The following is a 71,712-nucleotide window of genomic DNA, read 5'->3' on the forward strand; positions in this document are numbered from 1 at the left end:
TGCTATAGGCCATATGGGAGTCCGCCTATCATAAACAAACTGCTCTTTAGTGGAGCAACATGCAATTTGATAGTGTATTTTGAGAAGATTATCAGTAGGGTCAAATCAAAACCATTTTAATTCTGAATATTTTTAGGGTGTAACTCGCTTTATCAAGGCTTAAGAGGCTAGGGCAAACCCTTCAGTCACACCACTGGAACAGGAAAGAAAGAAACTGATACTTCCAACAGCTAATGAACACACACACACACACACACACACACACACACACACACACACACACACACACACACACTGTTGACCAGCCTTCTGTAGGCCTGCAAGTCAGTTTCATACAGTAAGGATGACCTCCAGTAAGGTGCTGAAGTCTGACTTGCATGCTGCTGCTGCCATAATGTAAATATATGTGGTGAAACACTGTTTAGTTATAATGATACAACAGCTGAAACCACCTAAAGTTTCCCTTCTTCCTCCTCCAATGTGCGAACCAGATGTACTAATCCTGCTGGAATTGAATGAATCTGCTGATGCAAACAATAGATCAGCAGATTTTGAAATGTTATATGTGTGTGTGGGCCGGGGGTCGCGCGCGTGCGTAGGTGTGTGCGCGCGCGTTGTGTGTGTCTGAGTGAGAGGGCTGTGTGAGGCTGGCACTGTCTCTCCTACAATGAAAACAAAGAAAACTCCCCCAAAAAACACTGTTTCTCCCTCTCTTCCTAAAACTTTGTCCGTTTCCAAAGTTCATCACCTTGTTTGCAGAGTTGCTAAACCGACTATCTGTCTCTCCGAGTTGGATTGACAAGTTAATTGGTTCCCTGAGGTGCTGTTTTTTTATTCGGCTTTCCGTGCCGTCTACTACACCTGCCTGCCAAGCTCCAGTGCTGATGGGCGCGGCTGGGACCAAAGCCCAAATCTCTGTTATGACTTGCCTGGGAAAGTTGAGCGAAAAGGCACAAAAAGAAAGAGGACTCATAGGAACATCCCACTTACCGCGCGTCAACTTCATATAAACATTATCCCCCTGTGGACGGGATCAGTCGGTCCATCTCGGGGAATCAGGGTTTGATTGATTGTTACATCGACTTGGCTGAAGGTATGGATTTTCTCCTTGATTACAGCTTTTTGGGAGTAACCTGTGCATATGTGGCGCTTCTGTGCAGCTAAGGAGACCCCCCCCCCCTCAAAAGAAAAAAAAAGTTTGTTTTTATTCTGGATGTTGCGGATGTTGCTTCCCACCTGGTCGCTGCACCTTTTGACCTGCACTAATACCTGGAGTTTGGTGGTGGGCTGTCAGATGCCGTCAGGCGTTTTCATCTGCACTTCATCTGGGCTCAAACGTTTTCTGAGTTATATTCGACCGCTTTGATGGAGTTGGCAGTAGGCTTCCTTAGCGAAAAATCACTGTAGCAGCCCATTCCTATAGTATTCATACAGGGACTTAGAGTGTGGAACTAAATGGTGAGTTTATAGTATAATTTTCTCTCCTGTGGAATTATTATAGTGATACCTTAGGAGAAAATATAATACCATGAATTCATTATGAAGTTCCACAGACAGTTTTGTTGTGATATAGTATCCTTCTAAAATGTGTTATAGATTACTGTGGTTCTTTTTCGTTTGGGTAAACATTCAAAATCTTGTCGCTGTAACTTTTAATTTGAAGTTTTGGTGTTTATAACCCGTTATAGACTGTTCATTAGTTTGTTTTGGTGAGCAAATATGCCACAGTGTGTGCATTAACATCGATAAATTGTGCAAATTTGGATAGATTAGAGTGACTTAGATTAGTGAATGTTATTCGGGTTTACTTTCACTCTTAATTTTCTCAGTTCCAGTAAGAGATAGGCTAATCATCAAAAACAACAAAACCCTACATCTGGCTTTGGAAATGTTTCTGCCTTTTTCCCCCCAAAATGTTGCAGTGAAGTCTCCACTAGATGAGGCACATGCTGTTGATTTAAAGGTCTTCAACTGGAAGGGTGTGGTGAGAAGATGGTCTTTTGTGCTTTCAGAGCTGTACAGTGAGCCACTGGCCTCTTTTGTTCTTTTGTTACTATAGCTTTCAAAGACACAAAGTGAATCCCAACTCTATTGAAATCTATAGGTAGTCTCGCTCTCTGATGATGATGGTGCTTTATAAACCTCTTGGGCCTTTCTTGTGGTGTCTGCCATTCAAATCAGCTTTCAATGTGTCTGGAAAGTTCGGTTTTCTTTTAAATAGAGGCTGTGAGAGCTGCATGTAGTGTTTTACCTGATCTGTCTGAGGCCTACTGTAGTTTTGCTGCTTCTGTCAAGGTGAGGAGAAGCAGGTTATTAGGAACTGGGAATCTAACAAACTGGCAGCACTTGGGCAAATGTTTCCCTTGCAGAATTAACACTTACTGCATCATTTATTTAAGCTTTCATTAAACGTGTTTTTACTTAATCAGATTGTTTGATCTTCTCTTGGGTGTTGTTGCGGCATGTAAAACTGCCCTCAGTATGCGATTAGTGAAATTTGATTTTTTTGTGCCTTCAGGCGTATGAATTTCAAATTAATGGAGTATACATGCTCAGACACAATCAGGCTAATCTTTGACCCAAATCCTGGGTTATTGCTGGCATCGCCCTATCTCCTTTTACCTTGAAATGTCTAGCTGAAGGATATTTAACCAAGATTATTAATGATAGTTGGCACAGTATTAATGCCCATGGCCAACGTTTTATCACCTCACCAGATAATATGGAATGGACGATTTAACAAGACAGAGACACTACTCAGGAGAGATATCAGGAGGAAAGGGTGAGACTTTTGAATTCATTTCTATAGTTCGTAGAAACCATTAGATACGTAATATCAACTGAATCCCTCAGACAGAACCATATAAGCCTGTGTTAAGTTTTCAGATGACCTTTGCAAATTTCAGTGTGTGAAGATCATACATTTGAGTTTTCTGTGCTTTAATAGTTCAAGAAAACACTGTTTAACATTCACATAAGAAGCGATATGGATTGGCTGTGCAAATGCAAGCCCATTGGCTGCAGAGGAAATTTCAAAACAAGTGTGATTCTTCATTTGAATGCTTATTGCCATCTTAGATTGATTGGTGTAACTATACAAAGGGTCATTTGTGTGCAAAGGCTTGTTAATGAGGTTTCTGGTTGCATTATGTGGCTTTGGTTTACTGTCATTGCAGTCAAGTCCCAAAGAATGTGTGAGGCCGTAAAAACCCAATGCATTTCTTCGATGCGTAGTGTTTGTGCTCGTTTTTCAAACACTATTGCAGTCTTTCCTTGGGCGTTGCTTTGGTCTCTCTTTTTTGGGGCTTACTGTCACTAACAACAAGGCATGCCTTCACTAGCCTGGCTGGCACTCCATTCATATTAAGTCCTAATTAGTAGTTCCAGCACGCCTTCTGCCAAAGTGTTAGTCTTCCTCCACTTCTTCCTCCAGTGACTGTGACAGTCATAATCATATGAGATAAAACAACTCAACTTGGCCTAAGTGCTTTGACACATGGATGGATGGAGAGGTCAGGAACGCCTGATTATATGTTTGACACTAACCGATGCTATTATGCTAACATATAATCAGCCTCTCTGTCCTTGTCTGTCCTCCCTTGTTTTATATGTCACTTCTGAAGGGAGATGGAATTGGAATAGAACTTCCACCGTCTATAATTTAATCAAATAAAACAGAGTTGAACTGAACTGTGGATTGAGTGCAAGAGGCCTCCTAGTGGATGCATCGTGTTACTAATATCAATTACATGCTAACTAACCTACTTCAACATAACTGATGACATACCCATACTATGCCAATAATGCACAAGGTGTCACTTACATGCATTGGGGGGGTAATTTCTGATTTAAGGGAGAAAATGACTGAGTAACATGCTGTTTAGTGGTAAAAACAGTCCATTTTTGCTGTCACACCCATATGTATACTTAAGAACTGATGTGTATACTGATTTAAGAAAAGAGAGCTTTTGAATTGTTATTGCGGCTACTAATCCAATATATTATTTTGCAGAAAATCGTCAGTGGTAATTTAACTCTGAGAAAGTAAACATCAACACTATGCCAGTGTGATATCGATGAGTAATGTGTCACCCCCCCCCCCCCAAAAATGACTAATGACTAAACAGATACTTGTCTGTTTTGTTTATTTACATGAGATTCCAGTATAAGCCCCTAGGGTTTTAGGGTTTAAATCTCACTTACACAATTTGTTTCACTTTTATTTATTCATTTTTTTCCTGTTTCACTACATTGCGCAAATAAACTTGAACTTGAACTTGAGCTTGACTGACTAAACTGAGTCATCGCTGATTTAAGTGTGTGAGTGAGTGTAAAAATCAAGACAAAGCCAGTGTTTATAAGTCCACACCCAACAGATTTAGTTTAACACTTTTAGATAGTTTTGAACACTCACCCCAAAGCCATATCAGCTCTATGAATGAAGAAACAACGCTTGTCATCTCCAAATAATTGTCACTGAAAAAAATCAACACTTATTAACACTGGAAAACTCCCTGAATAATATATGACTGAACATACAGTAGTCTGTATAGATCACAGCTAGTAATATTCTTTGTTTTTGGATTCTATCAGTGGTGACAGAAACTATAACTACAACAACAAGACTCACATCTCTACCACCAAGTGAGTGTCTCCTTACCACAGTCACTTCTGCATGCTTTAATTATTTGCAGGATCCTTAAATATACCAAAGTAATTATAGTGAGCAATTCTAAAGGAAGTACCCCATGAGTAACAAGCTCTCCTTGTTTTGCTGTGTGTCTTTTCGTTGCTAGAGGGAACAAGCGGATCAAATCACAGGAATATGTCCAGCAGTGCTGGAGGGCTGGGCTTGGAGAAGAATGTGAACAGCAGTGGAAGTTATTTCACTTCATGTGAGAGGAACCATTAAATTCATGATCTTTGAATTGTAAGGATCTGGATCTGTCGTCAGAGTCGCTCTGAGATCCTGAACGTTATAGTTTTCACATCCCATAGAGTAAAACTGATGCAACCTTTTATATTTTTTGTGTCTGTTTAAATGGACATTTTCAAAAGTCCAACTTCATCCACTTTTTAAGAACTGCTGCCTAAACAAAGCGTCAGATTTATCCTTATAATTCAAAGATCACAGACTTTTATGATTGATTTTATGATGATTATGATGAATTCTGCTGGGTCATTTAACCCCTTGACATTTAAAAAAAAACCCATTTGACTCAAGCAAACTACTCCTTGTACATTCATGGTGTTGGATGATAGGCTTCAGTGTAACAGGACCGCAGCACTGACTCGTGCGTATCGCCCCTGCAGCCTCTGTAGGTGTGAACGCCAGCAGCTTCAGCTCCTCGTCGGGCGTTTACCTCGGAGGAGACTCCTCGGGAGGAGGCGATGGAGGGGGGAGCTTTGGAGAGGGAGAAGGCTACGGAAGCGGAGGCGGAGGCAGCGGCAGTTATCTGGTGAGCTCGGTGTCAAAGGTCAAGTCCAGCTCGTCGGGGGGCGGCAGGAGAACACAGAACTCTGCCTTGTCAGGCGGCCTGTCGCCAGCTTTCCGGGACAGGAAGAACATATCCAGCCGCTCGGGAGGCTATGACGGTGAGTTTGGATCCTGCCAAGCTTAGTAAAATAAATAGAGTTGTTGGCATCAGGGTACGTCTGTGCCAGAAACAGCAGCCAGAAACTGTTGCACACGGGGGTGCAGTTTTCACCTCTCCTAACCTATTGTGTTTTCTTCTAGGAAGTTCCAGCGGCAATTCCTCTCCAGAATTTACACGCAAAGATTATGGAAACTATTGTAAGTAAGAATAACAGCATGTGATTATGTACTTTGTAACTGCACCATTTTCTTGCTTTTCCTAATTGTGTGTGTTTACATGTATTTGTGTGTATGTGTGCTTCTATGTGTGTGTTCCTTTGTGTGTGTGTGTGTGTGTGTGTGTGTGTGTGGGGTCGTTTCAGGCTCCAGTACCGCCAGAGGGAGGAGCCAAAGCAGAGGTATGCCATAATGTTTTGCTCGTGTTTTTTTTCTCTCCTCCCTTCATTATTTCTGCACCATCTGAAAGTGAATTGTGCTTTGGGGATGGCTTATGAGTTTTATTGAATCTGGATTCCTTTGTCCATTGTGTGTTGTGATTTTTTTTTTTTCCAGAGAGCGAGATCAGAGCCAGATTGCAAAGTGCCTCTCCCACCGCCTGCAGATGTAAGACAACTTCAGACAGATGGATCCATTAGCTGTCAGTTATGCAATGCCTTATAAAGCCACAAATCATCTTTATTTGAGCATTTTCACTTAAAGACCCAACTGGATATTGAAAGATTTTTAAAAGTCCCACTCAATCGGGTCATTTTAGAGCAGTATGCTTTTTGAATTATGTCAATGTCAAAGGCTTTCACTTGGGATTCATTATATCATGCAAAAGGCATTCCTTTTCTTTTCCACTTCACTATTGCATGTGTATGTATCTCTCATATAATCTCATCCCAACCCTGTAGTCCACCCACACTATCCAGCACCTTGGGACGGGTGACATCAGTATCACATCATTAACAGCAAAGCTTACACATGGCAAATCTGAAGAAAATTCATATTACATTCCCTCATCCTAACCACTCCTTCCATTGAAAAAGTCTGGAAGCTACTACTATGTATCAGTTCAATTCAGTAGTGAGAAGGTTAATTGACTTATTGAATTCATTCGGCAAAAGAAAAGGGATAGGATAACACAATAAAACTTGTGGGCGTATTTCCATTGTGTTCCTTTGGGGGAGATGGAAAGTGGGAGGGAGTTGGGCAAGAAATGGCAAGAATAGCTCACAGAGGAACATGATTCACCGTGTGTAACACCTCCTTTCTGAATCAAGCGCTGGAGGGTCAGATTGCTGATCTCTCTGATAACGCCCCCTGCTGATCAGAGTGGACAACTGACATTATTTTTATCCACATTTTTAGCAAACAGTTAGTCATACCCTCTTACAAAGGATGTGTTATTGTGAACACAATAATAATAATAACAATAATAATAATGATAACAATAATAATAATGATAATGATAATAATAACAACAACTTTATTTATATAGCAACTTTAAAAGCAGAGTTTACAAAGTGCCTTTGACAGTCAAAATAAAAGCAGAATACTTAAGTGGAACAGTGTGAAATAGGATGGACCAAAAATGGAAGAATAAACCAAAATAATAGTAATAGAGTAATAAGGATAAATAAAAACCAAAATAAATGGATAAAATAAAATAAAATATGTGTTTCTTCTTTTGGACAACACACATTTGTGGTACTTTTCAACACAAGATATGTTGTGGTAAAATGTGTTGTCATTAACGTGTTGAAAAGCAACACACGTGTGTGCTGTCCCAAAGAAAACACAGATGAGTTCAAAATGACACATCCTTGGGGCGAATATGATGAATCAAATCCCACCTTAACTTTATCTTAATGTCAGATGGAGATCTTAGCTTGCTATGATGCATGATGATCTGTACTTTTAGACTAAAATCATACACTGAAGTTCTCCGAGATATTGCAGGGCATGTATTTGGTATGTATTGTTTATTATATTGTTTATCAACCTGTGCTGGGTTAACATGGTGAGTGTGTGTTGCAGGGACGGAGCTGGACGATGTGAAGAGGCTGCTGAAGGCGGGACGCTCCAACAGCGTCAGCCCCACCCGCTCCTCCAACGCCTCCATCACCCTGCCTGTCCCCAGGAAGGCTGCTGTGGAGACCAAGATCATCTCCCAGTCCTCCTCTCAGTCAGGTACTTAGACACCAACACACACACACACACACACACACACACGTCAGCACACACCACCTGCACAAACTCATCCATACTCACACAAAGACAGGTTCTCATGCTCTCTCGCTCCAATAATTTGTTTTGAAAGACACTTTTTCACCTTCTTAATTATTGTCTTTATGTCTTTTCTTCCCTGCAGTTTCAACCCCGTTTGACACCAGTGTGACATCAGGCCAATATGATATCGGTCTGAAATCAGGCCAGTATGATACTGGTGTGAAATCTGGCCAATATGATATCAGTCTGAAATCAGGCCAGTATGACACCAGTGTGAAATCTGGCCAATATGACATCGGTCTGAAATCAGGTCAATATGATACGGTGTGAGATCAGGCCAGTTTGATACCAGTGTGAGATCAGGAGTTTATGATATCAGTGGGAAATCAGGCCAATACGATACTGGTATGAGATCAGGAGTATATGATACCAGTCTGAAATCAGGCCAGTATGATACCAGTGTGAGATCAGGAGTTTATGATACCAGTCTGAAATCCGGACAGTACGACACCAGCGTGAGATCAGTCCAGTATGACTCTGCCACGCTGGACTCTGCCCTCCCCTCCTTCTCCTGGTCCACCTCCACCCTCCCCTGCCCCTCCGCCACGGTGGCCGCCGCCGGCAGCAGCAGCGGCACCTACACCTACCAGGTCAACACCAACAACATGTCGTCAGGATCCTCGCTGCTCAACGCCACCTCGCCCTCCGCCTTGTCAGGTGAGACGAAATACACATCGATCTCACTCTGTCACCTGCAGATGAAATGCTGCCTTGTTTGAAATGTAGTAAGGAACGTTTCTGTGATGGATTTGTTTTCATGTCTGCGTTCTCTGTTTGCAGTTTACGGCTTTCAGAATAATCTGGCGCCCACGTCCAGCGGTGTGCTCACTACCAGTGGAGCGAACGTAAATGCCAACCTAGGAGGTATGGTGGCAAGTTTCCAGACCGTTTCCATAATATCTAGACAGTATGAATCTTTTGCAGTCAATAGATATACAAAATAGCACCTTGCTTATGTGTGTGTGTGTGTGTGTGTGTTCACAGGGTATGGGGTACAGAAGAACGTCTCAAATACTGGTGGTCTTGTCAGCACTGGAGTGTCTACAAGTAGTAAGTCCACATTGGTTTGTGTAACAATGGAGAGCTCAAACTAAAAGAAAAAAAAAAATAGCCTATATAGGTATATAAGCACTATAAGAAAACAAAATAGCAACAGTATTATTATGAATTACTCCACACTTCATAGCATTCTTCATGTTGATGAAGGATTCTCTGTTCTAAGTTTTCAAATTTATGTTTCCACATCTCATTATCTTGTAACTAACTAATAACCATTTTGGTGATGCATATTATTCACACTCAAAACTATCTGGATTAACTGCAGCTGAAATCATTTTACCCAAGCTTATATTATTTCTCTTCTGACATTTTCATTGTCAAAACAGTTCTCAAATTAAAAAAAAACAAAACATCAAGTGTTAATTTTCCATGGAATGATTTCTGACTGATCTTTTTTAGCATCAGTCACTAGATCCCAAACTGAAGATGGATACAAGAAAGACTACAAGTTCCTGCTGTTGGAGAAGGAGAACGTTCCCGCCAAGCGAAGCCAAGACACAGAAGTTCTCATTCTGGCTAAAGACAGCGGCAAGCAGTTCACCAGCAGCAGCGCTCTCATAGGAGGAGGAGGAGGTCAGTCGGCTTCTTACCGCCCCCTTGTGGGAAAAGATGTAATTTTCTCTCAGCGTAATAGACCGTGTGCATAAAGCATGTCCACCTCCTGGACTGACATCATCCAGTCCTCTTGGCCCATCCCACAGTGCAACACAGTCCCAACATTTCTGCTTCCTTAACCAAGTAACTGTACCAGAAATGGGTCAATTCATGAAGCTGACATGCTTCATGCACATGGTCCTTTGAGATAATTCACCATGACGTGTGAATGAATATGTCACCACCTGTATTCACAACAGAGACATAGGAATAGCCTGATTCGACAAATGCTACTTATTCCTATTAAAGACTTAGCTGATGAAGACTGTGATATACTGTTGGCAAATGCACTTATTGTAAGTCACTTTGGACAAAAACATTTGCTAAATGACGTTATGTAATGTAATGTAATGAATAGCTATGTGGCTTTAATGAACTGAATTAGATTTGACTTTTTTAGTATTTTGAAAGAAAGTTGCTGTCTGTGTTTACAGGATCGCTGTCAGGAGATTCCATGAAGAAAGAGAAAGTTATATCCAGCTACACTGAGACGGCTCCATTGAAGTCAGAGGCGGGCAATACTTTCTGTGAGGAATTATTTAAAATGTCCAAAAATGGCATTAATACTAAAAAAAAACCCCATAATGATGCTCATTAATAGTGTGACATTCATTTCATAGATGGATCATCTGGAGTTGTAATGAAAGACAAAGCAACATATGCAGGTATTTCTGATTGCATGTATCATGATATGATTGTGTGGTTATGAGACTTGATAATACCAATTAAATCGTGATGAATATTTTGATATTTGAGAGTTATTTTTACTTTCCCCCGTCCTCAGAGATCCGCAGGGACAGCGATTTCTTCGGCGGTGGAGGAGGAGGATGCTGCTGCTGTGGGAAGGACGGTTGCTCCTGGTGGAAGTGGCTGCTGGGTCTCCTCCTGCTCTCCCTGCTCCTGCTGGGACTCCTGTTCGGGCTCATTGCACTGGGTGAGTTGAACCAGTATCCAACTGTGCCGCTATTAGCTGACAGAGCTGATGAATAGCGGGTGAACGTCCGCTCTGCTGTCTCCTGCTGACGTGCAAGCTCTCTGCTCCAACTGTGTTAAGAAACAGCAGTGTTATGAAACATCTTGCGGTTTTCTGAAACATTCTTTTAGTCTAACGAAACATCTTGGGATATTACAGGGAAAAATAGACTGAATTTCGCCACAGTGGAGAAAAAGATGGCTAATTTGACAATCACAGACTTGCAACAGAGTTCACATAATGCTATTGCAAAATGAAACAAAGCTCCTCCTAAAGCTCTGTGATGTCAAGAGACACTCTCCGGAGGCTCTTTGTGGACTAATAAAATATTTGTTTGAGCTTTTACAGGCAAGCGGGCATTATTTCACAGCGCTGCTAAGAGCTATTAGACAGAAAATGTACCCCTCTCCCTGGAAAATTGACCCTGGGCACTGTCCCATTGCCATAAAGTCGGTCTGGTATTCATTGTCAGTGGAGCAGCTCCAGAAATTGTTGCTTGATGACATCACAGACTCAAGTCTTGGTCTCTAGCACCAGCAGAGACTTGTTGATGTACACAAATTTAAATTATACTGTCTAAGATCATGGAATAACATGTGTGAACTTTGTTGTGGAGTAGATTTTCACTTTAAGCATACACACAACAAAAGCTGCTGAGCCTACATATTAAAACACATGGGTCATGACTGGTTAATATACACATACTGTATAGTTATAGACCCTGTGCAGTACATAACAGTATATTCACTATCTTCTGTTTCAGTATTGTGTTTTTTTCAATAATGTAATAACAACATAACTTAGTAGTAGTAACTTTTAACTACTAACTTTTAACTACATTAGTAGCAGTAGGTTAGTGGTAGTTAAAACAAAGCTTAGTATTTTTAGGTAGCTTTTGTGTAAAATTTCCACAGTGATAAACAGTAACATTATGTAATGAGTTAAATGTGAGTTTTAATGTGTTTTTGAAGTTGTAACATGCTTGTTTACTGTAGACTTGCATTGTTTACAAACCGACTTGCATTTCTCTCACACAGTTACTCTGACTCTTACCAAATTTTCTTGACTCAACTGACAGAGGGGATTTGCCTGTATTACTTCTGGCTGTTTGACTTTAGCTAATGAGATTTTGGCAGAATATCATGGGAATAGGCCAGCAGCAGCATGACTACAATACAACAGAAGTTAAATAAGGCTAAGGCTAGAATCAATGTGGTTTGATATAGATATAACAATTTGTCAAAATAACTTTATTTGTTTAGAATTACAAAATAACTTGTTTATGTCCATCCACACTGAAGTGAATATTAAAATGTTTCATATAGTTTGGTGGTGGGTGGCCTGGATCTGTGGCCATATTTCTTTGTATTATTATTATATTTGATATTTTGGACTCAGATATGATAATTTTTCAGTAACACTACTTTTTCAAAGTGTTATTTTGTCAAGTCAAATTAATTGTAGGGCAGTTAAAATGTCATTTATCGTCTTTGTTATGAATTATTATTATGAATTAATAGTTTGGCAAATTACAGATTCAGAATAGTTTCTTAACTCTGCCCAACTGTGTGCACATTGTGTGTGTTCCTGTCTTAACAAATCTTGATGCCCCTCTGCAGCTGAAGACGTGAGGAAGCTGAAGAATCGAGTGGCTGCCCTGGAGGCCGAGTCCTCGGTCGCTGCTGCTCGCACCAGTCAGCTGTCAGGTTCTGCCAATGACATCAACCTAGTTCACACTGGCACCTATGTGGACAGAGGAGGAAGCTCCCACACTGACAACACCCTACACCTGGGCGCCGGTGGAAGCGCAGGCACCGGTACCAGAGTCGGCATCAGTGGTGGCACCGGCACGGGCGTCAGTGGTGGCACCAGTGGAGGCACTGGCACTGGCACCGGCACTGGCACCGGCTTCAGTGGTGGTGCTGGCACTGGCACTGGCACCGGCACCGGCTTCAGCGGCGGCACCAGTGGCAGCACCGGCACCGGCACCGGCACCGGCACCGGCTTCAGCGGTGGTGCTGGCACTGGCACCAGCTTCAGTGGAGGCACCAGCAGTCGCACTGGCTACGGTGGCGGCAGCGGCACCGGCTTCAGTGGAGGCGCTGGCACTGACCTTGGAACTGGAACTGGCATCAACGTCGGCACCGGCACCAGCCTTGGGACCGGCATGGGCGGAGGACATGTAGACGGAGCTGCCCTTCAGAGCACCATCCAGCAACTGCTGAGAGCTGAGATGCATTCTCAGTCATTCAGAGGTGGTGCACATATACAGACTAAATGAATTCACACACACACACACACACACACACACACACACACACACAGTAAGTTCATTATACACATTACTGTCCATGTTCATTGAACTGTTGTTTTCTGTTTCAGCTCTCATAACTGCTTCAGCTAAAGGAGAGAGAGGAGAGCCTGGACCTAAAGGTAAAATGTCTAGTACAAATGTTATTGTTTCTTTCATGAAATCCACATATTCCCCATTTTTCCATTGATTAACCTGGATCATGTTTTTTTTTTTTACTTTTCAGGGGATGCTGGATTGAAAGGTCAGGGAGACAAATGTTTGCTTCTAGAAATATATTTTCTCTTTTGAGGTTTTTCAGTTGTATTCACATGTTTGTCATCTACTGAATACTATGATTCTAATCATGTTTACATTTCACTTGTCACAGGAGATAGTGGTTTCCCTGGAATTCCAGGTAAGGAATGATGACTAATTATAAATTTATATTATCCGTGAGTCATTACCAGTACAATATCTTCTCTGACGATTATAATGTATGGGGTCATAATGTCACTTTTCTAACACTGACCTTTGACCTCAGGTGCTCCCGGTGCAATGGGCCATTCAGGACCTGAGGGGCCTAGAGGACAGAAGGGAACTGCAGGTACAGTCATCAATTCAGTTCCAACTATGTGATGCAAGTACAGTGTTTAGCCCATTTAGTTGAGCCAATTTAGTGTGTGTGTGAATGTCTGTATGTAAAATGTCTGATCAGGTGATCATGGATTGGAGGGGCCACCAGGCATGAGGGGTCGCGAGGGCCCAGCTGGCCCCAGAGGTGAGCCAGGAGCCCCAGGCTTTGGCGAGAAAGGTGACAAAGGTACGGCTTCGATTCACTGCACTAACGGAAGTTTGTTTAATTCTCCTAATGACACCCCGTTACACCGGGTAATAAAGCTCATAAAGGTCATGTAACTATGTCCAGGATCTCATTTTTTTTGTGTTTTTTCATGCAGGTTTTCCTGGATCTCCTGGTTCTGCGGGACCTGCCGGCCCGATCGGACCAAAAGGTGAGATGATGTTAAAGATAACGGATTACAAATTGCGATACGCAGGGTTTCAAAAAAAGAGAATGGATGTTATTGTCTGTGTCAATGTCACTGTCAATTTTTATGTTATTTCCAATGTCAGTTTACTACATTAGTGCTGTGTTGGTTTTTGCACAATCATCCAAGGCATGCAAAGGCTTTAAGAATGTTCCGGTCAATATAATAGCAAAAGCAAACATTTATGATGATTTATGCTAATAATTAATCTGTGCTCTAGGCTCACCTGGAGTTCCTGGGCTCTCTGGGATACCAGGTCAGTTTCTTGCTGTATTCATTCATTTAGAGCATTGCAATAATCCTAGAGACACCTGCTGAGTTGAATATGACCTCAAATCGACCAGCACTGACTTCAGCACAAAAACTTTGCAAATAATGTTAGTGATGTCTTGCCTTCAGCCCTTGTATTTTACATGAACTCTTATATTTTAGGTCAACCAGGTTCTCAGGGCTTCCGAGGCGAGGCAGGGCCACCTGGGCCTAAAGGTAGGTCACATGGCATGAAGAGGATAGAACAAACTCAAATGATGGACATTGTTTACTAGCTTACAGTCAACTGCACAGTTACTTTGGTTGATTTTATTTGCTGTAATGCTGCTCGTTCTTCTCTGCAGGGGAGAGAGGGCCTGCTGGATCTCAGGGAATTAAAGGTTTGTTGCTGCTATATCAGATTTTTTATACAAAGGGACAGGCTCATGGCTGTAGCTTTGGGGCTCAGCAAACATTTCTAAATGTGGTTTGATCAATGTTTGCCTTAGGTGACCATGGCGAAAAAGGACAGCGAGGTCTGTCAGGTGAGTACAGTAACATCTGGACTGTCTGAAACAAACAAATAAAATTATGTTTGTAGCTGCCAAATTGCCATATTATATACCGAGTATGGTATGAGCTGCTCTATCCACTTGTCTCCCCCTCAGGTGACTCTGGTTTACCAGGACTGCCCGGGCCGGCTGGAGAGAAGGGATCCAAAGGATCAGTGGGTGAGTGATGGGATGGCTCAGATTATTCCTCCACCTGTTGACCCAAGACAGACTTTGTTTACTAGGAGTGTTACATTTGAGCTCCACGCTTTGATTTTCCAACACTTTCTGTTTCAAACATAGAATGTAAAAAAAGGTTTCAAAGCATGATACTGAGCTGGAGTTCCAAAACCTTTATGTTACATGAATGTGATGAATGAATGTGATGAATGTGATCATACCAAAAAGTTCATCCATTCTAGAAAGTGGCAGTGGCATTCTAGACATGATTTATCTTGAATCCTATCATTAGTCTCTTTTGAATTTTTTTTTTTTATTCTGTACCGTTAAACTGACAAAGTTAATTACATAAACTGCAAAGTTGTTCTAGCTCATTTGTCCTTCTCATTTTGCTCAACTTGTACTGTATAAGATAAATAAGATAAAGATAAGATAAAGTTATCAGCAGTTTGGTGGCAGCACAGCAAGTAAACGACTCATTAAAAGTGATTGTATTCTGGAAATAGTGAGACAGTTTGTAATATTTACAAAATCCACCAGGTGGCAGCATAGAGGCAGCCTCAGAAAGCCTCATTGGTCATTCATATTGTTAACTGGAGGACCAACCCGACCATATTTCCCCAGTTTATTATGGTTGTATTAGCCAGGTTTATAAAATGACTCATGGACAAATTTTTAGTAATGTGTTTTTGTTATTGTGATCAGGATCTCCTGGAAATGATGGTGAAAAAGGCCAAAGAGGTAAATGAGCCATTTAAATTACCATTAGCCATTACTAATACTACTATTTAAGTATTATTGCAATATGTACACTGACATTACAATAGGTACACAACGCTGTACAACTATCTTATCGCTGTTGTCATGCGAAAACCTTGTAACTCCAACTTTGTTGATTTTCAACATTTGAAGGATTACATGCTCCTCTATGGGTTGAGAAGATTCTGTAACCCTGTAAGCCCTTCCAAAACCCTTTGGAAATGTCAAAAATACATGATGGTCAAGCTTAAAATAATGCTGTTCCATAGTTCCTGAAAAGTTTGGAGACACAACGTTTTCACCGTGACATTATACTAAATCTCTGATGTCTTACATGCTCCTTTTCTGTTTGTTCCTCAGGAGACCAAGGGTCTTCTGGGCTTCCTGGAATCAGAGGTCCTGCTGGGCCTCCTGGAGATGCTGGCCTTCCAGGTAACATGAGAGAGATAGGCGTCATTCCTATGAAGCATGATCTTTAGCTATTATTAGCATTGTTGTTAATGGATGTGATAAGATATGTTAATAATTTCTGCCTCTTTCTAGGAACACCTGGGCTTCAAGGACCACCAGGTATGCCTCTATCCTTAGTACACATTCTGTCATAACAGAGGTCTAACAAAAAGCTTGCTAGAAATTCTTGCTTTTAATTCAGTCACTGACCCTGGAAATGTTCTCAATGTTCTTTTTAGGGATTGCAGGGATTCCAGGACAGCCTGGGGCCAAAGGTAAAACTATTATCAACCTCAGTACTTCAATGAGACTATTCTTGGCCATGTAGGCCTACTGCAGCAAGAAATGGGCATCCACTTTGAAATCCGCTGGTTGTATGCAATTGATTTGAAACTCTGCAGCTGCTCTAGCATGTGTCTGTCTCTTTCAGGTCAAACAGGTGAACCAGGAAGAGTCATTAATGCAGGTAACATGATAAAACTTAAAGAATATGTTTTTTTCAACGCACCATTTGTAATTGTCTGTAATTTGTGGATATCTGATTATCATGGTGATTTTCCAGCTGGCTCCAGCTCTGTGGGCATCCCTGGACCCCCGGGGCCTGCTGGTCCCCCTGGCGCTGCAGGACCTCCAGGATTATCAGGTCTGACCTTTGACATCATAGAATATAGCCAGACCTAGTCCATGGTGTATATCTTGCATCTTAGCCCTGAATGATTGCACCATATCAGAATGAACAATTCTTCATTCACTACTTCTTCTGTTTTCATTCAAATTTAAGGTTTTATCTGTTGTGTTAATTTACCTCCTCAGGTCCCATTGGCCCTGCTGGTCTGCCTGGCCAACCTGGTAGGTCATCACACTTTTCCAATCCAAAGGCAAGCATTTTAGACTGGATATGTAGCCTCCTGAGTGTCCTACATGCAGCATTTTGTTTCGATTCACAGGTGCTAAAGGTGACAAGGGAGATAAGGGAGCCCAGGGAGAAGCAGGAATAACAGTGAAAGCTACTGAAACTATAAGCTCATCCAGATCTGAGAGTGAGTACTTTCTATGATGCTTTCTGTAACAAATCCCACAGTAATTAGTAATTAACTACAAGTTAGAGAGCAATGGCAGTTTTCTGCTCCTTTACCTTGGTTTGTATCTACAGACCAGAGTGATGTCATGACGTACAGTTCATTATGTAACATCATGGTTTTTCCGTTCCTGCTTTAGGACAGTTTGGCGCTGCTGGAATCCCAGGACCACCCGGCCCACCTGGGCCTCCTGGACGTCCAGGTAACCAACATACAAGATGCCATGTTGCAGTATCTTCAAAGATATCCATCCAAACATCTTCAACGTTTTTGTTAGGACTCATTTGAGATCATCCAAGAATAACTATATGCTACTGTCTCCTTCATGCAATGGCATAGAGTCATATTCTTTAAAATGTATCATTGACTTTTTTTTCCCATCAGGTGATTCAAGACCAGGGCTTCCAGGGCCCCCTGGTCCTCCAGGTCAGCCAGGTAAGTCTTTGAGCACATCAAATTCACTGTTTTGAATACTGATACTGAGGCGAATGGATGTGTATTGTACAGTATAGTAGGTAATATGTAAAGCTTATATCCATTCTTCATATCAAACTTTCACTATCATCCCTGCTTTAGGATATGGAAGACCAGGACCAAGAGGGGAGAAGGGAGAACCAGGAGGCTTTGCAGGCAGCTCTGGTATGATCAAACATCTCAGCTGGTGCTCAGACATGCAGTAGAATTAACAGATGGCACTATAGACCACATTGGAAAGCTCTGACATTTCTGATTTTGACACTGCTCTTCCCACAGGAACATTCTATAGTGGACCACCAGGACCTCCGGGACCCGCTGGGCCTAAAGGATCAACAGGTGAACTGACTTTAGAAAGCTGTCTGACCTCTTTGTCTTTATGAAAAACTACTTAAATTTTCAATTTCAATTTCGATAATATTATGATTATCTCCAACGTCATTTTAGGTTCTCCTGGACCGAGGGGATACCAAGGTAATTTGCGTTGTTTAATTTATGTGTATCTTATTCATATCACTTGTTCTTTCACCATGCACATTGTTACCAATATGTTACAACACAGATAGTCGTGAACCAGCCTGTGAACAAACCATTCCAACATAAATAATTGTGACTTTTTATTCGTGTCTCAGGTGAACGAGGCCAGCCAGGTTCGCCAGGCTCTCCAGGAATACCAGGAAACTCTGAGAGAGGTCAGCACTTCATTCACCTACCGCCAACTCCAAATCAGACAAAAACTGCTGTTTTGTCCATTTTAGTACTATTACAAGGAATCATATAGGAATTTTAGAAAACATTACAAGAAATCCTCAAGGATGCCTGTTAAACATACTATCTTGGTGGACAGCGGGTTGGCAGCCATGATCATAACAGCCTCAAGGTCTGAGGATGTGGTGTGAGCAGGCTTACAGTACAATGCAATACAAACATTTTTTTCCATACAGTTTCATCTTATGGTGGAGGAGGACAAGTGATATCTGGACCACCAGGGCCACCTGGGCCTCCTGGACGTCCAGGACCAGAGGGACGTAAAGGTAAACCCAACAACACAATGAAAGCTTTGGTAGGAAAATCCATGTCCATCATGAGCTTGTAGCATTTGTAGGACTTTCTTTCCCCTACAATGGTAAATTGTCTGTTGTCTGTATTGTAGAATATATACAGTATATCCCCTGCCTGTGTGCATCATGTGAAATAGATTTAGGTATAACAGGTCATTTGTTCTCCTTTATCATTTCCAAGGGGACACTGGATCTCCTGGTACTCCTGGTATTCCTGGCTCTTCAAGAGGTATAGTAAACTCTAACAAAAATGATCATAATTGTTGTCCTTACCACTCATTACAATAATGCACAAATGAAAGTGTAATTTTATCACATACTATCATGTAGAGAACTGAGTTGAGAATGACTAAAGACTTCGGTTCATATCACCTTATAAAGTTTGAGTCCCTATATTTTGTTCAGCATCTTTATTTTCTTGTTTTCCCTCAGGCTCAGTCTCGGTCACCTCAGGGCCTCCTGGTCCTCCTGGTCCTGCTGGCCCTCCAGGCCAGCCAGGCCAGCCAGGCTCCTTCTCTTCTTCCACTGAGATGCGGCAGTACATCACCGACTATCTAAGTAAGAGTCTTACCACCCAAAATCTCAAGCAAACCCTCTGCAACCACACACAAACACAAGTGCTTGACGACATCTCAGTGGGACAGCATACAGTATGAACATGCTTTATTTGTCCTGTGCAGGTAGAAGCAGGCAGTCTGGCATCCCTGGCCCTCCAGGCCCACCTGGGCCTCCAGGAACCCCTGGATCCTTCTCAGGTTCTCTGGAGGACATTTCCTCTCGTGTCATTGTCTACCTGCAGCGTAAGCCATTGCTTTTCCCCAGAATTTCTATTGCCAAATGATACTCTGTGGAGTCCTTATCTGGGTAGCAATTAATAATCAAAGAAGTAGAAGAGGGCTATTATCAGTGTTGTTCCATTTCAGGTTCGGGCTCAGGTTTCAGCATGGGTGCTCAGGGTCCCCCAGGACCGCCTGGCCCTCCTGGCTCCCCTGGCTCTAGCTCTAGCTCTGGATCCCTGTCTGTCAGCGCTCTCATCGCCATGCTACAGAGTAAGTACAGTACATACTCTAGCTGACTTCTATCAGCACTGAACCATAATGTGTACGATCTATGCTCTACTCTACTTCTTTATATGAGTCCACTGTGCTATTGGGAAAATAGGATGAGAACTAGCTTCGCTGTTGTTTTCATGTGGTTTCCTCATAGTGTTTACTAAAATGATGCATAGACCACCATATAAGGAGAATGCACTGGGCTTAAATATATCTATCTACTCTTGTATCTGTGTCCAGGAGACGAAGTGAGGCGATACTTGACAGGTCCACAAGGACCACCAGGATCACCAGGGTTACCAGGGACACCAGGGACACCAGGAACATCAGGAGGAAGCGTAGCCAGTTACAACGCACAGGAGATCGCCACCTATGTCTTCAGAATCATGAGTGGTAAGCACAACATGGTATGGTCTAATATCTGGCTTTGGTCTAATAAGACTAAAGGTGACAGGAAACCTTGCTTCGATAAGATGTCAAAGGTTTTAATAAGCCAGTGATATCTGACAATATTTCCGTTGACAGATACATTTTCAAAATATTCATGTTGAGTCTACTCCCATCTATCACCTGCCATTTCACCACTAGTCACTTGATTGACTCTGCAAGACCTGAGACTTACTCAAGGATCCAACTCAGAACTGCTTGTGTCTTTTTTGCTTCTAGAGAGAGGGATTAACGGAGGTCAGCCTGGACCACCAGGCCCTCGTGGGCATCCAGGTCCTCCAGGCCCCGGCTTTGGTAGCGCTACGATTGACTACTCTGCACTGATAAGAAGTAAGACCATTTTCTTGGCCTTGTGTAGTCAACTACATTACCTGTTGGAGGCAGTCGAGTGAAGATATATAACTAATTAATCCTCATCCATTTCCTCAGATTCAGACTTCCGTGCACTGGTTAGCCGCTCAGCCGGACAGCCTGGCCCCCCTGGTACCCCAGGACTGCCGGGCCCCCCAGGCCCCCAGGGGCCCCCAGGAGGTTCCTCTTCCACTGCGTACGGCACTGCAGGTGGTGGTGGCTACAGCATGGAGGACATCCAGCGCTACCTGCGGAGTGAGTCTGGTGGAAAGAGGATGAACATAATGGATTGTAATGTGCAGCTGCTTTGTTTAAACTGAGGGAGACTGAATGCCTATAGATTTCAAACCCATATTTCAATAATACATGGATAAATTAATCTCACAAAAAAATTTAAACCATGAAAACCAATTAAAATCAGAAAAATGCATAAAAAATGTACTATTCAGGAAACCATACCCTTTTTGAAGTAAATATAAAACAAATGTCCTATAACTGACATATTTCTCATATGTGTTTTCTAGTGGATATCCACAGAACACAAGGTTAAAGAGTGGCTAAATATATATGTTTATACAGCAAAAACAAGTTACATCTTGTTGTAAACAAAAGGCAATTCGGTTGCTAATTTGTGTTTTATTTCCCATTTGTTGGCTTTAAATGGCCACAGAAAAATACTAGGTTACTGCCACAAACATTTGAGACATGCGCAGTTCAACAAAAAACCCTGAAAATCCCAGAGTCTCTTGCCCTTCTGGCAAGCATAAAATAGTAAGAACAAAAAGAAGTAAGTACATTTGCAGACATATGGCAGCATCAGCCTCTGTCAACAAATTAACCCAGAGATGGATCACTTTCCTGTCTATATTTGTTTGTTTGGGACTGTGATGCTGATTGTAATAGATTACAACAATCAGTGAGAGGAAGGCTCACAGCATCATCAACGACCCAACTCAGTACTGCAGCCCTCAGTCCAGCACCAATAGATAAATTAACAGTTTTTACCCCCAAGCCATAAGAATGCTGTACAGGAGTCCCACACACACAACACACACATACCCGGTGAACCTCACTGATCATTATGCTCCTACTGCACCTGCCCTGACTGACAAACACACACGTTTAATGAATATCAAACGTACAACTAGTACTACTACTACTGCTACTACTACCACTATTACTAGGCCTACTATTACTACTGCTACTATAATGCTACTACAGCTGCTGCTACTACTACTACTACTGCTACTACTATTACAACTACTACTACTACTGCTGCTACCACTATTACTACTACTAGTACAACTACTACTACTGCTGTTAAAACTACTTCTACTACTACCCCTATTATTGCCACAACCGCTATTACTGCCACTAGTACACTACTACTACTACTACTACTACTACTACTACTACTACTACTACTACTACTACTACTACTACTACTACTACTGCTCTTTTTCCTCATGACTAGAAGACCCCTTTTTTCCTCAGACCACCCAACCCTACTCTCTTGAACATCAGAAGCTTTCCAGTCTCCTATCTGTTTTTCAAGACTTGAATCCCGGACTCGTTAATATGATAATACTTAAATTCTATGCACTTTTAGTTTATTAATGTTATCATCACATTGCACTGTTTTGTCTTGTATTGTCCAAACTGTTCTCTTTTTACTCTTGTTTGGAAGGCGCCACGACCCCAAGTTCTTCACAAAAACGTTCTTTGACTTGCTGTACACTTGTGTAAGTTGGCATGGCAATAAAGTTGAACTGAATATCTCTCAGGTTCTGGGTTCAGAGGTCTTCCCGGCCCTCCTGGTCCTCAAGGCCCCCAAGGCCCCCAGGGACCATCGGGTTCTTCCCATGGAATGGTTTCCTACAGTGGATCCTTCCCACGGGAGAGCATCCGAGCTGAACTCCAGGAGTATCTGACCAGTAAGCTCCTATCATCCCACTCAAACAGATATTAACATTACCTGTACTGTACATGTACTTCATAACTGACCAAAGATGAGTGCCCATATCACAGATGTATTTTTTTGTTAGGTGACAACATTCGGCGTACCATCATTGGACCCCCCGGGCCTCCAGGACCCATGGGTCCAAAAGGAGACCGTGGAGAGCCAGGTTATGTCCAGGGCTACGCGCAGAGCCAGAGCTTCTCTCAGGGTGACTCTCGATACGACTCTCGACACGGCTCTGAGCGCCGCGAGACCGATGTTAGCAGGCTGACCGAGACACTGGACTACTCCAACGTTGCCATGAGGGTTACGGACTACATCAAGAGTGAGTAGACTACGGCTGCCGAATTCTCACCTAAAATTTAATTCCTGTGTGTGATTCTTGTGAACATTCGATGGAAAGTGAGAAAGTGAGAAACGGGGTAAAAAATCTTTTCAGATCAAAATGTCTCAAATGGTTCCTAGTGTTTATGATCAAAGCAACAATGCTGAGTTAACTCCTGGCATTGTATTGCCCCAAAACATTCTGAAATACATGAATAACACTGAATAACATATGGGAATTCTGATCAAATCTAAATCTGTGTAAAGCCTGATATCTAAAAGTATGATTAGTGCTTTGCATAAAGGAAAATATGTAAAATTGGTGCCACTGATGCGTATAGTGTAGAGAGACAAAATGAACTGAGCAAACTAAGAGATGTGTAATTTTGTCCTGTACAGAGTATAACCCAATTTACTAATAACCTTCCTCCAGACCAAGGCCTGCTGCAGGACTACCTGGTTGAAGGCCCCTTGAGAGGAAGCGTAAGAGCGGTTCAAGGACCCCCTGGTCCACCCGGCCCTCCCGGACCCCCTGGCTACAGCCGCGTCATCGGTGCCTATGGCAACGTCACCGCTGACCTCATGGACTTCTTCAGAGGTGAGGACAAGGACTTTTTTTTTCCACAAATCAAGTTAAACTCTACAACAATAGTAAACTATCTTCAAATATGACATTTTTAGATGGATAAATTGCTTCATTACCACTGAATCTGTGCTTTTCCTCTTGTGCAGCCCATGGCACCATCCCGGGCCCTCAAGGAAGACAGGGACCAAAGGGAGACAGAGGGTATCCTGGACCCAGAGGAGACAAAGGTACAGTCCGATGGAACAGATAAACACCACCGAGCAAACTGAGCAACCTCTGTTAACTAAAGTAGTCAGTGTAAATGTCAGTGTGGCGTGTCTGAGCCAAGCAGTCTGACAGTCTTGTATGGTGTTTACAGGTGAACCTGGGCGCCCAGGTGTACTATCAGGGTTCCACACTGTTCAAATTCCACACCGAGTGGAGAAGAGGGAAGCAGGTAAATTCATTCAACTGTTTGTCAAGCCACTGAAAGATTGTTAATTGTAATATACTCCCACGAAACACAATGCCATTCCAATTTATTTATATTTTTTTTCCATTCCAGGCGATGATGCTGTGGCTGATCGTCGCAAACACCGCCACCGTCGAACTAACGGTGTCTAAGCTGTTAAAGGGCGACTATACTACTGGGTCATGCTAGATTTCATTTCAATTTCACTATCTTTTTTAAAAAAAAAAGTGTTAAACAGTAGCAATGCAAATGTTAGAAAATGCTCCTTTTCTTGCCTTCTGTAGTGAAGTCATTGGATAAATATGGGGAAAATTAAAAGTGGCCAAAAATTGCATCAGTCTCTTTAAAATGGCTTTAGTAGCTATATTTAGAGCTATGGATTTAGCTGCTGGTCAGTGTTTTGTGACACAGACGATTTTGAAATTATGCGTGTGGGTGTATGATGTTTACTGTGCTTATTTTTTGTAGCTTGTATTGAAACTTTTTCCAGGGACAGCTTTGTTTGGGATACTCTATTTAGAGCAATAACTAGCAACGGCTGATATTTTAATTGCACTTTGCATCTTTTTCCACTGCTTGTGTGACTTGAGTGTCTGGTGTATTTTGTTTATTTTAATTTGTTGTCTATTGAGGATTATACTGTATTGAGGACTATAAAAGTGTTATATACATTGTTAAGGTTATATCAAGGTAACCATTTTCAAAGCTTCATGAAAACCTACAATATTGTCATATTATTGCCACATTACCCTCTTAAATCAAATGCAACGTCCAGCCTTAAAGACCCCACCAGTGACCCCTTCACCCCACTCAAATTTTAAAGCATTTCTTAATACACTCTTTTTTTTTTATATATATATATATATATAAACCAATGCATCATCATCTCAACCTAACGAGTGTCATTTGTGCAGCAGGGGACTTGGGGCGGGGATTCACAGCTTTGTCTGTTCCTTCTGTATTACATTCAAGACCAATGATTTACTTGCAAGGTTTGTTTGAATTTTTTTATATATTGTTAGAAAGGTTACTGGAGGGGGACTTCAATGATTACTTGGGAATGACTGATTGGATTGTATATTTTTGTATGAGAGAGCACTGAAATTGATATATTTTCTTGATACCATAAATGTTGGAAAGAAATTAAATTATGAAAATTATGGAATAAATTGTTCCCAGATTCTATTTTATATTATTGAACTAGTGACTTAGTCATGTGCTGACCCCGTTACATTGGAAAGACACGCAAATAAATCTATTTTTGGACTTATGAGTCTTGATATTTATATGATATTTTTACTAAATAGTTTGTAGCAACTGGTACAGTTAATCAGCTCTTGAAACAATTTCCATCCAGATGTTTCAAGCCAGTTTAAATGACAAATAAACAGTTAATATTTTATTTACAACAAAAATGTCCATTTATAAAGACACCTTAAATACATTTGATCTGACATCAAAAATGCATATAAGAGTATTCAATGTGGTAGAATGACAATTTATCAACACATGAAAATGTTACAACATAACAAAATAATAAAAGATTTGAAATCTATGGGGTGTATGGTGTAATTCATAGACACAGTTTCCAATAACCCCAATAAAAATCCAGCATTCAAGACATTTTGTCATAGCTTTGTGAGAAAACAGATTTCACCTAGTGCTAGTTCACGTCAGCATACTCAGAACCTAGCATACAGAAATGATGACATGCACTGATGATATGTAGTGGCAAAATAAACTAGTCATGTAACTTCCTCTTGAAATAGGTCTCTTTGTGAGCCATCAGTACTTTGTTCTGATCATAAAATACAGCAAAAGGACACATTCTCACACAGCGGGGTTCATACACTTAAAGACTTACTGATACAATATTATACCTTTCATACACCACAGGTCTCAAAAAGAGCAAAAGGTCATTGAAAGAGTGACTACAGCATTGATATATCATGAATACATGTTTAGAAAACTAAATGTAGTCATAAAATACTAAGGGCATATTTGAAACCAAAGGTAAAATTGTAAGTAAAAAAAAAGAAAGCATGCAAAATGTTTAAACGATTCAGTCAGTCTGGAGTTCGAATAGGCTTGGGTGAGAAGAAGGTGACTTGAAAGAGGAAATCTGAGCATTCCTCCTCACTGTCAAAAGTACATGACAGTATACTACTGCATATTTCAGCTCATGTGGCAAAACAGTGCAAATCAACAGCTTTACATTCCTTTAGTATAAGCTTGTGTTCATACTTCTTATGAAAACATGTCTCAAAAAAGCATTCATTCATGTGAACACTGTTCAAAATAACTCCAAAAAGGTAAAGTGATTTCATATATAAAAAAGTAACTGAGTATTTAGTCACTCTCTAACAAATAGAAGTAACAAGTCACTCCTATGTGAAATTATACAGGGGAATGTGTGTTGTGGGGTATAGCATTTAAATAGAATAAGGTACTAAAGCAATAGATTTTTTTTTCCTCCATTCAAATCTAGAGATTGTAAAATCCTCAATTTATAATCAGCACAGTATCTAACTTCACTTCATACATACGTACATACAATTAACATTTTACTCAGCGCATCATTTACAAGACAATACATTCCATTTGATTTTAACACGGAGCCTTATGATCCCACTAGGGCGCTGTTATGAATTATGACCCCCATGACAACATTAGACACCGGGCACATAAGACTACATAACCAGAAGAAAGCCCTATAACTACAGACTTTATCGGAGTTCCCCGACTCATCACTACCTCTCCCCTGCGATAGCTCCGCCTCAATATGCAGCCAAACAAGAGCTTAGAGTTCGCTCAAGCACCAGCTCATGTGAAATGATTAAAATTATGGGCAGAAATGCTAAGTGCAAAACGTTCAGGGGACACTGTATTTACTGCAAGCGTTAAGAAACAGATGGAAAAAAAATACATAGAACTTATTAGGCACTGGAGATCATTCATACTGTAGCAGGCTGTGCTTATAATCCATTTGATAAGCATGATTTGCCTTAGCTACCTACTGCAGATTTTTTAAAATTTGAACATGCTCAGAAAAGTGCACATTGTCCTTTGGACATTTCCCAACAAGCTGAGAGAAGAGTGATACAGTGAGGGGATGGTGTGTCTATGCATGTGTATGTGTGTGTGTGTATGTGTGTGTGTATTTGCGTTAGGCACGTCACACTCACCAATGGTGGAACCAAAGCAGTGCAGACATTTACATGTTTAAATTTATCAGTGATGGTCATAAAAATGTTGCCCACTTAAGGGAGAGTCTATGAGCACAGCCATGTTTGTTGTGTGCGTCTGCTCTGTTGTACAGACTCACAGAAGGCTATAAGCCTGAGTTGTGCATGTTTGGGATGGGGTAAAATTTGGAGACTCGACTCTGGGTGGTGGGGTTAAGGCATTCGGATTCACCACTCATCTTGAAGAAGACCTCCTGCTCCTGGAGCTTCCGTGTGAACTCCTCCTCCAGCGCCTGCAGGGGGCAGCAGATACATACAACTAAGAGTTGGAAGAAGATGTGTTTGAACACGACACTTTGAGGTTTTTCAATCAGGAAAAATATATGAAAGAAAAAAAATCTGCTACCACATTCATATTCCAAGTGAATGACATCATTTGGCCTTGTTTTCTAGATATGAATCATGGTGTGAGTGTAGAGGGACTTGGTGCAAGAGACATGAATTCTTTTGAGTAAAGCAGTACATGGATGTCAAGGATACCTTCTTCCTGGGCCTTAGTTTCTCTCTCCACTCCTTTATCTCTTGGCTGTGCTCCTCATCCAGCTCCTTCAGCTTCTGGGTCTCGTGTTCAATCAGCAGGTGGCATTTCTCATTCTGAAAGACAGCATGGGTTTATATAAAGCACATATGGGAATGATGAGCACAGTCATTTCTGGATTAGTACGTTGGATTACTGGATCATACCTCCTTTACTCACTCAAACTGCACTGGAAATGCCTTCTGTCTCTCCTTAGTTCTCATTTTATTAATTTTCCAAGCACTTTTCTCTTACATGGTCATTCTATAGTCACAGACGCGGCCCTAACCCCTCCACTCCTTATTGGTTGGTTGCAATTTATGCGATCTAAGGAATTTAAGCTTATTCTACTGTTGCATTTCTTGTGTGTCATTTTGCATAAGCTAAATGCTTAAAATGTAATCTAAAATATACGAGGAATGTGTGTGTAGGAGGTATGGAGAACGTGTGTGTGTGTGTGTCTGTAAGTGTGTTGTGGTCTCACCTGTAGCTGCTGCAGCTCCCTGATGTTTGAGTCACACTGCAGCTGCAGATCCCTCATCTGGTTCTCATGTTTCTGGTGTTGGTGCAGCCTCTCATTCTTCTGCCTCTTGTCTTCCTGGGAAGCGAACTGGACCACATAGACAAAATAAAAGAGACCATTGGAATTCTCTGTGTTGTTGTTCCCAAATTCAAACCAGTATGCACCATACAAGGCTATTTATTGGGTTTGTTTGGTCCGCTGTCTTATTTTGAAATGTGGTCTGCGTGTGCTAGAGGCAGCGCTGGCACTCGTCACAGGGTGACTGAGACTGGTGCTAGGACATATGATGGACTTGGTCATGGTGTGGTGAATTTCTGAGAAATACTAAAATGATTTTAATAGCAAAATCATACTTTTCAGTATCTATTTTTCACATCTTTCTGTTTTGTATATACTGGCAGAATGCATTGCCTCACAGCCTGGTTTGACCAGCCGCTGTACAGTAAGTTGTCAAGATTCCCTTCAAGGTTTGTGTCGCATTCAGATTCAAGATGCAGAAGTAAATACAAATTAATTGCAGCAACATCTTGAGGGTGTTAAGGCTACAGAAGAGGAGACTTGAAAGTCGCTGGTTGGAAAATGTGGGTGACAAAAAGAAAGAGTGTGAAAGAGAAACTCCCTTTCCTTTCTCAAAAATTATAATCAAGGTGCACCCAATGAAACTGCTCCGTGACCGACAGCACAATACTGGTGTGAAAGTGTCAGTGTGAAGCAACGTGTTCAGTCACCTTTCCCTGAATATGACAACTGGAAACTGTAAAACAGTATGGTATAAAAAAAAAAAAATAGTATGCATGCACAGGTGCGTCACCTGTTTTATCCTCTCCCTCTCCTGCTCTGGGGTGCCAGCTGCAGCAGTGATGCGGAGGCTCTTCTTGAACATGGCCATGCGGGTCTTGGCCTCGCTGCGCTGGATCTTGGGCAGACGACCTCTCTCCTGGGTCTGTCTGTTCTTCATCTCCTCTATCAACCGCTGGTTGTAGCGCTGCATCTGCTCCATCTCCTATGGAATGCACACATTCAGGCACGCACACACACACACACAAAGAGAGAAATAGACACATACGTACACACGTGCACACACAGTACTGTTCAGCAAGGTGATTTCATTCAAGCCATTTCAATAATCCTATAAAGCATATAGACTAATAAAGTATGTTTACCAATGTCGAAGCCCTTACCTTCTCGTGCCTCTTGAGCAGCTGGTGTCTCTGCATGAAGTACTGGTCTTTCAGCTGCTGCTTTAGCTGCTGGTGCTTCTCCTGCAGATGGCGCTCCTCCAACTCCCACATGGCCGCTTCTCGAGCTACAAAACACACACACACACACACACACACACACACACACACACACACACACACACACACAAAAAGCCAATGTGGAAGTTAGCAGACATGCACATGCATGTTAGATAGTGAAGAGTGGCGTGAAAAAAGCATTCTAGTGATGCCTAAAACAGACAGGAAATATCGTCAGCATGTTCAACAAGCTGTAACACGTCTCCTCAAAGCGCATCTCCGTGTTCTTACTTGTCTGTATGTCACATAGTCATTATTTGCACACTGGTGGGAAGCACAATAAGTTTCCATGACATACCTTACCTTAAGGAGATCACATTGTATCTAGTGTAAGTTTAATAGGCTTCTGTTGTGAGCATCCTCTCATATCTAATCTCATCTGCCAAGCTGTTAGCAGGCCCTTCTCCGTCCCCTACCTCGCATCAGCTGCTGCTTGTGGTTGAGGCAGTCTCTCTCGATAGTGGCGATCTCGAGTTTATGCTGCTGGATGATCTTCTTCAGAGCTCCGTCCAGCTCCTGCTGCTGCTTCTGCAGAAACTCCTGCTCCTGAGGAGCCAGAAGGAGGAAGAGCAGTGAGAAGGAGCCATACAGTACAGGTAGAGAGACCAGGACAGCCAAGAGCAGAGAGAAAGAGAGGGAAGGACAGAGCAAGCTTGTAGAAATGTGTCAGTAGAGAAGTAGAGAAACTGCCTGAAATAATAATAATAATAATAATAATAATAATAATAATAATACATATAAATCTTATCAAGTCATCCACTACTCAAGTTCAGTACAATAGAGAGCACTGCACTAGATATCACAGCATCAACTGGAATCAAGAGGAGGAGACAGTCAGAGATCATGGATGGCAACGATCCACAATGGAGATGGAGAGAGAAAGAGAGAAAAGTTAACAGTTCAGCAGAGATTTAGATTCATAGTTTCATGTAAGACAACATCTACATTGACAATCACAACGTTCGGAGTACAACCTACATTATGCATGACTCATTATGCTATGTGCCTGCGTTATTTAATTATTTTCTTTTCTTTGTTAAGTTTTCTACATAATGGAAACAAATGATTTAATCACTGATTTACCCTTTTGGGTTACAATACCCAACTGGTGACAATTTGCACATACTGCAGTTATTTGCACATTTCAAAGTTGATTATATACAGTGATTATACACAATTTGCTCATCTCATCAGAAAAACCTAGGTCATATTCTGTAATGTTGGATCCTAAGCAAGTCAGTTAAATTGAGATAAACTATCCATAAGGAAGTATTGCACAATGCAAAGTTGCTTTAAGAATTGTACATCCTTCAACTCCCCTGTGAGGGAGACATATGAGAGAAGATTCAGTCAGAATTTGGACCAAGGCTGACGGAAGAAAACATGGTTCCAGAGAAAGGAGGATTACAGATACAGACAACTACACCATGTCTGGGCAAGAGCATTGTACATGCTCACTCCTAGCCTCCATCTAGTCTGATGTAAAAGGTGTAATACTGTATAAAAACACACACCAGGTATAGAACATTTGTGATTTGGTGGAGGGAAATACTGAGCAGGAGAGGAGGGAGAGAACCACTGCACAAACACAGTGACAACAACACTCCAAAAAACAACACCGCCCATGCTTACATGTTCTCAAAGTAAAGCTGAACCATCACAAACTATCCTGTCACTATGGAGAGACACCGCACACATCTATAAGTATGGGCCAGAGACGGAGAGAGAGAGGGGTTGGGGGACTTACATCCTGCATCTGAGCGTTGAAGAGCGCGCATGAGGACAACTGAAAAGACTGTATCATAACCTGGGCCACTGCCTGCGGAGGAGAGCACACAGCGCACTCGCCCTGATCAGGGACAGACAGCACACAGCAGGCTGAGGATCTCTCTCACACACACACACACACACACACACACATGCGCACACACACACACACACTGATTCTTCCTGAGTTATGTAAGAGATGGCCCTTTTCTCCTTTCAGAGTATCGGTGAGTGTAAGGCGCACAGCACAGCTCCAGGTAAATGTTAGGAGGAAGTCAATGAATTAGTTATTAAAGAGCTTCTTATCTCCTCATGCTTGAGAGAGGCTCAGACCTCCGGCAGTTGAATTTAATCCAGCTTGTAGAAGAACAAAGTTTTGTTAAGCTACTTTCCATGCTACTTTATTTTAATGGAGTGTTAATAATCAAACAGTTATCTTGCAAAGAAAAGATGACTGATATCTTATTTATAAAAGATGCATGGGAAAATATTTTTTGGAGAGGGCTTTGAGTACAGATATCTACAATGGGAACTAAGATAATATGTGTGTGTGTGTGTGTGTGTGTGTGTGAGGATATATGGGAGTGTGAAAAGGAAGAAAGTAAGAGAGAGAGAAAGAGTGTGGGACAGAGAGTGATGGTTTACCTCTGCACTCTTAAGGAGCGATAGGTCCTCCTTTAAGCGTTTCATGAGCTCTTTTCTCATGTGTTTGGGTGACTGTCCAACTTCCTGTTTCACCTACAGTAAGTGTGCAGACACTGGTTGTTGTAGTTTTGTTTTTGTTTCTGAAAAGCTATAAAAGATGGCCAACAATAGTAGAAAGGCATGCAAGGCCCAGTTTGAGAGGAGAGATACTGCATCCCAAAGCCACAATCTGATTAAAAGTCAGCATGCTCAATTCCCACAGGCTGGGTTTGATGAAACTACTCAGTCTTTTGATTAGTAGCATTTCAGAGCACTTCAGAAGTGCCTGTTTGAATTACATGGGTTAGAGTCATGTCAGGAGTTTGATGTCAAGAGAAACAGCTTTAACTTACATGGAAAGAGATATTAGTCTCAAAACAGCCCCCCTTATCTCCTTGCATTCAATTAAGTCCCACAGCAACTAAGATGATTATTTGGCCTTATGAATTTTAAGAGTAGAGTAATTGAGTTGGAATCATCTGTTAACTGGCAACTGAGACGACTGAATTTTTAACAGTCCTGACCAGCAGACTGCTCATAAGCACTCAATTTATTATTAAATCAATCCAGAGAAAGTAGACTAGGGTTAAGCGACATATTTTAAACATAAAATGCATCACGTCTTGTTACTTGTTGAAGACAATTCCATATCAGTTACTCTGATACCAGGCTATTATTATTTCCCTATCTGAACCCAAAATCACATCGAAAAATCTCCAAAAGTCGGCCATCCCATGACCAAAGCCACCTCACACACTCATACAGGAGACAGAGTTAGTTACATAAACAATAACAAGTTGTACGAATTTGAAATACATTTCTACTAAAATATATCATTACAAAATAATAAAAAGTATACAAAATCTACACTTTATCAACTGGCATAAACTTCGATTTTTGCAGCTACACAACAACATACAGCATTACATAGCTGAGAGAGCTGAAGCAACCAGTTTAAGCCAGCCTGCACCAACTAAGATAGTATTTCCAAGCAAAGTGATAATATACTCTTAGCAGCCAAACAGCTACCCAGGCATCATAATGCACAATGTAATGCCGTACGTATTACAATGCCGTATTGCTGCCGTGAAAAAAGCCACAAAAAGAGAAATGCACAAACCGGAAGCACCCAAAACATCGAGAAAGCAAACAGGCTGCAAAGCAGAGTTAAGAGCCCAAGATGGTGTCTATGATAGTGCCTATGAAAAACACAGCAAATATTACACATCATAAGCCAAGCACACCATCATTATAAGGTTTTATGCTTTCGCCGAGATTTAACTTTTACTAAGCGGTTCTCTAAAAATAACAAATAGACTCAGTAGCACAGTCTTGCTTAAGAAGCAACTGGAAGCCTCAGGGCAGATGAATAATGGATACAACAACATGGAGCTAGCAGCATCTAGGAGCAAGATAGCACAGCCTGCCAGTTACTATCATTGCATACATACAAGGCAGAATAGCGAGCCAAAAAAAATCCATAGGATTAATATGACATATTCTTTCATAGCTGAGCATGCCACTGGGCAAGTTGTTAAACACTTGTACCATTAAATAGCTCGTATATGACAAGCAGTCCTAACCTCCACCAGCAAGGATCTAATCCACTCAGGAAAGGCACTTCCATGCAGAATCTTTCATGCAAAGCTTTACCTCTTTCTTCCGGTTCTTCAGCATGTTTTGGAACTTGGAGAGCTCCTTGTCTTGGTCCGCCTTGATGCGTTTGGCCTCATCCCGGAGCCGGTTGGTGTGGTCCTGTTCCAGGCGCTCAATGGTCTGCTTCTGCTTCTTTTCCAGGTTCTCGACTTCTAGGTCATACTGACGCTTCTTACCCTGCATGAACACAGTCAACAGATAGTGAAATAAGCCTATCAACAAGTGATGACTGTGAAAGTATCGTAGTACATTAATATAGATCGACACTGTTGAGTTTGTGTCAGGCCTTTACTGCTTAAGAGGGTGGGAAAATCAATAGGAAGATAACCATATGGTGTCCTTTCATCATGGCTGACTTTCTCAAGACAATAAGACTCAAAGAAAATTTTCCATGATGACCACATATCACTTATAAGACAGGGATGGCTCTTCAGAGCAGAGATGATGAACGATAGATAAAGATTTAGCACATTTATATCTCAAGAAACCTTACTACCCAAGAGGTGTTTTGGCTACACCCTTCATTTAACTCCCTCTATCACATTTCAAATCAACCTTGAGATGAATCAGCTTGTTTCCTAGGAGTTGGCGACCCAACACATCCTGTCCCCGACTGACTCACAGCGGTCTCCTGTTCGAAGCGGCGGTAGATCTGTTCTCTCTGCTGCTGCAGCTTGTTGCTGAGCTGTTGCTGTGCCCTCTGCTCCTCCTTCTGCAGGAGGCGCAGCTCCCTCAGCTCCTGGCGCCTGAGAAAAACACAGCAACAATGTAATCAGGGTCCCAACATATCTCAAAATCCATAATTTTTCTTCTATACAATATACATTTTTCTAATATACATGTTATTTTGCTTCTCCAAGATGTGATTTTATTGTGTCTTTCATAATGTTTTTTTCTGATATGCAATACCCATTTGTTTCTAATGGGAGATTACTCTTTTCCTACTTTGGTATTTGTGATCATATCGCTTCTGAATCAGTGGTTGTTAAATTGATATATGTTAACTCTACGTTCACTCGGATGATAAACAGACAGCACTTGTTGAAACAGTCAGGGGAGTATTTCTAGTGTCTTTAAAAGGGAACGTAGGACATGACAGTAACATTATGCAGCATTCATCACAGTAGATAATCTATCTGGCATTTGTAAAAAGCTGTGGGAGTTGTGAAGTGAACAGGAACTATTTAAGGCATCCCTGTAAAATAGGTCATGTCCCACATTTAGGCCTATAGCAAACCAGGGACAGACTTACCTCAAGAACCTCATCTCCTCATTCTTGGTGTCGTTATCTGTCACTATCTTTGACGTGGTTACGCTGACCTCCACACCATCCACCATGAACTTGCGTGTTTTCTTCAGAGTCTTCTTCTGACGTTTTGTGTCCTGAGAAAAAAACAAAAACAACAAAAAACAAAAAAAACAAAAAAAACAAAACAGGGACATTTTGTAGCTGAAGACTTTGGGTTGAGGGTTCCACTGGTGATCAATTTATTTTCAAACTATTAAATTAATTTGTGTTGAAATTCAACAACTGAGCTTGTACGTGAGGAATGGAGTATATTACCTGCACAGAAACAGAGCCCCCTTCTTTGCTCTTGGACAGGAAGCTGGAGATGGACAGATTGAGGTCAAGGCTGTTGCTATCAGCAGCAGAACTGCTTCCAGAGTCTGAGTCCTTCTCCAGATCTGGCTTGACTCTCATGGCAGGACTTCCCTGCTCCGTCTTGGTTTCTGACTCTGTTTCACTCTCTGGGACAGAGACAGCATCTTGGGAAGAGCTTTCTTCTTCATGAGTAGCCTGCTCTTCCTCTTCCTTGTGAGGGACAGCCTTAGAAAGGGCCACTGCCTCCAAATCCTCAGAGGTGTCTTTGGCTTCTTCAGTGACTCCGTTTGTGGATTCAGTTCCTGATTGTTCCTCTAGTTGAACATCCTCTTTGGCCTGCTTCTCTTGTGCAGCCGACTCCATTTCTTCTGGGGCGTCGTCCTCTGGCTTCTCTTCCGTCGTCCCACTGGGTTCACTCTCTATTGTCTCTTTCTCTACCAAAACCTCAGTGGAGCTGTCTGTGACTCCATTTATGTTTGTATCCATTATATTTGACTCTGGGTTTGACTCAGTTTCTGTTTTTGTATTTATGTCTGTGCCATCATCTGTGTGTGGCTCTCTGTCCGCTGTCACTTCCAGTGGAGGCATCTCAGCAGGTCCCTTGCTCTCTTCTTCTGCCTGTGCTACGTCTCCTGATATGGAATCTGGTTCTTCTGGTACACGTTCAGGTTGCTCTCCTGATTCTGCGGATTCAGCAGGCTGAAGAGTCACATCACATTCTTCTGTGGCTGCTTCTTTTTCCTCTTCCTCCCCTTCTCTCACTGGCTCTGTTTCTCCTGCTATTACTTGAGGAGGTTCATCTTCTGTTTTCTTTTCTTGCGTCTCCCTCTGTTCCTTCTCCGTTTCTTGACTAACTGCCGCAGGTTCTTGGGCATCAACTGTATCTAAAGAGTCTTCTGGTTGTGATACCACAGGCCCAGCAGAAATCTCTTCAGCCTGTCCGTCTTCTGGCTTAGGCTCTGTAGAATCCTTTGAGATAAAGTCCTTGGGGGGCTCTATCAGCCCAGTGGCCAGGTCTTCATTACTGGCATCAGACACCTCATGGAGTTTCTCCTCTTCAGCCTTGTCCACCTCGCTTGTGCCCAATCCTTCATCAGAGAGCTTATCACTGGTCCTGTCCTCAGCAGGCTCGGCCTCCGTCTTCTCTGTAACAGACTCCAGAGTGGAGGCAGCTGGGGGAACTTTGTCATCCTCTGAGCTGGCCACACTGGCATCTGATGGTGCTCGCTTGTGTCCAGGACCCGCCTGCCCCAACAGGGAGAAAAACATGAAAACCACAATAAGTGATAGGAAATGTCACAGCACTGTCTTTCATGAGGATAATTCAAGTTTGACTGATTCATTGCAACATTGACTGTTGTGAACAGGGCAATTTTTGGTTGAATCTCAACCTAGTATGCATGTTATATATACCACTAAAAGTACATACCAGAGGTACATCTGCCTCTTCCTCCTCCTCCTCCTCTTTGCCGTCTTCAATCTCCTCTGTGACTTCAGCTTTGGCCTCAGCGATCAGCTCTCTGAGAGGTTTGCTATCAGCTACACGGCTTACAAAAGGATGCTGTATGGATGGACAGGGACACAAGGGATCAAAGTGAAAAATAAAATCTCTGTCCTTCATTTACAATTGGGTTCAATCAGATATGATGTAAATTAGTAACACAGAAGATGACATTCTTTGAAATATGGCACATTCAGAACTTGTATCTCAATGTGTTCTTTAGGTTATAAGCTCTTCTAAAAGAGCACAGGGGCAGGTAAATGGTAGCACACTGTGTGAAAGTGAGAAGTCAGGAGGGAGTGAATGGAGTAGGGTAGCTCACCTGTAGCAGCTGTAATGTGCCCCACCTATTGTCCACATTCTTATCAAGTGCCTTCCGTAGAAAGTCATTGAATTCTGGTGACCTGCCAAGAATGAAAAAAGAATTGAGTTGGATATAAAACATAGTCTGCCTCATTCCTGGCTCCTGTTTCTATGAAATGAGCTTCATATTACTCTTTCCCCCTTTGGCCATTCCGCTACGCATTTGCAATTCACCATCTTTTCTCACATTAAACAGTTAAGAAATCATTTCCACCCATCCTTAAACATTTCAGTGTCACCCCTCTAGCCATAATCATCTCACCAGCGAGAGGGGTGCATGAGTGTGGGCGGCTCGGACTTGGCTATTTTTAGCAGCACTCTCATGGGATTCATCTCGTGGTTTGGCGGCTCGATCTGCGCCAGCTCGATCAGGGTGACCCCAAGGGACCAGATGTCGGCCTTGAAGTCATACGGACGATCCTTGGAGGTTTCGCACATTACCACCTCCGGTGCCATCCTGCACAATGAGGAGACAAGTCAGTAGGCTGGTAATGCTGGTAATTAGCATTAAGCAACGTTTGGACTGCATGCGGATGTGTGCATTCAGGAGTATTTTGTGATACTGTATCACTCTCTGAAGGGAAATTCTCTTTTCCCTTGTTTTTCAGGGCAAACACATGACAATGAAATACTGTGTGTGTGCATGTTTGTGTGGAATTTGAAAGAGAGAAAGCCTATTCACTATTTGGAGCTGAGGTCACCGAACACTCAAGTGCATTTAACACGCTGAAAGAGGCTTTTCCTTTACCCTTCATTCCATCACAGCTCTCGTGACACCAAAGAGAAAAATGATCACCCTCTGGCTGTGGGACACCCTCAAACGATTATGAAATGGAAAGGGGTAAAAACACTCTTTGATCCAGGCTGCATGACTCACCAATATGGAGTGCCGATGAAAGAATCTCTTCTCTGTAATGTCTTGGTATTTTTAGCAGAGACCCCGAAGTCAGCTGAAAGTGAACAGAAATTGAGGTTCTCAATTAATCTAATTAAATGGTACAATCAACACTTCTGTGTCACACAATAAGGTCAATAAGATTGCCTATAGCACATCTCCACCAGAACAACACAGCTACAGGAAACTTCTGTCTGAACTAGCCTGCTCTAAGCTTTTAAATATGAACTCCGTGACTGAACAGAAAAGCCTCAATATCCTCTTTATAATGCTCTGAGAGTCCATCATCACTCCCAGCAGCTGTGTTACCTGTGTGATTATTTGAGCCTGCACTCTTTTATCTCGTAGCACTCATGTACACGTGAGAGGCAAAGAGAGACATATTATTAAGTCCCTGCTGACTGCTTGCTAATTATTGCTATGCCAGGCTCCATCATGACCCTCTGCCTACATAACATGAATCATCAAGGAAACAGCAGCTGCGGATGCCACAGCAGTAACACGCACATGAATACTTTTAACTCCTGGAATATTATGTTGCCAATTCAAAGTTACATCAGTGGAGTTTGCAAAATACGATCAATACAATCTTCACTGGCTACATCAGTTATGTGTCTAGAACAATTTGTTTTATAACCACCGTTTTGGATTTGACTCTGCACAACACCACATCTTTCACTCCAATTGTATTGTATGTAAATACAGTGCAGTACATGTCACCATTAGCCCTAAAAACACATAGCGTAGCTGGTAGCCGGAGCACTCATGGCAAAGACATCCACAGATGACTTTACTAATTAGCTTTTTAAGCCTATTAGTGTTGGCCCTGCAGGAAGGTTCAGAGTGGCTACCAAGGACACTAGTTAAGAGGGAAATCAACTGTGAGAGAGTAAATCAACTATTATTCTGCATGCTATTCTAATGCAAGTGTCTCAATGAGTGCTTCGCTGGAATATGACTCATTTTTCCTTGTTGAACAATCCTTAACATTTTGTGAAATGTTGTGAAGCATCAGAGATTAGAGATTTTTTTTTTTACCCAGTTTCACATCTCCATCCAAGGAGAGGAGAATGTTCCCGGCTTTCAAGTCTCTGTGGATGACCTTGTTCTCATGGAGGTAAGCCAAGGCCTCCAAAGTCTGCTTACACACCACACGGATCTGGGGCTCCGTCAGAGGCCTCTCCAACTCTGTGGATGTAAACACACACACACACACAATTATTTCCAGTCAGCATCTTTTATTTGTTTATTATTAGGATCCCTATTAGCTGTTCATGATGCAACAGATACTCTTCCTGGGGTCCACACGAAACATAAAAACAAGACATAAAACTTAACATTTGCTTCACTATTTCAGTACAGTATGTTTCTTTACATTGCTTAGACTTTGCATTTTTCTAGAACAGTCCATGCAGTCCACAGAGAAAGGAGAGAGTGGACAAAAGAAGAACTTAAATATCACAATCGACAAAAGGTGAAATTGAAAACAGAAGTAGTAAGGAAAATAGATTGGCCAGTTGAGCTAGCATTCCAAATCATGTTTTTATTATAGTTTATGTGCTGTACTTTTAAAACACAGAGATTGGGCCATTTGGACATAACAACATCAAGTGATGGCCTGATGGTATCCCATAGCAACTGGAGGAGAACACTCCGCCCTTGCATCAGCCAGCATGCATGACTGTACCAGTAGGATGGAAGAAATTTGTTATAGGTGAGTCAGAAAATAGGTCTGACTCCTCCAGCATTCTCCAGCATGAACTCTCATGGCACTACTGATTTATAAACGTCCAACACTGGAGTGAATTAACAGGCATCCTGTACTCGGTGATTCACACAGCGGTGTCAGTTAGGCCAGTGGCACGTTAGAAAGGGGTGGTGAGGTGTTTCTTCAAGCTTCAAAATAACAGAGAGAAAGTGCTGAGGCATTAGAAGTGGACTAACCACTCCTTGAAATGTGAGCTACAATAATTACACACTTGGAATGGCCTCTCCAACTGCAGAGAGGGAAAGAAACCCACAGAGGAGGTTTCTGGATGGAATAAAAAGAGCTGGCACTCGAGGATGGAGCAATGAAAAAGCTCCAGAACTTTGTACGCTTTTTCCTGTTTCTTTCTATGAAACGTTAGTGCGGGACTTACCCAACATGATGGCATCCACTGCACCACCCGCACAGAACTCAATCAGAATCTGCAATAGGGAAAACAAAGGAAGTGGAACAATGAGAATAGTGTACTGTAATTCAGTTTAGTCCTGATTTTACTACTCTCACAGGATGTAGGCCTAATTTGCTTAAAGGGGGGACTTGTGGCACAGTTACATAGGTGAACTGGGTGATCTTTACTGGACAGACATCGGCACCCCCATTCTTTGCCACTTGTCATGTTGAAGAGACATTTCAAGAAGCCAATCAATCAGAAACCAATCAGTCAGACTCAGTATCCTCTATGCACACATCTTTTCTTTTCCATTTCATAACAATTTTTACATAGTAAAAAAGCATATTAGTATAAATGCTAGTTGCGCAATGACTCACACCCAGGATATTTCATCATCCATTCTGCTGAAAAGGACTTCCTCATTTTGGTTAGTGTTACTCTATGTTTAGGAGATAACGCCTTAACCATACCCCCTCTCCCAAGTCAAGAGGTCAATGTGCCAGTTGATCTGCAGTATAGACAGTTTGATTCCTAGAGTACAGACAGCTTGATTCCTGGCCACAAACAAATTGTTTTTGAAAAAAGGCTCCGGTCCATTCCTCTAGAGGAGCTATTCAAATCTAACCACACTACTTGTATTACAGGAAGATGTGAAGGGAAGCTAAATGTTCTCATGTCAGGCAGTGAGTCAATAACTGTTTTCTGAAACAATCTGCTTTACTACTTTATTCATGTATTTGTCAATTGCAGAGTCTACATAATATAATAAGATTTAAACCTAAAAGCTTAGACCCAAGTCTATGAGGCTTTCAATGGAAGATAATTCATTTCTGATGTGCACAAACCCAGTGACCTGTTGGCCGATAATGCACAGTCTCTGGGTTCAGCAGTTTATTGAATGCATTTGAGTTATCCCTGTGAAGCTGCGGTGCATTAGAAGAACATAAGGCCATGCGGTAATACTGTTACTGAGATGTGAAACTGACCAGTGCCTGACCTCAGTGATAATAGCTGATATTAGGTACCCATCCGCCAGTTCATTTATATTGGCTTTGCCAGCATGTTAGGCAGCAGCTTGAGGTATCAGATGATGGGAAAAAAATCAATCAAAGCTACAACCGAGCACCGCCCTCCATTCAGGGACTGAAACAAAGGGGAGAAACCAAGCGGTTGTTCCTGTTCTGCATACCAGTCTATCGTGACATGGCAAGCTTGTTTGTCATTTACCTTATTATGATTCTGACAGGTGTTACAATTAGCTACAAATTTACAATTCTCTGCTAAACATAATCGCAGGTTGAACTAAACACCATACATGCAAGGCAAATCCTCCCATTTTTAGCAACAGACCAAAGCCATTTTGGAGTTACAGCAACTTTAATTTAATAAAAAACAAAAAAAAACACCACCACCAACAATCAAAACAATAAATCCACTCCAGACTCCACACATTAACTCAACACCTAACACATGCAAAGGGGAGGCAGTTACACATTCATCATGCTGCTCAAAGAGTGGGCCGGAGGGACAACCTGCATGCAGCTCTGAATTATTCACAGGCACTTTCTCCAGCCACCAAAACCACTCCATTATCTTCCCATAGATGTGGCCGGGCCGCAGAGGGACGGTCACATGACACCACCTGCTCGGACCTAATTGCTCCGGGGCCTCTGCCCACACGCAGAACGGGATCCACTGACAATGTTCGGACTGCACTGTGACTCAATTTTTCTGCTCATATGCTGTACATATTTTGATATGGGATTAAAACTTAGCGTTGTTGGGAGTACCTGAAGAAATAGGATTTACCAAAATGGACTCTTTTTTTGCCAATGTGAAGAAACCACAGTCACTGCTTTGAATTTGTGGGAGAGTGGGAATAAGGTCAACAAAGGAGGCATATCTATTTGACAAAGGTGTTACAGAAACTACTGTGGCTAACATGCCTACAAAAACTGTGTTTCACAATCTGCATGGTATAGCAGGACACAATGCAGTGTTACATAAGAGAATGGTATAGGAGTCCTTTGAGGATCAGCCTGGTGAATAGTGTCTTCTCCTACAGCGTCACTGTGTTTGTGAGTCTGGGTGCGTGACTGGCTCACTGCCTCTGTGTCTCCTTGGCTTCAAATCAACATCAACACATCAGAGAAAACCAGCTCCCTCAGTTGGGAGTTTACTTACCCAAAGTTTGCCTTCATAATAGAAGGCATCAAGCAGTTTGACGATGTGATGGTGGTCACAGGAGGCCAGAATGTCAATCTCCACCATGTAATCCTCCAGCTCCTCCTCTGTCTTTGTGTCAATCACCTTGGCAGCAGCCAGGGTCCCATTCTGCTTGTTCTGAGCCTGAAACCAAAATTCATACCGACAAAATGAGGGAAATTATGGAGCATGTTCTCACAACAATGAGAAACACGTAAACACAGAAAGATACTGAACAAAGAGAGTGGTTGTATCAAATGAGAGTGTTGTTCATCATGTTTGGCTGGGCTACCAAACAATTAGCCTGGTTTACTTGGCCAGATCAGCCCAGAAGAGCGACTACTGTGAAAGAACATTCATCAGCGTGAACAATTTCATGAACAGACCAAAGCCATTTTGGAGTTACAGCAATAAACACTGGGGTTCTTTATTATGGCTGGTGCAGCTGAAAGCAATCTCCTAAAAGGTCACATGTATCTATAAATACATCGCATAGAGACGTTATAAGAGGTGGTTTTATATTTGGAAGAAAAATGGCTAAAGAAATAACACAGTACCCATCTGTAGTCAAAATATTTACACTAAACAGAAAACCGATCATCTTCTGACCTACTTCAGAACAAACTGTCCTGGTCTCTCTTGCTGGCTCTCTTCCTCTTGCCTTCCTCTCACTCTACCTCCTTTCATTCTTTCTGATACAAATGTGAAGTTACAGTGGCAGTAGCTTAGACACAAGGGTAAATATTCATACGGTTTAACAAGTTATTGATTAGTGAAATAGGTTAAGCTAATCGACACTGATGACACACACCTCAAAATATTCATTAACCAGTGGGCTGTGGCTGAAGAGGAAGAGGCTAATAGGAAGAATTACACATTTCAAGCCACACTTCCTCTGTCCAACAAGTAGCTGTGCCGTTATTTTAAGCCCAGCTTTGGGCTTAATGTTTATAGATACAGACACAATCTCAAGGAGTTAAGGAAAAAGAAGGGAGGGAGTGTTAGTGCCAACTACTGCAGTGTGTGTCAGACTCTATATTTACACACTTCTGACCTGACACACACCCCGTCTCTTTCTCTTTGTGCTGGCCGACGCCTGTCTAGCCTAGGCCATTACCCAGATAAATGCCGGTTCAACATAAGCTACACCGCGCTACAGCAGGCTGAAGAGGGTGATGTTTTTATTATTTGCTTTGACTGTCAAGGAGCTATTCTAATGGAGTCTATGGCCTTCAGTTGTTACGTACGTGACATTTCACGCTTCATCAAAAACTACATGCCGTTTTGCTTTCAGTGGTCAAATCAGAGTGGCCGTGGGTGGCATAACAACACTGGTGTGTGATGCATGACAGTTTATTCTTCACACATCACCAAAACAATGCTCCACATCATTAAAGGAGCTTTAATGTCGCCAAATTGAAAACTGCCAAGACTAGTATAAATCATTTCTGTCTGAATAGGAGTCAATCATAATAATGGCAGATGTTGACTAAATCTCACACCAATCTGGCTGTACTGCATGGCCACACTACTTGTCAGGTGGAATAATTTGTCTCACATATGAGATGGGCAGACCCACTCTAACTATGTGAACTAACTGGCTGTGTGAATAGAATTATATCAGCAGTTTGTGTTAGTATTAGCAGCCCTCACACACAGCTCTGGCATGCCACAAACCTCACACCCTCTTCACCAGTTAAAGACACAGTACAACTGCCGTCATGCTGACTGTACATATGTGAAGCCAGGGCTCACCTCTTTCACAGCCCAAACAGCTGATTCACCCACTGTTAGCCCACCACGCCCAAATGAAGCAGTCATCACAATCCCGTGAAATAACTGATGAAACGCTAAGAGTCTGTGATAATACTGTGACCTAATGAAGCCGACTCCCTGCCCCTCCATCTGCGGAAACATCACAAGGAGCCAATTCGTTGTGAGGTGTACGATCTACAACTTTAGTCTTGGAAGGCATCAGTGTCTTCTGGCTTTCATCACGGTTAGCTCATCAGCTAATGAAGACTTGGAAACCAGCAAATGAAGATTTCTGACCAATTTGATCACTGAAGTTCCAGCAAGCAACAACAACAGCAGTACCACACAGACAGAGAGCTGTTCTGTAAGGATTACCGAAATAAAAAAAAGTCCTGACATAACGCAGAGATGCAGCTTCGTGTGAAGTTAATGTGTACTTATTGAACACTACACATCACACAAATTAGGGCCAAAGTGTAACATTATACCTCTGCAGGCCTACATTCTTCAACTAACAATGTTTTAGGTTACAAGTTAGGCTATTCAGTTCATTCATTTCCTGAAAGTTAATTAAAGAGAGTGAGAGAAAATTGCCTACATTTAAACTTCCGTTACAGATACATATCATATATGAACAAGTTTTGACTTCTCTCATCTTGTTGATAACTATTTCAAAAGATGATCTCAGCCTAAGATAAATTCACACCAAGATAACTTTAATTGGTAGATCACAATTAGCCTATGTTGTTCTAACTGTCAGAAGGCAGATAACCCCATCTCTGGCTCATTGGTAGACCTATATGTAGTGGTGAAGAAATACACCATCGACATGAAAGGAAAAACTATCATTTAACCACTATATCATTCATACCTGGCCACCTGCCACTGTGTATGGCATTAGCACATATCCTACTTGCCCTTGTCCATGTAAACAAAGTCCCTGTTTACAAATGGCTGATTCTACAAGGGTGCAAGTGACACATTTCACTGATAAGGACACCTGCACGGTGGGATTTTGTACTATTTATGATTGTGTCTCCTGTGATCTTTGAGAGCAGCCATCCTCAAACACCTCAAACAACTCAACTTGGTATTTGCGAGGCCGTGTTTACTCTGTGGAAGTGAGCCACACCTTTCAACACCTGAATGTGGACTGAGGCCAAGTCCAACTCAATGACAAGGCAAAGTCACATTTCTAACATGAAAATTTAGCTGGGCCTACCTTGATCATCTAAAATAGGAAATGCCCCCGAGATACATTCAAGAAGTAAAGCCTACTACCAAAGATAGCCACTAGGTCACGTTTGTCTTCCTCAAGATGCTCACCAGGAAGATGTAATATGCATCCTAGACAGGACAGTATTGAGTCAAAAACACACTAGATTTCAAATAACACCGGGTCGAGTAGCCTAGAGGATGTGACTGTCAGTGGTCCTCTGCATTGTAACTCATAAGATAGCTTATGACCTGAAAGCAATAGGCTATACAACCGAAGCTATTGACATAAGAAGGGGCTGAAAAAGGCCACCATCATGTTACCTTGTACACTTTCCCAAACGCTCCATCTCCCAGTTCCCCAATTATCTCCCAGATTTCCTCAGGATTCACGTCTCGATGTACATGTTCGTACTGCTTCTTCTTCTTATCCGGCCCCAATTTGAATATCTTCCGAAAATTGAAAAAAGACATCTTCGGAGGAGAACTAGATGTGGTCTCCTCGGCTCACGTTATTTCCGCCGAGAAAATGTAACGTTATTCCCGACGCAGAGTTCAAATGGCTATCGATATAACAGCATACAAGCGCTAGGTGAAGGCAGACAGCTACCGTAGCCATTCAGTTGTGCTAATAATCTCAGTAATAATTGCCCTCGACGGTAGTTATTAACATCGTAACAGGACGCTGGTCGAGATGAGGGATACAAAGTAGAGTTAGCTGTTCCACACAAGGCTGGCGTTTCTGTTTTCAACGGCTGAAAGGTCACGAGACATCAAGTATCAACCGTATCTTCACACCCTTGACGGTACGTTAGACGACATTTTCATCGGTTACAGAAAAAAGGATAGTCGAAGGACCTCATGCTTCGGTTGGATGACCACACAGAAGTTAGCGGACCAGTGTCAAGTCATAGCATAAAAATTACGACCTCCGTTCAAAACTTTCAAAATAAAACCGTTATTGCTGAACGAATTGAGACCGTGAAAGTACCGTTACATTTGAGGAGGAATCTGTCGTTACCAACAGACGGGATGTGAATATGATAGTAGCTATCTATTGTGTTATTTTGGGAGAGCACCCGTGTAGAAACATAGCTTTGATGTTAGAGGAAAAAGCATGAGAGGAAGAATGATTGGGGCCATCAACGTCCCATTATTACAGTTTTGTTGAATGAACATAGTTGGGGGTTTTTTCACAGCATATTCATCGCCATACATATAATACAATGCCATAGACACAGGTGTATATTTTGTTTTGTTTTTCTGTAAACACGAACACATCGGTAACTTATTTAACGGTTTTACTTTGAAGGCAACATCCTCTCATTCCCGTATTCTCTGGCTGTCTCTGGTCAGCTTGACGCAGCTGGTTAGCGGTATCTGTATCCTGAAACTCCTCTCGAAAAGACGTGCTCAGCCCCCCGGCTGTACTACGCATGCTACTTGAGTTCCTGTCGTCACCGGTAAGAGGAAAAAACAAATGAAAGAAGTTGTTCCACAATAACCTACTTTAGCCCTATTTAGGCCCACGCTGTACCGTTTTATATTATTCATGAGGACATCTTCAGTCAGGTGATGCTGATGATATTCAATTTAGGAAATCCAATCTCATAAAGCAATCATAATTGGGTTGTTGTGAACAATAATTTCACCTATTGGATTACACCATAGTAATATAGCCTAATTACAGTCTACATTATAACTATAGTAACCTAGTTTTAGTAGGCTTTATTCAAATTTCACTGCAAAAGCATGTAAGTCCCTATAGGAATATTACAGTGATAGCTAGGCTACTACATATTTATAAACATAAAACCTAGCTCACCATTAGCTCACTACTGAATAGGCAGATAGCTAGTTTAGGTTGTGTCCCTCATTTTTTATACTCTCACCTAACCCCCTTATTAGGCAATGACCTGACACGATACCCAGGTTCAGTCTGTAATATAGGCCTAAAAGTTCTCATGGTCAGAGGAAAGGCAGAGGAAACATGAGACTACCACTTGTACGTGCTTAAATCATCCATGTTTTAAATTAATTAGAAGACAAAACTCTGTATTGTGTAGCGCCCTCGTATGGAAAGGTTCTCAAATTGCTGTCATCATCTGCTTTGGTTCCTCATGCTTGGCTGTGGCTGCCTCCTCCACATCCACCAGGAGGAAGCAAAGCCGTTTACTCTATGCTGGCTTCAAGTGCTCTCGAAAATATCGTAATTTTGACATGAACGCACATATGAACGACCCATGGAAGCCAATCACATAGTAAAACACATCACTTTTACCATCAATTGTATATTGATGGTAAAAGTGATGTGTTTTACTATGTGATTGGTTGCCATTTTATGTAGTGTTGTTACATGTTTGTATTTTCACTTTTTGCTGTCACACATTTTTTATGTGCATACTTGTAAGTTATTTTATTGGTGTTTATTTAGCCTGGAGTTTATTCATATTGTTATAAAAGATATACAACAACAAATATGTTACTGTTGGATCTTAAAAAAATATTGATTGATCAGTTACCCAATGCTCATTCTCCTCTTTATTCTTCCGTTGAAACATTAGCCAGAAGCAGATTTGAATTGATTTAAAGCAGTTTTGTGCCGCTTGATTCAACAGCTACCAAAAAATACTTTTGTTACGTGGTCAGTTTTGGCACCCAAGCGCTGGGTGCGCCACAAGAACGACTTGTGAAGTGGGAAGTTGGAGTTTAGGATGAGCACTTGAAGGCAGCAATACTGGCAATATCATCCCGGCTGGTGTTACCGGCTCCCATGGAAGTGTTATAGCCTATTGGGAGCTACCAGCCCCCTTTCCCATCTGCTTTAAATGTTTGTAAATGTTTTGTCCTGGGAAATGTTGTTATTCATCTGTTGTCTTTTCACCTCTTTCTACCTCTAAACATATATCTCCGCCAAAATTGCCTCCAAACTTCCAAATAGACTCTTATAGTTCTTTCTAAGTTGAGTAAAACTGTTGCACGTGGGCCAAGGAGAAACATAACACTTCCATGACATCCCCTATAAGACAAAGGTCCCAAACTGCCTGACTGGTCTACTTTATAAGGTCCCAGTTTCTCCAGCCACTTAAAGAGGGACCGCCCTAGATATCGACTTTTTACGCGTAGGCTCCTCTCCTGCCCATGCTGTGCTCAGGAGGTCCAGCCCCTCTGGAGGGAGGAGAAGATTGTTTAAACGCCCGTTTTATTGCCTTGACGTGTTTGACAGAATATCCTTCTGCGAGGTCAGACGCACTTAGACCGCCTGGCACCATCATTTCATGGATGCATCTATATCCTGAGTGCGCAGACTCTTTTTTTTCCTTAACTTCAACAACTTTGCCTTCCCCAGGAGACTCTTTTCACAAGGTTTTTCGAGACTGAACAGCGTTTTCATGGGTGACCATCCTGTCGTGTAGCATTTACTACAGTGTTTGTTGGTGTAAATAGGCTAACATTTGACCTGTCAAGATGCAGCTCCGAACTGTCCTTGACGTTAAAGTTGTGGATGTGCAGAAGAGAAGGAATCCCTCGAAACACTATGTGAGTTGTCTTCTCGTTCTCTATTTCTGACTTCGCGATACCACGTTCTTCAACTATCACAGCCATGTAACAGTGCATGCTATTGCTGTTAAAGCTTTGAGTGCATGATCTTGGTGACATCTTCCAGTTTTGAGTAATGACATCAAATCTCACGGGACATGAGCCTGGGACAGTTCAGGTCTCTGTGGAACTGAAAAAAAAAATCAATTAGTCCATCAGGTTAAATTGGATTAATTAACCTGAGAGTTAGGATCAATTGATCCCTCTCTCCCCGAGGCCGCTAAACATAGACCAGCTACTTTCCCTTGGGATGGAAGCATGGAGGTGAGGGTTTGGATGGAAAGTCCCCAAGAGGGAAGAAGAAGAGGGAAAAAAATAAAATCGCATTATCTATGAGCTAAGCAACTGAAAATGCTTATCCGGTTGGAGAGAGAGGAAAGAAGCAACCCTTTGTCTTTTGTCTCCAAGGTTCAAGTGTGACTTCCTTCCAGGAGAGGGACGCAGGGCACTGGAGCCCGGGGAGCGCATGCATGGCAACTAATCTCTGTTTACACACAGACTCAAACCACATAGCCAGGAGGGATGAGATCTCATGGCGCGGCTTTAGTTTGTAGCCTATAATTGTTTTTGCATGCATTCCCTCTGTTAAATACCGATTTCAATGCTAAAAATTTGCATGCCAACCACCCCTGTTGGCAATTTAATGCAAATTGCACCTTCGCATGGCTGTGTGTATGTCATTTGCGGTCACTTCATTGAAATTTGTTGTAAAGAATAAGCAGCAATGTTCCATGGAATTAAAATGTATCGGTAATATTAGTTATTACCCACTAATAACCGCCTTGTAATTATCATAATCCACTCCTGGTGTTACTGTTCAGCTGCGAAATTACGCATGAATTGATTTATAATTGTTAATTTCAGATTTCGTACTGATATTTTTACCCATAGCCATATCCAAATGATAAGTAGGCCTACATACAAATGAGGGAGATGCTACATGGTAAAGCACACTCTTTGTGGATATGGCTTTACCTCAGACAGCCGCGCTTTGAGCTGTTGTTTCCTAAATCCAGAGCATTTGGTCATGCTGTCTGTCTCTAATTAGCGAGCTGCTGGAGAGCTCGTTCCGCCTGGCCGCACACTCTTTCTGTAATGAACTGTGCTGTAAAGCGAAGACTTGATTTCGAACGGGCAACTCGTGTCCTTACAGATTGCCACCACATGTCTAAATGTTGCCTTTGTAAACAGGTCGGTGCCATGCATGCACTCACATGGAAGTGCATTCGGTTCAGGCATCTGTTGTAAACCTCAGGGCGTGCCCGATTGTTTGTGGGCCGTGTATTGCAGACGCATGTACCGAGTTTCATTTGGGGAAACTTCAGACAGCAGTCTTTTGTTCTGTAGCTGCCTGACTGATTTAGAGGTCTCCCTAGGAAAGTAATATCTCTATTTCAAGATCTGTATGAGTAAACAAATCGTCCCTGCTGTTATTCCTGGTGATGGATATATCAAGTTGTTGACATAATGGGAGCGACATTTGTTTCCTCTGACAGTCGATTCAGAGTGACATAAAAGTGAAATGTGAAGATGTTACTGAACGTACATGGCATTGAGCTGCAACTTTAATGTTTATCATACCAACACATCATTTGTTTTATTGTTTGCACACCAGGGGGGTATTTCACAAAGCAGGATCAGAAAGTTAGCCAGATAACTGTGAAAAATATTATGACAGAACCCAGTGATACTGATGTGAATCTGTAAAACAAAACTTAAATATTTAGTTTAGGACTATGATTCAGTCATGCATGTTGATGATTTCTACTTGTCAGAGCCAAACAAATTCAAATAATTTATTGTGTTCATCTTTGAGCTCTATGTTGAATGTGTGACCAAGTATAAATTACATACTAGTTTAAAATCTGTTGACCCTCTCATTGACCCATGGCAGCTCGACACAGACAGCCTTAATGAGTTTATTTGACCTTTGACGACCTCTTGAAGTTGAGTCAGGAGGGAATGCACTTTGTGTCATTAGGGCAAGTTAAGCTCAAGTGGTGCCACGGTGTCTTTGACAAAGTGACTTTGTTCCTAATGGGCCTCTTTTGTTTGTGTTTGTCTTTCTCTCACTAGGTTTACCTTATCAACGTCACTTACTCAGACTCCACTTCCCATGTCATCTACAGAAGATACAGCAAGTTCTTCGATCTGCAGGTATGGTAACTTTGTCCAAATAACTAAGTGCTTCTTATCACTATTTTACTGTCTGAGCAGTTTTAATTCACATTTGACTTTGATTTTATGACATTCGTGAAACTGTGATGAAGTCATGTTATCACACGTCTGCATGTGAAGATGTGAAGATGCCTAAAAGCAATCAAGTTTTTCATTGTGTGTTGAGAATGGCCTGAATGTTTCCTGTTCATGTGACCATATTAGATTCTATGAGGTCAGTTTGACCCTTTGGTCACTCTCTTCCAGCAGCTGGAAGGCAAGCCTCAATATGCTTAGTGTGCTCCCTATAAGATGATGTACCAATCAGGGGAAGCCCCCCATTGAAAGGTCTCATTGAAGACCCCTGGAGCCTGGCGGAAATGGGGAAATGGGGGAAATCCTGTCGACTGATGCGTCATATTGATTCAAATAATGAAGCGAGAGGAAGACATGACCTCAGTCAAAATGCAGAATGAGGCAAATTAATCCTCAGGTTTGTTTGAGGGATCCAGTCCCCCTTGGTGAAATTTACATATTTCCCAACTCTGAGCCAAGTTTACTGTGCAACCACTCAGGGCTAAATTGTCTGTATAGCTTGTTTGCCAGAGAGACAACACATCTAAACAGAGTCTCAGACTGTATGAGTAGCCTAAGCTACAGTATGGGTGAAGAAATGTGGCGTTTGTGAATAAATGGACTTGCAATTCCCTTGTAAAAGGCAGTCTGGCTCCTCTCAGATAGCCCACTCAGCCAGACTGCACTCACAGCACTGTGGCTCTGGTGGGCTGACCGTGTTGATGGCAGCAGAGGAAACCCTTTGTTCCAGGTCTCTTGCTAATAGCCAGGAAAATTCTGCCCTGCTCTGTTTGATGGAAACAGAGCTCCTCTCCTGTCTCTGTAAACATTAGTCTTGTCCATAGATCCCCGCTGCCTGCGTCTGTTTGCCTGGCCATGGTTATCAGTGAAGAGCAACAGACAGCAGCTGTCTATACAAAACGGGTGGGGATGTTGTGTTTTAGTTGCCCTTCTTATGAACATAGACATATAGGCCAGAGGTGAAGCGTATGTGCAACACACTGGGAACTGCAGTATGGCCTTGGAGAAAACAATAAGCATTGTAGTGAGCAGGTGCACAAAAAAACACCAAAACATTTTCCCAAACAATCATGTTGAAATAGCATATCAAGAGGTGCTTTATTGCTAAATTTTAAAATAAATATTCCAACACCAGAGAAAACTGATTTATTCTGCTCAATCTTCTGGAAATCAATTTGCTCCGTGAGATTTGCGATAAACTTCCTAAGGAAGGAGGATGCAGCTTAGGACATGACAGGGCCAATCCCAGAATGCACTGGATGAAAAGGAGGAGGAAGTCATGATCAGGAAGGGGTGGGGGTGGGTGTTTGGGGTGACCAACAGTTTTGATGATAGATAAGTGCCACTGTATGGAGCCTGCATGTAAAGTAACCAGCAAATTAAAGTGACCTTTGAGCTTACATTAATTCAACTGGCCATTTGTTCTCATTTGAAATAAAGGGAAGATGCTTTTCCTCAGTGGTTTAAACCATGCAGCTATTTTCAGTTTATGCTGCCCTGCATGTCTCTCATGTATTAACACTACACTACAATATTGTTAAGCAATGAGAGTCTACTACTTTTCTCCCTTTTCTTGTGCCTTAAATGAATCATTGTGTAGCTCATCTGCTCATCCGCCAAGTATTTGTTCTAAAATATTTGTCTTTTTTCCAAGCAGACACAAAGCTTTTGCTTGTGTGTCAGCCAGCTGACACCTACAGTTGGTTTCAAACTCTGCACTGCTCTCTGTCTCTGTAGCACAATTGCACGCTTCATGTTCACTAGAAGCTGACAGGGAAAAGAAATACAGTTTACACCCTCTGCCTGACAAATGTGACCATGATCTCATTTGATATGCATTGATTCAGAATGAACAAATGCAACGTGAGCCTGATGTTGTTTTGGACAGCCTAGTCAAAAGCTAAGTCAGGTCAGAGAACAGGAAACTGGCTGAAAACCAGTTGCTGATCATTTATATTATGTCTGTCTAAGATCAGTTAGCATTGTACAGCTGGTCATATAAAACCCTATGCCAACACAAAGCTGCTTTGCTGTTTGTCTTTTAAAGATAAAGTATCCCTTTGCAGTGGCATGATGTCCTAAAGAGCACTTACTACTAATGTTTCAAACCTCTCTAGTGCACTCTTCGTAACTCGTAACTGCTCCTCCGGGAAGCAATCACCGTAAATCACCAGAATCCCATCTCCTTTTCATCTGATTCCTCCTTTCCTCATCGTTTCTGCTGACGTTACAACGCACATGCTCTTTGTAATACATGTGCAGTGTCAAGTGATCCTCTGTATTTAGATCCATTTTTTTTTTGTGCAGAATAGTGCTGAGCCTGAATTCTACCCAACACCATCTCTGGTGTCAGAGGGAAATGTTTTTGACCCGCACATGTTTGACGTGAGCAGAAGTGGTTGGTGTGTCAAACAGAGTTTACCCTCAGAGAGAGGCGAGTGAGGTCTCCCCCTCCACACCCTTCGACCACAGAGGACAGAGCGCACGGGTCACGGCGTTCCACAGGGGGATTGTGGAGTGTGCAAGCTGGCCTGGTTTCCTTTTGGGTAGAAACTCCTCCAAAGATCCCTTAGTCGTCATTATTTTTGGATTGGGGAATTGGACGGGGGTCAGCTCTACCCTGTCTGCACTGTAATTTGTCTGGCCTACATTCCTGACATAAGCTGGGCCTTTAACAAGGTTATTTTTCTCAATGCGCTCTTCTACCTAACCTGAGGTGCTTTGCAGTCATATGAGGGTGGAAGATCTAATGGCTGAGCATTCATGTAAAAGGCAGGCTCAAGTATTACTGAATCAATAAACTGACCGTGGCTAATTGAGCCAGTCGTTTGCAGAGATAAATGACCCAAAGGTGATGAGGTGAATTCCTTCAGGGCTTGCCGAATGTAAGTACTTTCCATTTTGGTAGCAATTGGTTAGTACTGTCAAATCCATAAAATGTGTATTTACATTATTAGATTGTATTTGTTTCTGATAATTATGACAGTGCCGCTTTTGCAGCAATAACATAGATGCACAGTTAAATGTGATTCTCTCTAAGTACGTTTCTGACCAAGAGTGCTGTTGCACATAATCTCTCAGCAGTAAACAACTGTCAGATGGATGTCAAAACACAATCCAGAGATGGAATTTGATTGTTTTCCCACTCAAACATTCCTCCAAACTCCCCGTCTGAGATTCTGTTCAGAAGAGCTTCTTTGTCTGCACAGTGCAGTCTCTCTCTCTCTCTCTCTTTCTCTCTCTCTCTCTCTCTCTCTCTGTGCCTCTTCTCCCCCTATTCCTTTGAGTGTTGCAATTAAGTTTAAGTGCCTCAAATTATTATCATTATCGTATACAGAAGCTGTTTGGGTTTTTCTGTCACAGTAATTCAAATTTGGAGTGTCATAATGTCAAAACAGAGATGCATTTGACCACTGAATGTGTATTGCGCTTTCTTCCCTGGGCATTTATTTGCAGCACTGATTATAACGTCCAAAACCCAGAAAGAAAAAGACAGGGAAGTGTGGCTACATCATAGCACCTGTTGCTACACAGACTTGTTCACTTTCCCAGTGGGAACACTTGGCTGACACTGCAACTTAACACATTGCTGTGTCTTGCACAGAGTTTAGGAAAGCAGTACAGTGTAAATACAGCTTGAAGCTCCTGCATTAAAAGCGCCTGAAATTGGAGAAATTCTTGCCCGGAGAGTTTTGTTCCAAGTTGTCCGGCTGTTGCCATGGTGACGGCTTTCCCACCTGTCCCGTGGAGCCGTGAGCGTATCCAGGCAGCCCCTCGGGGGGTGATGTCATCATCGCTTCTGGATGAGAAGCCTCTCTATCAGCCGGGCCTGGTTCAGAGGTGTTGAGTGAACGCTCCCAGCTTGGAGGGAGTGTACAGTTACATCCAGCAGAGAAGCTGATAACATGATGAGCGTGTGGCTTAGTGTGTCAGTCGAACAATAAAATAATCAATTCTCCTATGTACTATTATAAAAACATTCTGAATGTTGTGGATTTTACAGAACATACTGTACAGCGATGTAGTGCTTTCACAATAGGCTTTTTCTGAGCTATTATTGCCATTGCATCCTAAAGAAAAATAGGCTGGTTTAGATACATTTTTGGGGTCTTCCCACTTCAGTTTAAAGAGCAAAAACAGATCAAAATCTGTGCATTTCTGCCTATTTAGACAGTTTTGGTTAACCAGAGCAGTTCTTTATATTCAGCATTTTATCTTGCCCTCAAAACACAATAATGATGGCTACTTTCTTCAAAGGAAACCACTCCTCATTTGCTGTCTATATTTCTGAGGAGGGGGGAAATGCCAAGGCCAGAAAGAGATTTGGAGTTTTAGCAAAGGCAGCAGACAAGTAGAGAAAAGAAAGAACCACAAGAAGAGAAACCAAACCACCTCTCACTGGAAAAGTCCCACAAACAACTCCTACAGGCCCAGACAGAGTGGATCCAACTTTACCCTCCAAGCAGGCTTGATTCTGTTTGTCCACCTGGTTCTTTTTGGCCCGCTCTAGACCGAGACTAGTCCCCTAGTCTCCTCCTCCTAGATGAGTCCTTCTCTTTAGTTTGCTGTTCAGCAGAGCACATCTGGAACAAGGCAAGGCAGAACTAAGGCGGAGCTACATCTGGATTTTGAGCATGCTTGTACTGTAGGATGCTCACATGTGCATTCATTTACCTTGGGGTTTTACTATGATTTATAAGATGGGGAAACTAGAAACCCTGTGACCGTGACACAAACACATACAGACACACACTTACACCGTGGCAATGCATGTTTCGTAAGCACTCAACAAAATGTGCTCATACATCATGCACAACACAGTGCATGTTCGCTTGCACACATGGGACATGCACATACAGTATGTACATGTATCTAAGAACACATGCTGAAATGCTCACAGACTGCTCCACTGAGAATAAAATGCTTACATATCTATATCTATATCTCTTAATAGATAGATAGTTAGATGTACAAATGTGTCTAAATGTGCTTGAATTGGTGCTTGAATAGTTCATACATCAAAGTGTTGTTAAAAATTATCGACTGTAAACGCTTTTTAAGCTTCTTATGTGGAACTTGCTGTCGAGAGTGTTTTCGGGTGAGTGTGGGTGACGTAACCTTGTCCGCTGCCCCAGAGATCAAAGTGACCCATGTGTGTAGGCCTAGTTACACGACACAGTAGCTTTTCAGAAGATATGTAATTACACCCTGTATTGCAGTCATTTAACAGGGAGGTCGTCTGCCGCTGGAGAGTTCGTGACCTCCCATGTGTTTCTATCGGTGCCTTCATCTCAGATTCCTTCACTTTGAACTTTCTCTGATAAACTTGTGGTGGATAAACGTCGATTCATGTGGTTTAGCCGTCAAACAAGTCAGCTGACAATGACTGCTTTCCATTTAGATTGGCAGATAGCTTTTTCTTTACGAATTATTGTTCAAAGCAGCAGAGTGTTTTGCTGCTTAGCTCATTTCTCTGCCACTGTTTACCCTCTCCCTCGCTTTTCCAGATGCGGATCCTTGACAAATTCCCAATTGAGGGAGGGCAAAAGGACCCCAAAAAGAGGATCATTCCATTTCTGCCAGGTGATAAGCACACACAATACAACACAACATGGACTACACTGTCATTTCTACCAGCACACTATCACTAATTTGTGTCACATCCACTCTGCGTCTATCCAAGAGACTGCAGTATTGAAGAGCTTTGTAGGCAGAACGGCTCTGACATTTTCATGCACAACAGATATTTGTTAGTACGCCTACTACATACTCCATAGCATGGCCTACCACATTGTATTGTGTTATTAACTGCTGTGCTCCACCCAAGCCAAATCAGTTTGTGGTGTGCCATGGAAGTAGGAGGCTGGCAGAGAGGGATTCCTCTAATCTGATAAACTCGGTGTGGCCCGGAGCGGAGTAGAGCAGTGAAGAGCTCCTTTGTTACACAAGCTGCACAGCTCTAGTCGGGCCAGTGTGGTTTAGATGTCTCTGTAAGCCCACCATGGAGCGTACAGTATTCACTTACACTCACAGAGAGGTAAACAATCGCCATGTGAAATTTCACCGTTAAGTGGGCTCCATGCATTTAGATACTGATATTAGCAGTCAGTTTCCCTAGGGTCTTACAATGAGACCTTAATGGAGGGGGAAAGTAACTAATTAAAACGTTTCTAGTTACTATACATAGTTTTTTGCCTAACACACCTTTGGAGTACTACTCAAGCCTGTACTGTGAATGATTTTAAAAAAATGTGTTTACTCCTGTTTTTGCTTGAGCATGTTAAGGGTAATTAGCACAATGAGTTCTATCAAACAGTAATTTTCTACTGCTGGGACTGCTGAGATCATCCTTTGAGGTGTAAAAACAGTCTATGGCTATACAGCTATATTAGGTTCTAGTATTATCCCTTGATATTTGTCCTACTGTCCTTCAGCTGTTACTTTTACAAATGCACACCAAATACCAGACACACCAGTACATTAAATTGTGCCATTTCTTAATGTGTTTAGAGTTGGACATTCTACATATTTAAAATTTGTATTTGCAGGTCAGAATGGAAAAAAAACAACTTTCCTTCTTATATTTAGTGATAATTGACGGTGGTCTATGTGTTTTTTCCCCAGGTAAAGTCTTGTTTCGCCGAAGTCACATAAGAGATGTAGCTGTCAAAAGACTGAAGCACCTGGATAACTACTGCAAAGTAAGACCAATGCTTCCTGTCTCTGTTGCCCACCGAGCTGTAGCTGTCTCACAAACTTTTAGTCATTATATCAGTTTGTCCACTGTTGGCGTAAAACAGATTGTCCTCTCAAATTATTATGATGATACAACAGACACTAAATGCTACATACGCATTTTTGGTTTATCTGTTGTGTACGAAGAGCGTTTTTATCTCTGTTTATGCCTGACTCCCTGCGCATATTTTCTCTAACATTTGCACGCCAGACCTCAGCATCTATCTCCCCCACCAGCCTCAACAGGAAAGCAACAGCTCTATCTGCACTGGTCATTTCCTTTCACCATGTAAATAGGCAGCTTATAAAGGAAACGGGGGAAATAGGGGCTCAGAGGGCAAAAGCAGCATCCGCAGAGCAAGAATGAATCAGCAGACCTGAGCTGTAGTAGTGAACACAATCGGCTGCCTGACCTTCTTATATTCATTAGGTCAGGGGAGGAAATGTGGGGCAGGCAGGTTGCCAAGTGTGGCAACATTAACACCTCACATAGAGTTTTTATTTAGAGAAACCAAGCTACTTTTCCAGTGAATGAATGAGAGAAACAAAGTAAGTATGTCTAAGTAATAGAATTTTTGATGCTCTATTTTCTGATTCCAGTGCAGTGGGTGTGAGCATCTCATTTTGAATGCAGCTGAAACATGGAGGGTGGTTGCACTGTATCACCCTCCATATGTTTTCCTTTGTCTTATCCCTCCCTCTGGGTTGTGAACCCTCTTCCTTCCCCTCCACGCCCTCCGAGCCTCTCCTCCACCTTCTCATCTGACTGACCATACACTGACTGGTGCTAAACATATTCATTACTCATCGCCATTCAAAGCAAACTGTAGCGCTTTTGGATATGTGACCTTTTTGTATAAACCGGTGGCGCTCTTCCTCCCTTCCCTCCCACAGGCTCTGATGAAGCTTCCCACCCAAATTTCCCAAAGTGAGGAGGTGCTGAAGTTCTTTGAGACCAAGGCGGAGGACCTCAACCCTCCCAAAGAGTGAGTGTCACTGACTGTATACATTAGGCAATCATCGGTCTGTTTAGGCTATCACTGAGCATTAGCATTAGAGCTGAACAATTAATTGAAAAAAAAGAATCGAATACGCAATATGAACTTCTGCAATTTCCAAATTGCAGACGCTGCAATTAATTGCAGGGGCGTCCAACATGGATTTCTAAACAAGTTGTTTTAGAGGTAATCTTTGGTCCATGAATCCATGAAGTTCAATATTGGGGACATTTTTGATCATACTCAAACTCAGTAAATCCTACACACTGACACTTTTCTTTAAACAATTTTAAACTTTGAAAAAACGTTTATGACAAGAAAAACTTGTGATATGATGATATGAATCACAGTTTAAATCGCAATTGCAATATTCTTTCAAATAATCGCAATTTAGTTTTTTGTCAATATCTTTCAGCTCAGCGGCCCTAACACATTGCCCTCTGGTGGGTTGTAAGAGCAGTATAGCAGAATAGATGTATATGTATGTGTGTGTGTGTGTGTGTGTGTGTGTGTGTGTGTGTGTGGTTCAGCAGCTGGGACAGATGCCTGTCACCCGATGCTGACCCATCCTGATCCGCAGGCTTTGCTGTGTCTCAGAGATGATTGATTGTTGGCCGAGAGGCTCTGTATTTTATGAACGATGATATCTGGGAATCTGGGAGGTGAAGCCTGATCCCTGCCCCAGTGCGTAAGGTTCAATGGTATCATGAGAGAGCGGCTAAGTTCAAGTCTCGGGGCAGATGAGGCTCTTGAGCCTATTCATTTGTCATACTCAGTTCAAAGTCAGTGGGAGTAATTACAGAGTGGCCCTCTTGAATGGGTGTCAAAAGACTTTTAGTTGAAGTTTTTTTCTCTCCTTTTGATTTATATTCAATTGAGATTGGTTGAATGCAGCAATTTTACAGATCAGCATGTCTGTTCAGCATGTCTGAGAAAACCATTCACATCTTGGTATACTAAGATGTGAATGCATTTCTCTGCACTATCCCAACACATTCAAGGAGAAAAATGCGGTAGAGCAACTTCCAAAGTGGTCTCTCCACTGCCACCAGGCTCACCACCTCTAACCCCCTTTTAAATACACATACATGATAATCCCACTTCAAAGTGAGATCCCCCTTCAGTCTCTGAGACAGCCCAGCGCAGCTTAAAATGAGATGTTGAGGTCTAAAGGCCATACCACCCATGTGCTCACTTAAGTTCACAACACTGAATATGGGAGAACTGGACCACTTCAAATTTACTTGTATGTTATTCTGAAACAGTAGACATTTTCCTAAAAATGTCCCATGATTTTCTTCTTTTGTTCTGAATTTCAATTTTGACAAGTTCTCAAGATCAAGGAAAAGGTGATCCTCTGATGTCATGTAGGCTAATTGCAATGCCTGAGAGACTTGTATAGTTATTAGTTGCCTGTATTAAATGTAGAATGTTTAAAATGCGTCACAGGCAATGCAATTCAGTGATTTCACTGAGTTTCATTTTCTTTGATCTTGAGAGCTCCTACATCAAACTTAAAAAAACAAAACAAAGGAAGAAAATGTTTGGAAATTCTTGGAGCATTTCCACATTTGCAGACTAACAGTATCAAAGTCAGTTTCAACAAAATGCTTTTAGGCCTCTTAGAGTAAGAGTGCTGATCTTGGAATTAACCGCTCAGGTAATAATGACTGAGTTGGTCAAAAGTCTTAGATCAGCTGTCCTAGTCGTAGAAGCTTGATGAATACAGGCTGTGAAAAGCTGTTTAACTGTTCTCTATTGAACACAACATGTCTCTATTACAGTGATGCAACCAAGAAAAAAATGATACCATGATGCAACTGGTGGCATTTCCCTCCTTTTAGGTCACATGAAATATGATTCAGACTAATTTCACTAGTGACTCTCTGCTAATAGCCACTAGGTATTAGCAGCAGTGCAGTGAGATACTGTTGTCAGATCTTTCTGGCAACAAAAGCCACTCCATCCACTACTGCCATCTAATGGTCCACAGGTCTCACTGCACACATTTTTGCAAGCATAAAAAAGTAAATGGACGTTATGTTTCTCCATCACAAGAGGGAGCCATGTGTTAGCCTGGGATTCTGAAATGTAAGATGAGTCTTTCTTCTTTTGGTCAATAGAAGAGCTGAGGAAGTATCATTTATCGCTATTAGGCAGAGATGATTGATGCTACTGATAATCTACAATTTACATCCAATGAGATGTTCTCATTTGAAGGAAAGATGGTGCAGATGGTGAAGTGCAGAGTAATGATTGGGAGAAACTGTGAAATTGAGAGCTTTTGCATGATTAGAATTTTGGATGTGATTGAGTTTTACCTCAAGGGAAATTGAGAAATTGTTCGGGGGGTTTCATTTGAGCATCAAGGTGTGTGTGTGTGTGTGTGTGTGTGTGTTGTACAAAGAGAATTGAATAGCTTTATTCAGCAGAAGTGATTTGCCTGCAATAATAATGATGTAGACACATGCACACAGCACACACACACTCCCTGGTGATGAACACTTCTTGCTCTATTTCTAATAGCCTAATTACACTCTAAATATTGGCCTTTTTAGAGTCACTGTGATTAACATGGTGAACAGAGTGTAGCTCTGACAAGGTTGTAAAATATATATGAACTGTTGTCACGTCCATTAGACAACACCTCATGAAGCGTTGTTTACAAGAAGGGCGCTGTACACAAAAACTGTACTGCTTTTACTCAAGTGGGGACCAGGTGGGACGTTTTCAGCCTGAGGGGAGTGAGGGGGTTGAGAAATGTTTTTTTCTCTTTTGATTAGTATATACCCTCAAGTGTTGATGTTGAAATACTGGTATCAGAAAGGGTGTGGGTACAACAGGCTGTAACCATTTTTTTCTTCTTTAAAAAATGAAAGACAATTGCTTTAAGCATCTCATGGTAACAGCACCTCAATTTGCTGGCTGTGATGAAATGCATGAAGAGAATATTTAATTACTTATTTAGATTTCCATTGTGATAATGGATGTCACTGACCAGAAATAAAATGCAAACACAACATTTTCATTATCTGTCGTTTTTCAGTTACCAGCATGTTATACTGCAATGCTAGTTTGACAAACCATAACAATTTTAAAAAAGGCAATTATGGAGAGAGAGGTAAGGCAATTTTACAGTTTTTATAGTTGTGAGATCAGTTAGCCTTTTTAAAGTTAAACTATTTGAAGACAACATTAAGACAACAGTAAATGCCAGTCTGGATGTGTGCTTGTTGAATGAAATCCAATTTACATCTATTGCTGCCCTATCTGCATTGCAACTTTACTATGTACTATAACATTTAATTGCTAAAAACATAAAAATAAAACTTACACATCTCTATTAATTATCATTTTATCACTTAGACTCAAGTAGTCACATTGATGCTGTTAATAGTGATTGTTATGAGTGCGTTGCCTTTGATTTTGCAAACGTTTTTGGGGAGGAGCGATAACTTTATGCTCCAGCTTGTCATATCTCTGAAGTGGTGGTTGAGCTGGACTTTTTTCTATCGAGATCAGGTGTGCACAACTCAAAAAGGGTAGAAATGTCAAAGAATAGACTTGGTGGAAGGTCAATGGATACTGCATTAAAAAGAAATGAATGACCAGCTCTCCAAATGTATGGACTAGTATGTCTATACATAGGTCCATGTCCATTTAGCCCATGGCTATTATCATCATCATCATCATCATGGCTGAGGGCTGAAACACATTTGTCTGTTGCTATTGCCATGTTTTAAGAATAAATTAAGACATCCTATTTCATACATTTGGAGTGCTGGTCATTTCTTTATAATGTAGGAGTGTTTCTATCCCTATCACCCTGCTGTGGGCTCCAAATCTATATGTGGACTTGGGCGTCTCAACGTAAGGGACCCAATACTCAATACAGATTCAGCATGCAAACTCTGGCAGATGAACCTGACCTTCACCCCACAGAGAAAGGAAAGGAAACTGAGGAATGACTGTCCACACATTCAGGCCAGGATACTGAGGCCACCGGGCTCATAGATGTTGAGACTCCAATTGACATTGTCCTGATGAAGGAGGCTGTATAGATTAGGTGGATTTTCAGGCAGCTTCATCTTGCCCTCCATAGCTTTGACTACATCCACTACATATATTGATGCTATGAGGAGGTTAAGAAGTACTTCCCTGCACCCTTATATCACATTTCTGGATTCCCGGCTGACTGCTCCCTACATCATAGGCCCAATCTGGACCACCTTGATAAATGGGAGTCAGGGGTCTGAGCAGATTCTGAACCTGGATTTAGGAAAGAAGGCAGAGAAACAAGATCATGACATTGATATCATGGTTCTTTTCAGCCTAACCCAGCCATGGAAAAGGCCAAAGTTGTAGCAGAGAAGATCTTAACCTGTCTAGTTCAGGACGCCAAGGCAGCAAAATCTCTGCATCAAAAAATCGAACCGGCGTGTAGAAAGAGGATCAAGCTCCATACTGTCTGCCTTAGGAGGTCAAAACCCCATCTAACTTCATTCAGGGGGTCAAACCTTCAGGACCTTGTTGTTCGTGCCAAAGACCACCCACAAAAAGAGAAGAATTATGGCTGCAGAGGGAAGAACAAGAAACCTGACCATGCAAGTTGCACTTTAAATGATTAGTTTCACCGTCAAATTATTCTGTCGGTCACACTAAAAATAGTAAATCAAGTATTCAAAGCAATGGAATAGAATTTGACTCATTTCTTCTTAGGCAGACCCAGTGGCTGCAAAAGTAAAGTCTTTCACTGCAGACCTGCCAAAAACGAGGAGCTGAGCAAAGCAGCCTGTGAGAAGATGACAAAAATGCTTCATATGACACATCAGTGAAGAAAATAACTCTCTCACTTCTGCAGCCTGCATCGGATTTACTGAACTGAACTTTCTTTTTGAAGTAATATTGTTACAAAACCTGTGGATATTTACAACACATTTTTCCAGACATGAACACATGCAGGTATAGCTAGGCGGCATCCATGCATGCATGCACGCACGCACACACACACACACACACACACTCGATCATAAACAAAAATTACAAGAGTGACATTACAGTTGTTTTTTTATGGCCTACAGTTAGCTTAATCTTACAACAGTGTTTCACCGCAAGGGATGTTATTAGTGGTTGATATGTGGTCAAACTAACATTCTTTTCCCTTGACATCATTGTGCAATCATGACCAAGCTTTGTTGGAGATTTGGGGCTGTTTGTAGGAGTGTACTGTGCTTGTGTGTGTGTGTGTGTGTGTGTGTGTGTGTGTGTGCGTGAGAGAGAGAGAGAGAGAGAGAGAGAGAGAACATGCACAGGTCCGAGTGCATGTCTGTGTGTGTGGATTTGAATAAACAGCTCACCTTCTCAAGGACACACACACTGCATCATTTCAGTGTGCAGAGCAGCTCTCTACTGATCATAATGATTTCCTGTTCGATGACGTCGACCCGTTGACCCGTGAGTCGGAGGTTACTCCTGCAGGGGTTAATCTGAGGTCATCCTCAGGCAGGAGTGTCTGTGTAATGTATACCAAGAGCAGAGCAGACACTTCGGTCCTCTGGCTTCTACCGAACTGGTGGAGGAACGTGAGCAACAGACTAATATCTCACACATTCCTTGTCTAATAGGCCCACCTACAAAGAGTGAGCTGCAGTTATGCGCAAACAGATGGTTATTCTCAACTCAAGCTTAGGATGGACTCTCACGGGCTTGGATTTTAATGATGTGTTCAACCCTTACAGTGTGTGTGTGCGTGCGTGTACGTGTGCAGGCGCGGGTGTTGCATACTGAGGTGAACTGAATCACAACTGTATGAATTGTGAAGACTCTCCCCCAACTTCTGCGATTCCCTCCAGTTAACCAAAGGTTAAACTTCACTCCTGAAAACACAGGCACAAAGTCTTAAACATTTAATAGTGTTTGGACATATTTTCTCTCCCCTTACCTTCCACACATCTATTAGATTTTACTGGTGGTAGGAGGGAAGCGCACAGAGCCAGAGTTGTGCGCTCAGTCTCCTCCTGGGAAGAATATTATTCCAGCTCTGTGTTAAGGGTCACTAGCTAGCAGGGCTGGTCAAGCATCCACTTTATCCCCATCATTTCTCCCCAACCCTCCATAGTAATTTCCCTCAGTTTCATCTCCACCCTACCAGATTTTGGCAAAAATATACACAGAATGCATCATAAAATATATTAGAAATGTTTAAGATGTATTATATTCAATTTGTCTCGCATGTTGTCACTTCTGAGGCTATTCAACTGCCAGGCGAGCATTAGCATACTGTATTTCACCCATGTATTTATGCTACATTATCTAAAGAAATGCTTCCATCACTCACTTCACTCATTTTTCCACCCTGAAAAGGATTGGGAAATAAACTATAGGCTGTGAACTGTTCGTACTGTACATGATGTATGAGTTGTTTTGGTTTCAATAACATATTGCACTCCTCAAGATGTGACTTAAAAGTTGTTGTCTATATCATCTTGCTTAGACTATGCATTCTCCCCTGTATTTCTGTTGTAAACTGCAGCACTATTTATGTTGGCTCGCAAAAGCATTTAACATTGTTTTATTTTCCCCCCATCATATAGAAAGTTATGAAATTCCTATAGCAGAGGGTTTGCAATTGTTATTCCACAGTGTGGACATTTCCTGAACATCCAATGCAAACATTATTGCACTATATCACGATTCAATTCCATAATTAAATATGTCTGCACAGTTGAATTTGTTTTATTTCAAAATTAGGTACTATATATATTTTATGAAGCACAGATTTACATGTGTGATGGGAAATGTCTCATGACTGATCTGTCTCATGCCTATTCATGCATCTGGAAATTGAAACGCTTTGTGCCAAAAATGACTTAGTTTAAGTAACAGAGGAATACAGTTATTGCTACAAATTGTTTTGGTTAAGCAAGAAGTGTTATTTCACATGAACTAATCTTTTTATAGCACTTGCCAATGGCTAGATTCTGTTGTTTCAAAAGGATGTGTTACTGACGTAATGCAAAGATGTTTCAGTTTATCAAACTCTAAACCTAAGTGGCTCTCTCTAATGCTCAGAAAACATGCCCTGTAATACCACAATGGTGTGTATTTATTTTCGTTTATAGAAACACAAAACACTTCCCAGTGAGATAAGGCTCATATAAAGTACACCACAGTGAAAAATAGTCTCTAATCTCAGCAATGACAAAAATAGTTTAAATCCTGTTTTTCATGTGAAGATTAACTCTAACCAGTGAAACACAGAAAGTTGACAAACAGGCTGTAACCTGGGAAATGTTTTACAGGGTTTATCCAAACATGTACTCATATCCATAACTGGCCATGGCTCCAGTCCTGCTGCTGGCCTCACTAAAGAGCCAGGTGTCTGTTTCCATCTGCCTCAAACCTCAGTTTCTCCTCACTGTGCTCACTCTGCAGCTCAGTTAACTAAAGGACAGCCTGCAGACAGCAGAACACACACACACACACACACACACACACAGACACACACTCAGATATGTTGGTCTGTTTTGTAAGGTTTATGCATTTCTGTTGTATAACTAATTTCCATCGAAGTGGATTAAGTAATTCTAACTTAAATGAAGTACTATCATTTATGAAATTGCATTAAACAAAGTATGATCTCTTATGAAACTGCCTCAAATTGAACTAAAATAAACTGAATCAATGAATTTAAATGAATTCAATTTGTGCTCAGAATGCCAAACCATTTCAAACGTGCCAGTTTTATTAGCCTCCAAATGATTAATTTTGATCAAACCGAAATAATTAAACTATATTTCTCAGTTTAAATAGATCCAATGACAGTCACACATGTAAAACAATTTTAGTTCATTTTATCTTTTTCAAGCTAATTCATATTAAACCAAATACATTTGAAATTGAAACTGTGTTTATTTCAATACAATCAACTTCACCTTTTCTCTTATCATGTTCATGTTTTGAGTGCATGGATGCAAATATGTAAGCAGGAGCACACCGACATTAAAAACGTGCACACACAGAATGGCAGAGTTTCTTTGCTGCTCTGTAACCCTCTCAGCCAACGGGTGTCACACAAGAGAGCGGGTTCATTGACACCAATGATCATCCATTCAGAAAGAAGTGTTTGGTACAGTACAGGCTTTGGAACAGAGAGACACTTTCACATCTGAAGGGTGAATGGGACTCACCAGGGGATATGATACTGTTGTATGAAATGAATGCTGTTCTGTTAAACAGGGGCAGCTGCATCACCACCATATATGCCGTTTCTGCCATTCATACAGATACATACAGACATGGCTGTATATTGACTGAAAGCTATGATCACTTGCTCTGTTACTCTCTTTGGCACACTTACTGTAATCCACCACACACCCGCTCCTATCCCACCATATCTCCCTCCCTCTCTGAGTGTGTCAAATTCTGTATGCATTCTTAATGAGGGCTTGGCTGGTAGTTGATAGCTGACTGCATTTGGATGGCGAGTCCTGCTTATGCTCTGACCTCTGTTACTTACACACACGCATACACACACACACTGACCATGCCTCTCTGGTGTTGCTTCTTTTTCAGAGACTGTGGAGGCTCCGGCAAACGCAAGTCGGGTAAGAATACTGCAATCTGTTTACCTCAATCAATAAAATACGAGATAATTCTATGTTCCATCCATTTGCATTATGTCTTCAGTGTATTCAATGCTTACTGCCATAATATGATGATGATGATGTGGCTTTGACGTACAACCAATATCATCAAAGGTTAGAGACTGCTGCCATACCATTGCACAAAACTACTTGAACTTTGAGAGCACTTCCCTGTAGCTGATAACCTTTCTCTGGACTGAGGAAAGCAACTAAGTAAAGTGCAAAATGATACGACTCATGATAACATATCAGTACTGTGCTTACTACACACATCCTGACCCAACACGGCTTTATTGTGATGAAATGGTTAAGTAAACAGCGTTGGTTGCGGAGGGAGTGACCACCTGTTTGTGCGGCTATGCTCTATATTCGCTGTTTGAGGGTTGGGTATTGGAGCGATGTGTGTGTGTGTGTGTGTGTGTGTATGTACAGTATGTGTGTGTGAGAGAGAGAGAGCAAGAGAGAAAAAGATAGAGTGACTCAGCTGAGCATGGGGATACAGGCGTAGGAGGCAGCAGGAGAAGTATGCGAGGGGTTTAGTGAACAGCTGTGCAAGTGTAGTTTGATCATCTGTTTGTGTGTGTGTGTGTGTGTGTGTGTGTGTGTGTGTGTGTGCGCACACTTGCATGCAGTCTTAGAATACCATCATGCATTACTAAATAACACAATCTTGCAATCAGATGCAAAATTGCTCTGGCCATCTTTCCTGTGATCTGCCACAGTAAAGAATGACATAGTTGGGCAATGGCAATCTCACCAACTGACCTGTAAGTTCATTTTGCTGCTGGCGACCCACTCTGAACAAAAGCTGCACTGGAGTTGCCACCAAATGAAATTAGACCCCAACCTAATTTCATTATGTGTTCCATGGTATTGGGGCTTTACGTAACAGGGAATTCCAGCTACATAGCGAAATGGAAAGATTGTCTTATTTCAGCCGTGTGTGCGTCTAGTAGCCTACATTCAGTCTGTGCAAGATATTAGATTGGTTAGACTGACTGCCTGGAAATTAGCTCATGCAGCGTCCGTTAGCATGTGCAGTTTTAAATGACACTCAGCTGTTCTGAATGGTTCAGTGCCAAATATATTATCAACTATGCAGGTTATGAGTTGCACTCTATTTATACTTACAACATCATCAGACCTATTTTACAAGTTTGATATCAGGGACAAAGTCTACTGATGGAAACAATAATTCCATGCCATATGTCTGGTCGCTCATGTCCACAGTCAACATTGAGAACAAGCTGTCCATACTCTGTCTCTAAACCTTCACCGCAGCCCCCATGCTGGACATTACGGGTTAATGCAGCTGAAATATTGATATTTCTCTTTTAAAGCAGGACAGTGGAGAAAGTGCACTGTGAGTGTGTGGTGAATTTGTGCTGTAGCTGCAGCTTATGGTTGCCATAATTACATGGTGCTGGTCTCCCTTAAGAGTTTACTAAGCCCCAGCCCTAACAGGAGAATGTTGCCCCTGGCCACAAAACTGCAAGCGGTTGGAGGTTGGACTAGGAACTCTGTTTACCTGGCAAGCTGAAGAAATCACAGGCTATCTGAACAGCTCAGGTTTACACACTCCAGCACAGATGATCAGTCACTGTCGGTCTCATCATTCTCTTTCTTGTTTCTCTCCATCTCACTCACTCTTTCTTTCTCTCTATAGTGCTCCTCAGTGGTGACTGGCTTTTTTAGAGAGACAGATACTAGATGATAGAGACCATTGGAAAAGGACCCGCCTGCTTTGGAAGGGGAATTGCATTATTTATTTAGGGATTTCATCCTTCATGTGGTTTCAGTAAGACTCTGGCCTGTACTTCAGTTATTGTTCTCCAACTGTGACTTCCACTGCAATCAAATGAGGAGCCCTATGGGGTTGAAGCAGTCAACATTATTGACTCATTAGCTCACTATCTTCTGAAGGTTCAAAGAAGGACACATCTTCTGGCTGACATGATGGAGATTCAGGAGTCAGGATTGATTGCTGATACTGGGCTGATCAGCAAAAACTATTGTCAGATAATTGAAACCTATGAAGACACACGCTGCCATAACTAAAAGTTAAATGAGACATCTTTTGCCAAGACACTTTCTTTATATATCTTATGAAATATATTTTATGTATGATGCACGAATAAAGAAAGCCAAGGGGAACTGTTCCTCTTCTGTAGAGAAAAGAACGTGATTTGAATATTCCCATTAACTCAGATTTTAGTGTTAACCATTACTCTTTTTCATGAATAAACAGGGACCTTTTAGGATGTTAAGGATCTTTTCAGACATTCATTTTGCTCCCAATCACCTTCGGAGCATTAGGGATAAAATATAGTGAAGGTGCAGCAGAGAAAGCTGGATGGAGACAGAGACAGTTAGAAAGAGATTGAGTAAGAGAGAAAAAGAGACAGAGCGCTCGGGGGCGTAGTGCATGTGAAAAGCAGATGGAGAGGAGAGGAGGTTTACGTGGCAAGTGGAAACCATTTCAGTGTTACGCACGGACTGAGGGAGTGTGTTTATGTGTGCAGCCTTGCTGTCTTTATTTGAGCTGCAGGTCTCAGGGGGCCTATAGGGTGTGTGTGTGTGTGTGTGTGCATGAGTGAGGGTATGTGTACGTGGGTGTGCACACATGTGTGGGTATGTGTATTTGTTTGTGTGTATGTGTGTGTGTGTGTGTGTGTGTGTGTGCGTGCTCGATGGGCAGAGAAGGGTTAATGGGTTAGAGGGTGGGTGGGTCAAGAGGTCTGCACGTGTGTGTGAGCGCACACGTATGTGTTTGTTTATAAGTGCAGATGGATAAGATTTAAGTATGGAGTAGGAAATCATTATGACGAATGAGTGCTCCCCAATCAGTTCAACAACCACACACTGTTTCAGCCATACTCCTCTTTCTCAATAAACAGCCATTGAATACTGAGCCCTTTGACGAATCTCACCTCCTTGACTCAGAGCCTTTATTCATGCACAGTGATGAGTCTCATAGCACCCAAAAGATTGGTTTCAGTCAGTCTCACTGCCATCTTACAATTGTAATATTGTGGATTAAACCAGGCTGGAATCAAATGTTGTTTTTTCAGTAGATGCTTTTGGAAGTCATCGACATTGCACTTCAGTGCATGGATATAGCTGTAAGGTCATTGTACAAAAGATTTTAAAACTACCACAACAAGCCAGTCTGAGCTGTGCACTGTCAGTGTCAAAGTGCAAGCTCCAACATCCGTCCTCCAACACAGAGCAGATCCAATACAAACCACTCTGTTTCTGATAGTGACCATTTGTCACAGTGGACTCCAACCTGGATACCCTCCCACACTGCAGGCAGCACTTAAGCTTCATGTTGAAAACACCATGCTCAAGCCAGAAAAGAAATGTTCTGCAATGAATTTGACCACTAAATTAAGTTTTGTTCTGTTTTTTTTTCTCCTAGATTTTGTGCAGGGTTTTCAGGAAAGTCTTGATTCATAGGCTTAAGTAACACAATATATTTTTTTCTTGTTCCACTTACCTGCACACACTAGTTGTCAGGAAGGCTGAGTGGTCTAAAGCACCAGGGTTGCTGCTCTCCAAATGGTTTCAAGTGGTTTCAAGTCCCACAAACGTTCTTGATGAAAACATAACATACATTTAGTATATCTAATACAACTTTCAGTGTTATTTAAAAACCATGTGAAGACTTTTGTACTGTAAGTTGATTTTGGAGGAAGTTTCTGTACTATTTGTTTGTGGTCTACCCCTGCTCCCTCAGGGCCACATACTGATTCAATGACATGAGTGCATCTGTACTACATTGAACAGCAGTGCAGTGTCCCTTTCTAATCCAACTACACATCTGCTGCTGATGAGCCAAACAAAGACATTGCACTTTGCCAAATTTTGCTCCACTCCAACCAAGTCAGCTCTCATAAAGTTAGCCCCAATGTACAGAGCATGGCAGTTTGACATGCAGGGCACTGCCAGACATGCTATCAACCAAAAAGTAAGATCCTGAAAAATGCAAAAAAAAAACCACAACAGCATTTCTTATGGAGATGGAGAATTCCTTGGTATAAACTGGCAGGCCCTTTCAAATCCCAGACTCCCTGGTTTCCTCCTTCTAGATGATCCATTATTGCAAAGTTCCCAACTGTCGTCCTCTTTGGATGGAGCTGATGATGGCTGGGAAGGGGGGATAGAGGGAGTTAGGGCGTCTGGGAGTGCAAGGGTGGGAGCAGGAAGCACATGTATAAATCTGA

At 41.8% G+C, this 71,712-nt stretch overlaps 3 protein-coding genes across 10 annotated transcripts in view; 2 read left to right on the top strand and 1 right to left on the bottom strand.

The window, feature by feature from the left end:
* The first annotated feature begins 963 nt into the window (after window positions 1-963).
* col17a1b (collagen, type XVII, alpha 1b) lies at window positions 964-24,342 on the top strand. Its single transcript, XM_071540094.1, has 56 exons — window positions 964-1,093; window positions 2,718-2,782; window positions 4,594-4,644; window positions 4,797-4,895; window positions 5,314-5,595; window positions 5,738-5,798; window positions 5,966-5,994; window positions 6,149-6,199; window positions 7,619-7,766; window positions 8,325-8,527; window positions 8,651-8,734; window positions 8,855-8,920; window positions 9,329-9,502; window positions 10,018-10,110; window positions 10,204-10,248; window positions 10,368-10,517; window positions 12,176-12,811; window positions 12,939-12,989; window positions 13,094-13,111; window positions 13,238-13,264; window positions 13,391-13,453; window positions 13,565-13,669; window positions 13,806-13,859; window positions 14,116-14,151; window positions 14,328-14,381; window positions 14,510-14,545; window positions 14,654-14,689; window positions 14,813-14,875; window positions 15,581-15,616; window positions 15,995-16,066; window positions 16,178-16,204; window positions 16,324-16,359; window positions 16,515-16,550; window positions 16,647-16,727; window positions 16,898-16,933; window positions 17,032-17,124; window positions 17,303-17,365; window positions 17,548-17,598; window positions 17,740-17,802; window positions 17,917-17,976; window positions 18,085-18,111; window positions 18,270-18,329; window positions 18,582-18,671; window positions 18,880-18,927; window positions 19,131-19,256; window positions 19,379-19,498; window positions 19,622-19,747; window positions 19,991-20,143; window positions 20,417-20,527; window positions 20,627-20,803; window positions 22,333-22,482; window positions 22,594-22,833; window positions 23,266-23,430; window positions 23,565-23,645; window positions 23,777-23,854; window positions 23,963-24,342. Exons 2-56 carry the CDS (start codon window positions 2,728-2,730, stop codon window positions 24,019-24,021), a joined length of 5,235 nt encoding a protein of 1,744 aa, XP_071396195.1. The 5' UTR covers window positions 964-1,093; window positions 2,718-2,727; the 3' UTR covers window positions 24,022-24,342.
* A 382-nt stretch (window positions 24,343-24,724) lies between these two features.
* On the bottom strand, window positions 24,725-46,138 carry slka (STE20-like kinase a). 5 transcript variants are annotated; one of them, XM_071540096.1, is made up of 20 exons: window positions 45,580-46,138; window positions 42,265-42,429; window positions 40,063-40,111; window positions 38,960-39,109; window positions 37,904-37,976; window positions 37,289-37,483; window positions 36,986-37,067; window positions 36,592-36,723; window positions 35,124-36,407; window positions 34,812-34,942; window positions 34,182-34,305; window positions 33,557-33,736; window positions 31,865-31,957; window positions 31,200-31,301; window positions 29,869-29,998; window positions 29,336-29,460; window positions 28,966-29,157; window positions 28,116-28,241; window positions 27,595-27,708; window positions 24,725-27,347 (listed from the first exon to the last, which is right to left on the bottom strand). In XM_071540096.1, the coding sequence occupies exons 1-20, from the start codon at window positions 45,727-45,729 to the stop codon at window positions 27,201-27,203; spliced, it is 3,744 nt and encodes a 1,247-aa protein (XP_071396197.1). In that variant the 5' UTR covers window positions 45,730-46,138; the 3' UTR covers window positions 24,725-27,200. The 5 variants fall into 5 exon arrangements, with proteins under 5 accessions (XP_071396197.1, XP_071396199.1, XP_071396198.1 ...); XM_071540098.1 differs by lacking the exon at window positions 31,865-31,957 and having other exon boundaries at window positions 31,200-31,271; XM_071540097.1 differs by lacking the exon at window positions 31,200-31,301.
* A 2,531-nt stretch (window positions 46,139-48,669) lies between these two features.
* Window positions 48,670-71,712, top strand: part of LOC139661604 (SH3 and PX domain-containing protein 2A-like) — a 47,343-nt gene continuing 24,300 nt past the window's right edge. For 3 of the 4 annotated variants that reach the window (XM_071540101.1, XM_071540104.1, XM_071540103.1), the window contains exons 1-6: window positions 48,670-48,795; window positions 50,932-51,012; window positions 56,616-56,691; window positions 57,733-57,809; window positions 58,738-58,829; window positions 67,416-67,447. In XM_071540101.1, the coding sequence (XP_071396202.1) occupies window positions 48,724-48,795; window positions 50,932-51,012; window positions 56,616-56,691; window positions 57,733-57,809; window positions 58,738-58,829; window positions 67,416-67,447 (430 nt within the window). In that variant the 5' untranslated portion in view covers window positions 48,670-48,723. Of the gene's footprint in view, window positions 48,796-50,931; window positions 51,013-56,615; window positions 56,692-57,732; window positions 57,810-58,737; window positions 58,830-67,386; window positions 67,448-71,712 lie in introns of those variants that run through there. The other variant, XM_071540105.1, reaches the window with a different exon arrangement.

Source organism: Centroberyx affinis, unplaced genomic scaffold (genome assembly GCF_046629955.1).
Source record: "Centroberyx affinis isolate AG114_WGS23_722 - 3 ecotype Tasmania unplaced genomic scaffold, CSIRO-AGI_Caff_v1 ptg003562l_1, whole genome shotgun sequence".
NCBI classification, from domain to species: Eukaryota; Metazoa; Chordata; class Actinopteri; order Beryciformes; family Berycidae; genus Centroberyx; species Centroberyx affinis.

Bases quoted from the DNA above. Each gene is read 5' to 3' on its own strand.
- col17a1b (XM_071540094.1), top strand. From the start codon at position 2,728: ATGGACGATTTAACAAGACAGAGACACTACTCAGGAGAGATATCAGGA. The intron at 8,528-8,650 runs GTGAGACGAAAT...CTCTGTTTGCAG, and splicing joins CTCGCCCTCCGCCTTGTCAG to TTTACGGCTTTCAGAATAAT. The intron at 12,812-12,938 runs GTGGTGCACATA...TTTCTGTTTCAG, and splicing joins GCATTCTCAGTCATTCAGAG to CTCTCATAACTGCTTCAGCT.
- slka (XM_071540096.1), bottom strand. From the start codon at position 45,729: ATGTCTTTTTTCAATTTTCGGAAGATATTCAAATTGGGGCCGGATAAG. The intron at 37,484-37,903 runs GTGAGTCATGCA...CTCATTGTGCAG, and splicing joins TTCATCGGCACTCCATATTG to GATGGCACCGGAGGTGGTAA. The intron at 29,158-29,335 runs GTAAGGGCTTCG...TGCATTCCATAG, and splicing joins TGCTCAAGAGGCACGAGAAG to GAGATGGAGCAGATGCAGCG.